The sequence below is a fragment of the Heloderma suspectum genome, chromosome 12 (assembly GCF_057233095.1).
Source record: "Heloderma suspectum isolate Gila_16-S chromosome 12, 16-S_ref, whole genome shotgun sequence".
NCBI lineage: Eukaryota > Metazoa > Chordata > Lepidosauria > Squamata > Helodermatidae > Heloderma > Heloderma suspectum.
The window spans coordinates 36517675-36589090 of NC_139469.1; the positions used below are offsets into that span (position 1 = coordinate 36517675).

The 71416-nt window shown below is 50.0% G+C and overlaps 1 protein-coding gene across 1 annotated transcript; it reads right to left on the reverse strand.

Moving 5' to 3' along the window:
* Positions 1–1211: 1211 nt before the first annotated feature.
* On the reverse strand, positions 1212–50352 carry HS3ST2 (heparan sulfate-glucosamine 3-sulfotransferase 2). Its single transcript, XM_084819226.1, has 2 exons — positions 49901–50352; positions 1212–2634 (listed from the first exon to the last, which is right to left on the reverse strand). The coding sequence occupies exons 1-2, from the start codon at positions 50350–50352 to the stop codon at positions 2016–2018; spliced, it is 1071 nt and encodes a 356-aa protein (XP_084675352.1). The 3' UTR covers positions 1212–2015.
* Between the last annotated feature and the right edge of the window lie 21064 nt (positions 50353–71416).

Sequence of the window (71416 nt, forward strand, 5' to 3'; positions counted from 1 at the left end):
TTTGTTGCAGTGGGGAAGCAGCGAGGGGCGCTTCCCAGAGACAAGGAGCGCTGCTGCCACCTTCAGGGGGTCTTTTGGTACCCCCAGAATTTGTTGCCCCAGGTGGCGGCCTAGTTCACCCCCATCCCCTTGAGATGGCCATGCAAGACGCACCACCGCTGAAGTTAAAAGGGCCCTGAATGGATGTGCATCTTGGGAACGTCTGCAAGTTTGCCCATGTGTCTGGAAGAGCACCTTCAGTAATGCCTGTCTCCAGTTTGCTGCTTCTAGCTGTAGCTTTGCTCTTTCTTGCATCAGGATCATCGGTGGGTGAAAGAGGCGCCTCGGTACTCGCCACCAAGAGCTCCAGTGCTGCTGCCAACAAGTGAAGGGACAGAGTTTTGATAAGCAGGCACGACCAGCCAACGCTCCAATTCAGGCATTAGAAGCAGTTGTCAGTAGTGCCCCAGACTCACATCTGTGCTTCAGTAGAGGCTGAACTTTAGCACATGCACCCTCCCCCCACCACACCCCTCAGTGGGGAGGATAAAGCAGGCCCATCCTTGGCTTAGGTGATGTAGAGCTGGAAAAAGTGCAGGGGAGGGCAACTGAAATGATCAAGAGGCTGGAGCATCTCTCCTATGAGGGAGGGTTACAACAGCTGGGATGGCTTAGCTTGGAGGAGAGTAAGGGGAGACATGACAGAGCTGTACAAACTTACGCATGGTGTGGAGAGGGAGACATTTTTCTCCTTCTCTCATGATGCTAGAATCCAAAGGGTTCTATGAATCCCATGAAGCCGATTGGTGGGAGATTCAGGACAGACAAAAGGAAGCCCTTCTTCACACAGCACAGAGTTAAACTACGGAATTCACTACCACAGGATGCAGTGATGGCCACCAATTTGGATGGCTTAAAAGGGGGTTGGACAAATTCCTGGAGGAGAAGGCTACTAGTCTTGATGGCTATGTGCTACCTCCAGTAAGCCTATGTGCACCAGCTGCTGGGGAACATGGGTGGGAGGGCGCTGTTGCGCTTGTGTCCTGCTTGTGGTTTCCTGGTCGACAGCTGGCTGGCCACTGTGTGAACAGAATGCTGGACTAGAGGGACCCTGGGTCTGACCCAGCCTCAGGGCTCTCCTGATGTTCTTAATGCAGAGGAGAATCCACCTGGCTGCCCAGTTTTGCACCCACAATATCCCTGAGAAAAATGTCACCATTAAAAATGAATTGGATTTGTTTTTATTTCACATGGGGGAGGGAAATACAAGGAGGATGGGTGGATTCACAGTCCTGAACAAGAAAAGGGGTGAGTGCCTGAAGTACCCGTAACAGCAGAAATCTGTGCTTTATTCACAGGACAGGAATATCTAACTGGACAGTGTGTTTCTGGAGACCTCCTTAGAAGAAGACAGACCAGCATCTCCATGGTCACCAGGCTCCCACATAAGAACGGAGAGGCCTAGCTAACCCTCTGGCACAAAACCTGCACCTCTGAGCAGGAGCGAGCCCCCTTCCCCTTCCAAATGGCAGCATATGAGGGATGGTGTGAGGCAGACCCATAGCAAACCCAGACTCTGCAGTCCAGGTGGGTTTGCCAAGGGCTGCTCTGAAGGGCATCCAGCTGGAAACCCGGGACGGACCAGGTGCCAAGTAGTGTCTAGGCAGTGATATTTATATACTATATTTATATAGAATATATAATAATTATTAAAAATAAAATCCATCCTTGGGCATCACATACCCTGATTGCACCAATGAAAAGAGAGCCAAGGGACCTGCCTACCCCCTTCCAGCTGCCCCCTCAGCCAACCAAGGGAGGAGATTGGCAGTGTGTGGCAACAAACCAACGGGTTTTGGGTGCTGCTACCCTGTGGCACTTCAGGACATTAATTCGTGCCAGCACTCACAGTGGGCCCAAACAAAGGCCAAGGCAGCCCAGCGGCGGCGGGGCGGGGAGGATGATCCCCGGCAATTGCTGCCTCTCGGAAGACTGAGGCATGCTGTGCTCTGCACCAGCACGCCCTGCTGAAGTGCTCATTCCCACCTGAAGTCCTGCCCAACAGTTTCATAGAATCTGATGTTATAGGGATGATAGAAGTCCTGCAGCTGCTCTATCACTTCTGGGTCAATCTGAACATGAGTCCTCCCCTTTGATTTCCCCAAACAGCGAGGCAACCTGCTCCCCTCTGTCTTCTTCAGGCAAGGGAAACCCTTTGTCTTGTTGAAGTAGAAGTGCTTGTCTGTGATCACCCGCTTGATGCCCAAGAAGTCCTGGATCTTGCCCATTTCCCCTGCCGGGTCTGTGATGAGCCGCTCCCCGCTGACGAAGTGGATCTGGGAAAGCGGGAAGTACTGGAGCCAGCTCTCCAGGTGCACCACGTACATGCCAATGCGGATGGCGTTCCAAGAGGTGTCCACCAAACCCAGGCTGCGGTTGCGGAAGGACAGGCCCTCGAAGGTGGGGATGTCGGGCCTCTTGGAGAGTGTCTGCGTGTAGTCCGAGATGGCTCTGGTTACGGGGTTTCTCACCACCACAATCAGCTTGGTGTCCCGTGACATATTGAAGATCCGCTGGGGGGCTTCCCTGGTGACAAAGTAGCTGGGGGTTTTCTCCATGGTGATCTGACTCTCCAAGGTCCGGGGCATCAGATGTCTGCAAGCAAAGAAATGTGGGGAGATGAGCAGCAAAGCAATGAAAAGGCAGAGCAGTAACCCCTGCCCTTGAAACCAGCAAATAGCTCCTTCCCAGGACCCCTCCCATATTTTGCTCCAAGGCACCTTAAGGTCTTCATTGGCGGGCCAGAAGGAAGTCAACCCAGAGGGAGTAGTCACCCATCTCCAGTGCCCACCTTGGTATCTTATTCACTGCTTGCTGTTACACTGCTATTTATCACAAGTTTGTTTGTTTATTTACATTTTTATACCACCCCAAAGCAGAAGTTCAAGAGACACTATGGGCTTCTGTTCTGGACAAAGTATGGACAATTAATGAAAATGATAAGTGAATTCTGAATACTTCTGAGGTAGTTATTTATAAAGAAATGGTTTTAAATGCTTTTGGATAAGGCTGATACTTTGTTATGGGTGTATGTTTTAGTAAGTGAGAATTGGTTTTTCTTCCTTCTCTCATAATTCTACCCAAATAACTGTTGGCTACCCAACAACGCTGAGTGGCAGCACATACAGGGCGGCTGCCATCAGTCTTCCTCTCACTAGGCAGGGCTTGGAAAGAAGTGAATGGGACATCAGCGAATTAATCAGTAATGAAACGCACTCAACTGGAATAGCCATAGCTAGTTGCTAAACAGATTTTCAAGTTGCAGTGAGGACTACTGGGACAAGGGAATAAAGAAACCACTAGGTAATACTACTCAATTTGACTTCTATTGACTTTTTACCTAGTGAGCACTGGCAATTAAACTCAGGCTTTGCTAAGATAGCACCTACTGCATTTCTCTTTGCTCCTTTTCTCTGCCTCTCAAGGGACCCATGCACATTCCAACTAGGGCTGCAGACAGATCTGCCAGATGGTGGCCCTGTTCACACATAATGGTTAGGGAATTTGCGCAAAACCCCACTAACCATGGTTCCAAAACCATCCCGGCTAACCACCCACCCCCCTGCAGCAGGGCTGAGGGGCCTGGGGTGCTTCCTGCCACGTGCATCGTGCTCCCGGTGCTCAAACGGGCGCTGTGTGGTTTACAGGCCATAACCACAGAGATGGCTGCCTAGAGCATCCGCTACTTCTGGCGATGCTCTAGCTGGCGTGGACTTTCTCTATGGTCGCTGGCACATCTCAACGGATGGAGCGGATGGCGCAGGCGTTTTTGTGGTGTGAGGGCCACTGGGATCCCTGACAGCAAAGGATGGTTATGGTAACTACAGAGGGGGGTTGTTACAGGAACCGCAGAGCCGCGTTGCTCCCAGTCATGTGATGGGCGTGCATGTTGTGGTTTCACTATCCCCCCCCCCCGTAGTTACCATAAGCACCCTCCCGCTGTGCGCGTCTGAACAGGGTTGTTCTGTTTTTAAATAATGGAGGTTATCCATTCTTATTTTTTGTGGAAGTGGAACTTGGTAGAAGTTGAACATCTGTTTAGCACCTAGCACAGACTAGTCTAATTAAGCCTGCACAACAACCCCTGGAATCGATCTGCAGATGTTGAGAGTCTAACATCATGCCAGCCCCACCCCCATCCCCAATTTGCTTAATATCTAACCTAATGAAGAGTTCTAAAGCTTGCTCAATATTTTGGTTAGTCCTAATAACCTTACTGTGGACTCTCCTTTTTTTTCTATAACCAACATGGTTATCTATTCTTTTAAAGCATTTCTGTTGTAAACATTCTTTTACATACTTATAATGAACACTTGTCTTAAACAAACACGGTATGTATAAGAGGTATGTGTAATTTATTTATACTATAAATAGGCTGTTGCAGGATATGTAAAAGTTGAGCTTAACAGGACATTCCCTATGAACACTTGGAATAAACGACTGGTTTGTTTGTTTCATAAGAAATAAGGACATGATGAAACAGAAAGACAGAGCACCGGATCCACATTAGTCAGAGTAGGCCACTTGACATCAATGAGATTTAAGTTAGTGAGTCTTACTTTTCTATTGACTTCAATGGGTCTATTTTAAGAGTGATTCAATCTGGATCCAACCCAGACAAAATCACTTACAATGCAATCCTATCCATGTCTACTCTCTGAGTTGCTCTGAGTTCAATGGGGCTGTCAGGGTTCCACCACTGGAACTCCCAGGTAAGTGAGTATAGGATTGCAGCCTTATACTGTAGCTAGAAAGTAAAAAACAACAACAACAGATGCAGTAGCTTGTTTTCTAAAAAATTCTGTTTCAACATGTCACACAATATACAAAACAGGTCAAGAAACAAGAGTTAAGACAACAGTGCTACCAGGGCAAAGCATTCCAGGGAGAGTAGTGCTGAAAACAAGTGTAATTCTCTTGTGGAAGTTGATAAGTCAATTCACATGTAAGGAGAAGCCACTGTGGGTGAATTTCCCTGTAGGGTTTGTTGTCATGGTGGTGGCCATTTTGAATATCTGGGGCACAGTGAGAGCACGCCATAGCTTCTTGTTACATGCGAACCCAGCCAGGGTAGGTTGTTGTAAGACACCATCGTAAGACAGCCCATGGGTTCTGGGTGGCTTGTCAACCACCCCAACAATCCACCCTTGCCGAGTTCACACATAACGACTTGGTTCACACAACATAGTAACCCACACTCAAGGGTTGAGTGTGAGTTGTCATTGATCCATGGGTTGTTGTTGAAATCCACAGTTCACAACCTAACAACAAACCATGGGTTCTCTTCATGGGTTGTTCGTGGTTAACAAACCATGATTTGTTGGTGCGGCTGGATTCAGACAACACAATAACCAATGTTTCAACAACCTACAGTTCAACAACAACCCACACTCAACTCTTTCCTGGAGGGTGAGTTATTGTGTTGTCTGAACCCAATGAGAAGCTGTGGCAGCAGGTTGGATTGGAAACCTGACGCCCATGGGCGCTGCAACCCACCATGGTTAATAAGCCACAGTGGGCTGCGACAATCGTGCGAACCAGGTCGATTAGATTTAACTGTCCCTCCACTTTGCGAGATATTTACTACCTAACCCAGCTAAACGCTTTCTTTCTCAAACTTGAGAAAAAAGCTTCAGGGAAGTCCAGCAGGTTCACAATGCACATTTTCAGGGGGAGAAATTGCATAGTGCTTGACAATCATACTTTAGAATATCTGTAGCCTCCAATTTCCCCTTCATGGATCACTGCCTTGTTGTGGTGAAGGGGCTTGCATAACTCAGTGAAGCCATAAGCTATGCCGTACAGGGCCACCCAAGATGGACAGGTCATGGCGGAGAGTTCTGACAAAATGTGGTCCACTGGAGAAGGAAATGGCAACCCACTCCAGTACTCCTGCCAAGAAAACCCCATGGAATGTATCACAAGGCTAAAAGATATGACGCCAGAAGATGAGCCCCTCAGGTCGGAAGATGTCCAATATACTACTGGGGAAGAGCAGAGGGAATCTCCAAGTAGCGCCAGAAAGAGTGAAGCGGCTGGGCCAAAGCCGAAAGGACACTCAGCTGTGGATGTGTCTGGTGGTGAAAAGAAAATCCAATGCTGTAAAGAACAATATTGTTTAGGAACCTGGAATGTCAGATCAATGAATCAAGGTAAGCTGGAGGTGGTCAAACATGAGATGGCAAGGTTGAACATCGACATCTTGGGAATCAGTGAACTAAAATGGACAAGCATGGGCAAATTTAATTCAGGTGACCATTATATCTACTACTGTGGGCAAGAATCCCTTAGAAGAAATGGAGTAGCACTCATAGTCAATAAAAGGATGGGAAAAGCAGTACTGGGGTACAATCTCAAAAACGATAGAATGATCTCAGTACGAATCCAAGGCAAACCATTCAACATCACAGTAATTCAAGTCTATGCCCCAACCACTGAGGCCAAAGAAGCTGAGGTTGATCGGTTCTATGAAGACCTACACCTTCTAGAACTAACACCAAAAAAAGATGTCCTCTTCATCATAGGGGATTGGAATGCTAAAGTAGGAAGTCAAGAAATCACCAGGATAACAGGCAGGCATGGCCTGGGTGTACAAAATGAAGCAGGACAAAGGCTAATAGAGTTTTGCCAAGAAAACACGCTGATCACAGCAAACACTCTTTTCCAACAGCACAAGAGGCGACTGTACACATGGCCATCACCAGATGGCCAATATTGAAATCAGATTGATTATGTCCTTTGCAGCCAAAGATGGAGAAGCTCTATACAGTCAGTAAAAACAAGACCTGGAGCTGACTGTCGCTCAGATCATGAGCTTCTTATTGCAAAATTTCAGCTTAAATTGAAGAACGTAGGGAAAACCACTAAACCATTCAGGTATGACCTCAATCATATCCGTTTTGAATATACAGTGGAGGTGAGGAATAGATTTAAGGGATTAGACCTGATAGACAGAGTGCCTGAAGAACTATGGACGGAGGTTCATAACATTGTTCAGGAGGCAGCAACGAAATCCATCCCAAAGAAAAAGAAATGCAAGAAAGCCAAGTGGCTGTCTGATGGGGCTTTACAAGTAGCTGAAGAAAGAAGGGAAGCGAAAAGCAAGGGAGAAAGGGGAAGATATAGCCAACTGAATGCAGATTTCCAGAGAATAGCAAGGAGAGACAAGAAGGCCTTCTTAAATGAACAATGCAAAGAAATCAAGGAAAACAATAGACTGGGAAAGACTAGAGATCTTTTCAAGAAAATTGGAGATATCAAGGGAACGTTTTGTGCAAAGATGGGCATGATAAAGGACAAAGAAGGCAGGGACCTAACAGAAGCAGATGAGATTAAGAAGAGGTGGAAAGAATACACAGAAGAACTATACAGGAAAGATCTGAATGTCCCTGATAGCCATGATAGTGCGGTCACTGAACTTGAGCTGGACATCCTCGAGAGTGAAGTCAAGTGGGCCTTAGGAAGCATTACTAACAACAAAGCTAGTGGAGATGACAGTCTTCCAGCTGAGCTATTTAAGATTCTAAAAGATGATGCTGTTAAAGTGCTGCACTCAATATGCCAACAAATTTCGAACACTCAACACTGGCCACAAGACTGGAAAAGGTCAGTTTACATTCCAATTCCAAAGAAGAGCAATGCCGAAGAGTGTTCAAATTGCGCTCATTTCACATGCCAGCAAGGTGATGCTCAAAATCCTACAAGCTAGGCTTCAGCAGTATGTTCTCAGTAACCGAGAACTACCGGAAGTACAAACTGGGTTCCAAAGAGGCAGAGGAACTAGAGATCCAATCGCCAACATTCGCTGGATCATGGAGAAAGCAAGAGAATTCCAGAAAAACGTCTATTTCTGCTTCATTGACTATACTAAAGCCATTGATTGATAAGAACCAGACATGGAACAACCGAATGGTTCAAAATTGGGAAAGGAGTACGAAAAGGCTGCATATTGTTGCCCTGCTTATTTAACTTATATGCAGAGTACATCATGAGAAACGGCGGGTTGGATGAATCACAGGTCAGAATTAAGATTGCCGGGAGAATTATCAACAACCTCCGATATGCAGACGATACCACCCTAATGGCAGAAAGCAAAGAGGATCTAAAGAGCCTCTTGAGGGTGAAAGTGGAGAGTGCAAAAGCTGGTTTGAAATTCAATATTAAAAAAACTAAGATCATGGCATCTGGCCCCATCACTTCCTGGCATATAGAAGGGGAAGAAATGGAAGCAGTGACAGATTTTACTTTCTTGGGCTCCAAGATCACTGCAGACGGTGACTGTAGCCATGAAATTAAAAGACGCTTGCTCCTTGGGAGGAAAGCTATGGCAAACCTAGACAGCATAGTGAGAAGCAGAGACATCACCTTGCCGACAAAGGTCCGTCTAATCAAAGCTATGGTTTTCCCAGTAGTAATGTATGGCTGTGAGAGCTGGACTATAAGGAAGGCTGAGCGCCGAAGAATCGATGCCTTTGAACTGTGGTGCTGGAGAAGACTCTTACGAGTCCCCTGGACTGCAAGGAGGTCAAATCAGTCCATCCTAAAGGAAATCAACCCTGAGTGCTCATTGGAAGGACAGATACTGAAACTGAAGCTCAAATATTTTGGCCACCTAATGCGAAGAGAAAACTCCCTGGAAAAGACCCTGATGCTGAGAAAGATTGAAGGCAAAAGGAGAAGGGGACGGCAGAGGATGAGATGGCTAGATAGCATCACCGATGCAATGAATATGAACTTGAGCACACTCCGGGAGAGAGCGCAGGACAGGAAGGCCTGGTGTGCTATGGTCCATGGGGTCACGAAGAGTCGGACACGACTGAACGACTGAACAACAACAAGCCTCCAATTTGTCCAAGAATTAAACTAATGCAAAAGTTGATCAAAATAAAGGTCCCATGGCCACATTTCTAAGGAGAGTCCCAAAAAACAGACATTCAGCTGTGTTGATCCATCTCTCTCTCTCTCTCTTTCTCTCTCTCTCGGTACATGAACCCCATTCCAAAAAGAACCATGGTACATAGAATAATAACCAATTTATTAGGATGAGCTGACCATCATAGAAGAGTGAGCTGGCAAAGGGCAGTGTAGTGATTAGTGTTTTGGATCTTGTCTGGAGAGAACAGCAAAATGAAGAGCACAACATGTCCCTAAATAGTGTAAGACCACCAGTACAAGATTTTCCAGAAATTTCTTTTTCCAGCAACAAACCAGTTCTAGATGTTTATCTCCATCAAGAGCAGACCTTTTGTAAAGCTAATAGTCTAACAGTGCAATCCTACACATGTCTACTCAGAATTCAGCCCCATTTACTTAAGTCAGACTTACTCCCAGGTAAGTGAGTAGAGGTTTCAAGACTTAATTGCCCATTCAAGGCACCCCAAATACCCAGTATTACAACATGGATAGCTTACAATATAATCTCAGAGAGAACAGGCATGTCTTGTGTGTGGGGGTGCTGGCAGAAGACGTCATCGTTTTGACCCTGCGAGCCCTAGCACCACCACAACATTGGTTAAAGGAGTACAAATGTTCCAGCTCTAAGAAGAAAGGGAAGTGGATAGTCATAGAATCATAGAATAGTAGGGTTGGAAGGGGCCTACAAGGCCATTGAGTCCAACCCCCTGCTCAATGCAGGAATACAAGTCAGAGCATCCCTGACAGGGGGCTGTCCAGCCTCATCTCGAATGCATCCAGTGTGGAAGAGCCCATCACCTCCCTAGGGAATGGGTTCCATTGTCGTATTGCTCTAACAGTCAGGACGTTTTTCCTGATGCTCAGCCGGAATCTGGTTTCCTGTCACTTGAGCCCATGATTCCGTGTCCTGCACTCTGGGATGATCAAGAAGAGATCCTGGCTTTCCTCTCTGTGACAACCTTTCAAGGAGTTGAAGAGTGCTATCATATCTCCCCTCAGTCTTCTCTTCTCAAGGCTAAACATGCCCAGCTCTTTCAGTCTCTCTTCATAGGGCTTTGTTTCCAGTCCCCTGATCATCTTTGTTGCCCTCCTTTGAACCCTCTCCAGTTTGTCTGCATCCTTCTTAAAGTGTGGTGCCCAGAACTGGACACAGTACTCCAGATGAGGCCTAACCAGTGCTGAGTAGAGGGGAACTAGTACTTCCCGGGATTTGGAAGCTATGCTTCTATGAATGCAGCCCAAAAGAGCATGTGCCTTTTTTGCAGCCACATCCCATTGTTGGCTCATATTCAGCTAGTGATCGCAACAATTCCAAGATCTTTCTCACTTGTAGTGTATCCCCCATCTTGTAACTGTGCATTTGGTTTCTTTTTCCTAGGTGCAGAACTTGGCATTGATCCCAATTAAATGTCATTCTGTTGTTTTCTGCCCAGCGCTCCAGTTTATCCAGATCACTTTGAATTTTGTTTCTGTCCTCCAAAGTATTAGCTATCCCACCCCATTTTGTGTCATCTGCAAATTTGATCAGCATTCCCTGCACCTCCTCCTCCAAGTAGGGATGTTGGAGAATTTCTCCACGAATCTCCAGGAGGCCGAATGCCAACGCATTCGGCCCCCCAAAATTGGTGTGGAAATTCTCCAACACCCCCCCACCCCCCCCGGGATGGGACTTACCTCTGTCGAATGTCCCTCTTGGCAGCGGGTCCCGGCGGTGTTTCGGCAGCGGCGGCGGCTGGTCTTCTGACTGGCTGCCGCTGCCGCCATTTCACAGTAAAGTAAAAAACAACAACAAAAAAACGTGATAAGCTACGTAACAATTTACGTAGCCTATCACGGCTAGATTTTCAAAGTCAGCCGTGATAGATTTACGTAGCCTATCACAGCTGACTTTGAAAATCTAGCCGTGATAGGCTACGTAAATCGTTACGTAGCCTATCACGTGTTTTTTTTTTTTTTTACAATTTACTTTTCTATTTCGCGGCCGGGGAGACGGGGCGTTCCCCCCTGGCCAGAATTTCGGCGGGGAGGGATGGGGCGCTTCCCCCCAGGCCTGAATTTTGGCTGGGAGGGGTGGGGCGCCTCCCCCCCGCCAAGAATTTCGGGGGGAGAAACGGAGCACCTCCCCCCCACACCGAAAACAGCTGCGGGACCAGGTAAGGGACTTTCGTCCATCCTTACCTCCAAGTCATTAATAAAAAGGTTGAAGAGCACTGGGCCCAGGACTGAGCCCTGCGGTACCCCACTCGTTACCTCTCCCCAGTTTGAGGAAATCCCATTGAGAAGCACTCTTTGAGTCCGATTCTGCAGCCAACTGGGGATCCACCAGATCGTTGTTTCATCTAGCCCACTTTGAGCTAGTTTGCTCATCAGGAGATCATGGGGCACTTTGTTGAAAGTTTTGCTGAAGTCGAGGTATATGATGTCTACAGCATTCCCACGGTCTACAAGGGAGGTTACTTGATCAAAACATGAGATCAGGTTCATCTGGCAGGATTTGTTCTTGACAAATCCATGTTGGCTTGGAGTAATCACTGCATTGTTTTCAAGGTGCTTACAAATGGATTGCTTTATCATCTGCTGCAGAATTTTCCCAGGGATTGATGTCAGACTGACTGGTCTGTAGTTCCCAGGTTCCTCCTTTTTACCCTTTTTGAAGATAGGGACAACATTAGCCCTCCTCCAGTCATCTGGCACTTCTCCCGTCCTCCATGATTTCTCAAAGAGAATAGACAGCGGTTCTGAGAGTTCTTCTGCCAGTTCCTTTATGACTCTAGGATGCAGTTCATCTGGCCCTGGAGATTTGAACTCATTCAAAGTAATGAGGTGTTCCTTGACCATATGCCTATCGATCTCAAGCTGCAATCCTGCCCCTTCAGCCTGTACTTCGCCTTTGCCAGGGGGGTCATAGACCCTCTTTTGGGTGAAGACTGAGCCAAAGTAGGAATTGAGCACCTCTGCCTTTTCTCTGTCATCTGTTATCGTTTTGCCATCCTTATTTAATAGCTGAACCACCATTTCTTTCCTCTGCCTTTTACTATGCACGTAGCTGAAGAAAGCCTTTTTATTGTTTTTAGCATCCCTCGCTAACCTCAGCTCATTCTCAGCTTTAGCCTTCCTGACGCCATCCCTGCAATTCTGTGCTACCTGACTGTACTCTTCCTTTGTTGCTTGGCCTTCTTTCCACTTCCTATATGTGTCCTTTTTTGTTTTCAGGTCATCCCTAAGCTTTTTGTGAAGCCACATTGGCTTCTTCTGTTGTCTTCCACCTTTTCTTCTTGTTGGAATTCTTTGTAATTGTGCCATGAGAATTTCCTTTTTTAAAAGCTCCCACCCATCTTGGACTCCTTTTCCTGTTAGCGTCACTTGCCATGGGACCTTACTGATCATTGTTCTGAGTTTATTAAAATCAGCTTTCCTAAAATCCAGGGTACACCAATATCTATTTGATTCTGTCAGTTATTAAAAATGCACAAATCCGTAAATCTAACAGAAAACTAGACGTTAAAAATATATTTTAAAATAATAAATAAAAACCTAACCACATTTCAACAACTTAGTTTTATCTTCAAACTGAACCTGGCAGCTGCGTCCTTTCACTCCGGGAACTCTTGTCAGACAGTCATATGTCAATAGTACTAAAATGAGTATTCCTCTTATTCTCTGCACAACTGCGGCTCTGTGTGTCGGTAACCGCTTGCTACTCCAAACTCTCATCCAATTCTGCTCTTCTCCCAGGATAACAATGCCTCTTCGACGGCTTCTCGCCCATGGCTGAGAGCCTCAGGCTGAAAGCCCTTTTGCTCTTGCCCTCTGGCTTGCGCTGGAGGCTGGAGGCTTAAGTTCAAATCCACAGGGCCAGATGAACTGCATCCTTGAGTAATAAAGGAACTGGCAGAAGAACTCTTGGAACCATCGTCTATTATCTTTGGGAAATCATGGAGGACGGGTGAAGTTCCAGATGATTGGAGGAAGGCTAACATTGTCCCTATCTTCAAAAAGGGCAAAAAGAAGGAACCTGGGAACTACAGACCAGTCAGTCTGACATCAATCCCTGGGAAAATTCTGCAGCAGATGATAAAGCAATCCATCTGGAAGCACCTTGAAAACAATGCAGTGATTACTCCAAGCCGTCATGGATTTGTCAAGAACAAGGCCTGCCAGACGAATCTGATCTCATTTTTCGATCAGGTCACCTCCCTTGTGGACTGTGGGAATGCTGAGGACATCATATACCTCGACTTCAGCAAAGCTTTCGAGCAAACTAGCTCAAAGTGGGCTATATGAAACAACGATCTGGTGGATCCACAGTTGGCTACAGAATCGGACTCAAAGAGTGCTTATCAATGGGACCTTCTCAAACTGGGGAGAGGTAACAAGTGGGGTACCGCAAGGCTCAGTCCTGGGCCCAGTGCTCTTCAAGCTTTTTATTAATGACTTGGAGGAGGAGGTGTAGGGAATGCTGATCAAATGTGCAGATGAGACAAAATTGGGTGGGATAGCTAATACTTTGGGAGACAGAAACAGAATTCAAAGTGATCTTGATAGGCTGGAGCGCTGGGCTGAAAACAACAGAATGACATTTAATAGGGATAAATGCCAAGTTCTGCACTTAGGAAAAAGAAACCAAAGGCACAGTTACAAGATGGGGGATACGTGGCTCAACAACACTACAAGTGAGAAGGATCTTGGAATTGTTGTAGACCACAAGCTGAATATGAGCCAACAATGGGATGTGGCTGCAAAAAAGGCACATGCTCTTTTGGGCTGCATTAATAAAAGCATAGCTTCCAAATCACGTGAAGTATTAGTTCCCCTCTACAACTAGTATGATTAAAAAGAGAAGGTTTAAGAGTCGGATGTGGTTTGCTGAGGACTGTTGGAAGAGCACGAAAAGACTAGTCCAGGAACTCAGGAAATTGAAGTTAAGGAGAGGTGAGAAAAGCCTTGCCCTTCAAATACATATAGCTAAACTATGGTATGATTATAAAACTGTCCTTAAAGAAAAGAAACAACAATATTATGAGTCACAGTGGAAAGAATGCAGCAATTCAAAAGGATCCTCAGAAATTTTGGCATTTTGTTGCTCAAAGTACAAGTAAGATAAATTACTCTCTAGAAGCATCAGTGCAAGGAAAGGACCAGGAGAAATATTTCACTGGCCAGATTTCACTTTCGATCAGATCAAGGGGATTATTGCAAGACAATCAGTTAATATGGCACCAGGGGAAGACATGATCCCCACAGAACTTTATACGGTGAGACCAGAGTACTGATCCCTATTTTTGCAAAACTGTTTTCTTACAAAAACCGCACTGGCTGTGCAGCAGAGGGGTGGAAGCTGAGCATCACTGCTCCCATACATAAAATGGAGATAGGAGAGATCCAGCTAATTATAGGCCTAGATGTTGCTTCCAAATTGTATGCCAGGTTCCTCCTTGAAAAGTTAGAAGAATGGTCAGACACGCAAAAAAAGATATCTGAGGTACAAGCTGGGTTTCAAAGAGGGAAGTCTACAGTCGATCTGTGTTTTGTGAGGAATTTTCTGTTGTGTAAATATGTTCATAACATAAAGTAAAAGCTCTATGTTGCCTTCATTGATCTGGTCAGCATTTGATACTATTTCTAGACACTTATTATGGCAGAAATTGGAAACGACAAACATAGACAATCATTTACTTTGTCTAATTAAAGCATTGTATACCGATACATTGGTACAAGTTAAAGTTGATCTGGCTGGCCATCTTACCTCTAATTTTTTTTTAAAAGCTTTTGTTGGAGATAAACAGGGATGCATTTTGGCACCTTTTCTGTTTACTTCTACATTAATGATATGGTTAAGGAACTGGATGGTTTACAATTTGCCCTTGTTACAATTCTTGATCAAAACTTTTTACTACTAATGTAAGCCGATGACCTAGTACTTGTATCTAGAACTTAGGTAGGACTAAGATGGCGTCTTGAAAAGTTTGGCTCATACTGTAAGGTAAATGCTTTGTCCATAAATTACACTAAGACACAGGTGGTTGTGTTTGGGAAGTGTTCTAAAAAGCATGTCTGGCATTTGGATGAATATATTATAAAACAAGTGAAAACATTTAAATATTTGGGAATGGTCTATTCAGAAATAGCCTCTTGTAATGAACAACTGACATTAAACAGATATTAAACAGATACAGATATTAAACTGTACGCCTTTAGATCAGCTAAAGCTATTCTGAAATTTGCTGCCTCTAAAGGAGGAAACTTGGTAAATCCTGCTCTATCTGTTTATAAAGCCAAAACAATGGTCCAAACCCTCTATGGGGCAGAGGTCTGGGATACCTCAAAGGTGTCAGGTTTAGATCCCCCTCAGAATTACTTTCTAAGAGCTCTGCTGGGCCTACCTAAAGATGTGCTATCTTCCATGGTTAGAGACATGTATGTTGGGCACCGAAAGCCAAATAGATAAAAGAATTCTGTGTTATTGGTTTAGGTGCGACATATGGATAACACTGGGCTACCCAAAAAATGTTTGATTGAACTGACTAATGGATTACCTATTAAAAATTGGATATACCACGCGGCCCAACTTATGGTTAAATATGGTCTCTCATTGACTGAACTTAAAAACTTCCCATGAGATATACAGAAAAATATTATTAAGAGAACTATAAGGAGGTTGTTACTAAAAAGGATTTAAACTCTGTTTATATATCTACACATACACCATTCTATTTTAAACTTAGAGAGGCCCGTGAACGTGTAGATTATTTTACTGAGCTGACATTTGTACAACTCTGGAAAACTTTTAGAGTTATGATTAAATATGATGGATACTGCTTTTACAGATGGGAGGCAGAGGGGGATTCCAGCAAATGAGTGTATTTGTATTGGTGGCTGTCCTGAGCCAGAGGATCTTGTCCATTATATTCTACCCTTATGCAATGACCCAAGGGAACTGTTTGTGGTACCCTTACCTGAAAAGTCCTCTTAGCAGAGTCCTTTGGATATGATTTTCTATCTCTTAGTAGATATGGATAAATACGTGACCTGGAGTGTGCCTCTCTTTGCCATTGCTGCCAAGAAGATCAGAAAGAAATACATAGCAAAGGATATAAATCAATTGCAAAGGAGATGACTATATTTGATTTACACCAACCATAACACTTATGGATCAATGGCAGATTATTTTTATATTTTGTATATTATGTGTTATATGTATTATGTGCAACCCTCACATTTTTTGCTTCTCTTGGTGTGTGTATTTATACCATATTACTTATGGACTATTTTTATATTTTTAAATCTTGTACATTATGTGTTATATATATTTTTAACCTTGGTATTTTTTGCTTTGTTCTCAGTGTATGTGTATATTTTATGCAAAGGCCATCAGCCAAAAGCAATAAAATTGGATTGGAAGAAGAAAGGGGAGCTGCCGCCGCTGCCACTGCCTGCTGTATCCGTCTACAACAAGGCAATTGCTGCTGTTTTATCTTCACATCAGAATGGAAGAGAATTGACCAGATATCTGGCTGTAACTGGAAAGGCACATTTGAATTCAAATACGCCATTAATTATTATTTTTCTCAAAAGTACATCTAAGAGAAGTATCAGTCAAGCATGATGGGGGTGTGTGGCTAATTTAACTTCTAAAAAAAGCCTTTGGATCACAGTTTCCAGTTGAAAAAATGTATTTCAGCATTAAAGAGTAACCCATATAGCCTAGATCACAATACACTGCAAATTTAGAGTTCATATATTGCAGAAACATTTTCAGGACTTTGGGTAACTTGTGCAAGCCATGGACTGTGTTGGACGCCCCCCTGCCCCCCAACACTGGCCAGTCTGACACAGGGATGGGGATCCCTTCCTGACCCTCAGACCCCGAGCTAAATGCCTCCAATGAACAATCTCCAGATAACTTTATTGGGTGTTTACTTCATCTGTTGGGTCAGCTTGCACTTAATGCCCTCTTGATAAGCCACGTTCGCTCATTTATGCTTTTGTCACTGTGGATCAGGTGAGGTTGGGGGCTATCCTCATTATTTGTTAAGTTGTTCTTTGACTTAATGTATTACAGAAAAATATCTTGTTGATTTGTTAAAAATGGAACTAACAGGTCAGTTTGCCAGAAAATAGACTTCTTGCTTTTTCACAAGGTATAAAGATTTTGAGCAGAGTTGCAGATTTTATCACATAACAGTAAAAGCCTGTGATGGAGAAGTTTGACTGTTAGTTAGTTTTTAAAAAACTGTATGTTTCATCCTTGGTTTGGTTAGCAACTACTTCGATAAAAAATTGAAAAAAATTATCATGGAATTTTAGCTTTTGGTTGAAAGTATTGATCTTGAATTTATTTTTTAAAAATCTGATTTATGTTTATTTTTTTCACCTTTACTTTTGTAATATATTGGTTATTCCTGACACAGTGGCCTCCAGTGCTTACTGACCCAGAGCTTCACTGAACTACAGGTATTTTGAACTACAACTCCCAGCATCCCTAACCATTGGCCACACTGGCTGGGGCCAATAGAAGTTGTAGCCCAACTTTTCTGGCCTCGGTAATAGACTGGATGAGAGCCCATAAACTGAGGCTCAATTCAGACAAGACTGAGGAGCTGCTCTTGGATGGTTCCTCTGTCCAGATGGGGAGTGCAACTGGCTCTGGATGGGATCGCCCCCCCCCCCGCAGCAGATGTCACCTGGATCCATCAGTGTCACTGGAGGCTCAGGTGGCCTCTGTGGCATGATGTCTGTTTCCCGCCTCCCAGCTGAGCAGAGCAGAGCAGAGCAAGCTGCTCCAGCTGGTCCAGGGACTACAGAAGCAGGCAAGCTCCCAGACAGCGAGCGACCAGAGCGAGCAGACAGGGGGAGCAAACAGGAGTTGGCCAGAGGAGTTCGGCAGGGGAGGTCCAGGGGGAGGCCCCTAACATTTTTTTAAATTATTTTTATTTTAACTAACTTTTTCCCATTTATTTGTCTTGTAACACACACTTTCACACCAGTGGGACTCTGCTTTTAACCTCTACTGAGTAGAGGTGCAGGTGCAGGCTAGTCTAGAACAATCACAATGCTAGACACAAAAAGGGAAAAGAGGCTATGGAAGGACAAGACTCTCCGGTGGTGGTGACCTGCAAGGGGTGTGCAATGTTTGTTTTCTTGCCTGAGAACAACATGGCCTACACCTGCAACAAGTGCAAGTTGATCACACTGCTGGAGGAAAAAGTAAGTGGACTGGAGCGGCAACTGTCGACCCTCCAGGGAATAAGAGAACACGACGAGTTCTTGGACAGAATGGGGGAACTACAGCAGCAAAGGGCAGACCAGAAGCTTGAAGAGCAACAGCAAGATGAGGCAGTGGGAAATGCTGAGATGAAGAAAAATGGAATAGAGGATACTCCTTGGAAAAGGGTGACAGTTAGGAGAAGAAGAACTAGACGCCACTCTGCACCAGTGGAAGCAGTGGAGCTGTGGAACCGATTCCAGGTACTTGCGGATGAGACTGGAGGACAGCCTGCAGAGGAAGAATCACAGGGGAACCTGCATGACAGTGAGCAAGAGGGTGAAGGTCAGTCAAACAGAGGCGATGAAACCCAGGCCTAGAAGAAGAAGAAGAGAAGAGTGGTAGTAGTGGGAGACTCCTTGCTGCGTGGGATCGAGACCCAAGTATGTTGCGAAGACCCGTGGACTCGCCAGGTATGTTGTCTCCCGGGAGGACAGATGAGAGACGTGAGTGAAAGGTTGCCTGCACTCATAAAGCCCACTGACAGGTATCCCTTTCTTCTCATCCATGTGGGAACAAATGATACCGCCAAGCGAAGCTACGAAGAGATCACGTCAGACTTTGAAGCTTTGGGAAGGAAACTCAAGAACTTTGGGGCCCAGATAGTTTTCTCATCCATCCTTCCAGTAGTTAGAAGAGGGATAGAAAGGGAACGAAAAATACTCCGGGTGAATGACTGGCTACGAAGGTGGTGCCGACGAGAGAGATTTGGATTCTGGGACCACGGGCTATACTTCCTGGAAGATGGGCTGTTGGCTAGGGATGGGTTGCACCTCACAAAGGATGGGAAGAATGTGTTTGGCCACAGCATGAAGAACTCCATCAGGAGGGCTTTAAACTGAATCCTACGGGGAAGGGAGATGTAATGTTGGGAGTAACAATGGACAAAGGCGCATGCACTGCAATGGAGAGAACAGCTCTGATAGCGCCCAATAATAGTCTTCAGACACATGTAGGAAGAAAGCCAGACCATGAAGCACATGGTCTTCGATGTCTATATACTAATGCCCAGAGTATGGGAAACAAACAGAACAAACTTGAACTCTTAATACAAGAGGGAAATTATGACCTGATAGGTATAACCGAGACTTGGTGGGATGACTCTCATGACTGGAATACAGCAATTGAAGGATATAACTTGTTCAAAAAGAACAAGAGGAACAGAAAGGGAGATGGGGTTGCACTATATGTGAAAAATACATATCTCTGCACAGAAATACAGGAGGAGGAGCTTGGTAGCCCCATCGAGAGCATCTGGGTTGAAATAAATGGAGCAAAGAATAAAAGGAACCTGGTGGTCGGAGTCTACTACCGGCCACCCAATCAAGGAGAAGACAAGGATGAAACTTTTGAAAAGCAAATAGCCAATGTTTTAAGGAAGCATGATGTAGTAGTAATGGGGGACTTCAATTTCCCCGATATTTGTTGGGAGACAAATTCTACAAAACATGGCCCCTCCAGGAAATTCCTGACTTGTGTGGCGGATAACTTCCTCCTACAGAAAGTAGAGGAAGGAACTAGAGGATCGGCTATCCTTGACTTGATCCTAAGCAACAGAGATGACTTAGTGGATAAAGTAGCAGTTACAGGAACTCTGGGGGAAAGCGACCATGTTGTACTTGAGTTCTTGGTTCTAAGGGAAGCAAAAGCCGAGTGTAGTCAAATGCGTACCCTGGATTTTAGGAAAGCTGATTTTCATAAACTCAGAACAATGATCAGTAAGGTCCCATGGCCTGCGATGCTAGCGAGAAAAGGAGTCCAAGATGGGTGGGAGCTTTTAAAAAAGGAAATTCTCAAGGCACAATCACAAGCAATTCCAACAAGAAGAAAAGGTGGAAGACAACAGAAGAAGCCAATGTGGCTTCACAAAAAGCTTAGGGATGACCTGAAAACAAAAAAGGACACATATAGGAAGTGGAAAGAAGGCCAAGTAACAAAGGAAGAGTACAGGCAGATAGCACAGAATTGCAGGGATGGCGTCAGGAAGGCTAAAGCTGAGAATGAGCTGAGGTTAGCAAGGGATGTTAAAAACAACAAAAAGGCTTTCTTCAGCTACGTGCATAGTAAAAGGCAGAGGAAAGAAATGGTGGTTCAGCTATTAAATAAGGATGGCAAAACGATAACAGATGACAGAGAAAAGGCAGAGGTGCTCAATTCCTACTTTGGCACAGTCTTCTCCAAAAAGAGGGTCTATGACCCCCCTGGCAAAGGCAAAGTGCAGGCTGAAGGGGCAGGATTGCAGCTCGAGATCAGTAGGCATATGGTCAAGGAACACCTCATTACTTTGAATGAGTTCAAATCTCCAGGGCCAGATGAACTGCATCCTAGAGTCATAAAGGAACTGGCAGAAGAACTCTCAGAACCGCTGTCTATTCTCTTTGAGAAATCATGGAGGATGGGGGAAGTGCCAGATGACTGGAGGAGGGCTAACGTTGTCCCTATCTTCAAAAAGGGTAAAAAGGAGGAACCTGGGAACTACAGACCAGTCAGTCTGACATCAATCCCTGGGAAAATTCTGGAGCAGATCATAAAGCAATCCATCTGGAAGCACCTTGAAAACAATGCAGTGATGACTTGAAGCCAACATGGATTTGTCAAGAACAAGTCCTGCCAGACAAATCTGATCTCATTTTTTGATCAAGTAACCTCCCTTGTAGACCGTGGGAATGCTGTAGACAGCATATACCTCGACTTCAGCAAAGCTTTCGACAAAGTGCCCCATGATATCCTGATGAGCAAACTAGCTCAAAGTGGGCTAGATGAAACAACGATCCGGTGGATCCACAGTTGGCTACAGAATCGGACTCAAAGAGTGCTTATCAATGGGACCTTCTCAAACTGGGGAGAGGTAACGAGTGGGGTACTGCAGGGCTCAGTCCTGGGCCCAGTGCTCTTCAACATTTTTATTAATGACTTGGAGGAGGAGGTGCACGGAATGCTGATCAAATTTGCAGATGAGACAAAATTGGGCGGGGTAGCTAATACTTTGGAAGACAGAAACAAAATTCAAAGTGATCTGGATAGACTGGAGTGCTGGGCAGAAAACAACAGAATGACATTTAATAGGGACATATGCCAAGTTCTGCACCTAGGAAAAAGAAACCAAATGCACAGTTACAAGATGGGGAATATGTGGCTCAACCACACTACAAGCGAGAAGGAGCTTGGAATTGTTGTCGATCACAAGCTGAATATGAGCCAACAATGGGATGTGGCTGCAAAAAAGGCCAATGCTATTTTGGGCTGCATTCATAGAAGCATGGCTTCCAAATCCCGGGAAGTACTAGTTCCCCTCTACTCAGCACTGGTTAGGCCTCATCTGGAGTACTGTGTCCAGTTCTGGGCACCACACTTTAAGAAGGATGCAGTCAAACTGGAGAGGGTTCAGAGGAGGGCAACAAAGATGATCAGGGGACTGGAAACAAAGCCCTGTGAAGAGAGACTGAAAGAACTGGGCATGTATAGGCTTGAGAAGAGAAGACTGAGGGGAGATAGGATAGCACTCTTCAAGTACTTGAAAGGCTGTCACAGAGAAGAAGGCCAGGATCTCTTCTTGATCATCATCCCAGAGTGCAGGACACGGAATCATGGGCTCAAGTGACAGGAAGCCAGATTCCGGCTGAACATCAGGAAAAATGTCCTGACTGTAAGAGCAATACGACAATGGAACCAATTACCTGGGGAGGTGGTGGGCTCTCCCACACTGGAGGCCTTCAAGACAAGGCTGGACAGCCATTTGTCAGGGATGCTCTGACTTGGATTCCTGCATTGAGCAGGGGGTTGGACTCGATGGCCTTGTAGGCCCCTTACAACCCTACTATTCTATGATTCTATGTGCCTTTTACCAGCTTTGGCTGGTAGCCCAGCTGCGAGCCTATCTGGATGGGGTTAGGCTGGCACCAGTGGTCTATGCTATTGTAATCTCCAGGTTAGATGACTGCAATGCATTGTACATTGGGCTGCCTTTGAAGATGGTTTAGAGAATTCAGCAGCTGGGTTGAGGCCATGTGCACATATAAGCCCAGTCCTGGCTCGCCGACACTGGTTGCCAATTTGTTTCCAGGCCAAATTCAAAGTGCTGGTTTTGGCCTATAAAGCTCCACATGGCTCAGGATCCAAACACCTCCCGGACTGCCTCTGCCCACCTGGTCCCTGAGGCTGGCTTCAAAGGCCCTTCTGTGCGTGTCCCCTCCGAGAAGCTCAGGGGGATGACGGTTGGGAGTGGTCCTTTTCTGCGATAGCCCTGGTACTGGTGTGGTGGTGAGAGTGTTGGACTGGGTCTGGGGAGATCCAGGTTCTACTCCCCACTCAACCATGAAGCTCGCTGGGTGACTCTGGGCCAGTCACTAACTCAACCTAGCCTACCTTACAGGGTTCTTGTGATGAGAGGAGGAGAACCATTTAAGCTGCCTTGGCTTCCTTGGAGGAAAAAAAGGCAGGATATAAATGCAATAAGAGATAAAAAAAAAATAAAAGTAGCCCTGTGTTTATGGAACACTATCCCCAAGGAAGCTTGTCTGGCATTGACAGTCACATAATTTCAGTGCCCAGGTAAAGACATACTTAAGGCACAGTCCTATTGATCATGCAATCCTCAGTGACTGGAAGCCCTGAACCCGGACGCGCCCATTGTCCAGTGTAGGATGTGAGGGGTGGCAGCAGAGGTCTTCGCCGCCCCATCCTCCGGCACTGCAGATTTTGCCAGATGGGCTTTTTAGCCTATCTAGCTCGGGTGCTTCGGCGGGGGAGAGAAAGAGGCTGGAGAACTTGTACCAGAGAACTTGTACCGGAAGGATTTTCCGAGCAATCCTGCAGTCCCTGGGAAGCTCGCCCAGAAGCCATAGGACTGCTCTCTCCCTCCCTTCCTTTTCCAGGCAGAGTGAGAGAGTGAAGGCTTGAGGACGGCAATGTTTGCCACACGGGTCCTGCCTGTTTAATTGTTGGTTACTTGTGTGTCCCTGAGCTCTCAGTATTTGCCACCAGCTGTCCTCCCTCAAATAGGGAGAGAAGCCAAAGAACAGTGGGGATCTATGAGGAATTTGTTTCAGTTTGGTTTTGATTAGGATTTACCCAGTTTGCACCTTCCAGAGCAAACACGGACTTGGACACAGTCTGTGCTCAAAATCTGTGCACTTCTGAACTTGCAGTGTGATTTGGGACACCCAGACATGCGTTTGACAGCACGCATCCGTTTGAAAAATGCGCATGAAAAAATGTGAACTTCTAAAAAATGCACACCAATATGCCTTCGTCAATGGGAGAAGAGTGCGTACATTTCAAAGATCAACTCAACCGATGCGTACGTTTGGAAGAATATGCGAGAAAAGATGTACAGATTTTCGTGCGAAGTGAGGAGAATGAAGCCCACAACCTGATACGGGCTTGAGCTGGAGCAAACTTTGAGATGGGATTCAGAGAACTTGGGCGAGCTCGAGTTTTGCTGATTCGCACATCCCTCAAGGACCCCAGCCTAATTTTTGCCCAGTCCTGAGCAAACCCTCCGTCTCCTCAGGCAGACGGCAGCAGCACAAAACATTGGCCAGGCAGAACGACTGCTTTCCTTGGGCTGCGAAGCGCCTGGAAGGGATGGTGCAGCCCCTGGGTTCCCTGCAGCGCATGCAGTGCTCCCCCATGAGAGAAACACAGGCGGCAGCAGCTGCCTTGCCTTGCTGTGAGACAGACGCACCCTCCCCAGGAGAGGCTGGCCTCAAAAGCACCTCGCAGGGGGCTCTCCCCAGCCCAACGGCACTCCCACGACACGGCAGAGCAAGTATTTGTTTGCACCATCTCTGCTGTGTGCAGAAGACTGAGCAAGCAGGGACCCAACTCTCCTCACAGCGTGCCAGCCGCTTCCAGATAATCCTGGGCTTTAGGCACTTGTCAGCAGGAAAATGAAGTGTTTAGCTTGGCACAATTCCCACACGGCAAACAGCAGGAACGCCACTTTTGCATGCTTCAGTGCCAGAGTTGCTGTAAGCCAGGCTTGAAAAGGGAGATTTAGCTCCACAGAAATTACCAGATGCCTTGACAACAGCAACAGGGCAGTCCAACCCCCCCTCCACAATGCTCAACTGGCTCAGCTGGCAGGAAAGGTGGCAGGCTAGTTACAGCCTTCGGGCTATTTATTTATTTATTAGATTTATTAATCGCCCATCTGGCTGGTCACCCAGCCACTCTGGGCAATGTACAAGTATGTAATAAAACAGTTTAAAACAATAAAATTGTACAATAAAAACATGGTTTTCTAAAAATACCCTAACCCACACCAAATGCCTGCCTGAACAACCACGTTTTTAATGCACGGCGGAAGCTCATTAAAGAGACGGCATGGCAGAGTTTCCTAGGGAGGAAGTTCCACAGAGTGGGGGCCACCACAGAGAAGGCCCTCTCCCTCATCCTCACCAGTCTAGATGTCCTGGCTGATGGGACAGAGAGAAGGCCATCTTGTTAAGCAGCCTGTCTGGTGTTGCTGGAGGCGCTCCTTAAGATAGACTGGGCCGGAACCATATAGGGTTTTAAAGGTCAAAACCAACACCTTGAAATTGGCCTGGAAAACAACTGGTAACCAGTGCAACTCCTTCAGCACTGGAGTGATGTGATCTCGCCGGCGGCTGCCTTTAACCAGGCAAGCTGCCGCGTTCTGCCCCAGCTGCAGCTTCTGACCCATCTTCAAGGGTAACCCTGGAGAGCCAGGGCCTGCAGGAGAAGCCACCACCACCACCACCACCGGGGAAGAGGCGTGCTTGCCGCCGCTGGGCCTGCTGCTGCCGCCGCCGCTGGGCCTGCTGCCGCCGCCGCTGCCACCACCACCAGGCCTTCCTTGTGGACTTCTGCCTGGCAGACCGCCAGTCCCTGCAGGACCAGGCCCCCAGGTACCGAGCCAGCTGTGCTGCTCCACCTGCCCCTCCCTGGAGGGGCTACATAAGCTGGCTGGCTGAGGTGGCCTGGGAGAGCCAGGGCCTGCAGGAGAAGCCACCACCACCACCACCGGGGAAGAGGCGTGCTTGCAGCCGCTGGGCCTGCTGCCGCCGTCGCCGCTACCACCGCCACCAGGCCTTCCCTGTGGACTCCTGCCTGGCATTTTTAAGGGGATTTTAATTGTTTTGTTTGTTTGTTTTATTTTGTTGGGGGGGATTTTGTTGTGTTTTTAGGGGTGGGTAGCCTGCCTGATAGGCGGGAGCGAGGGGGCATGTGTCCACCTGATGGAGGCAGTGGGGGGAGTGTTGGGGGCCAGAACATACCGAGGCTGGGCGGCAGGCGCTGGCGGAGCACTAGGGGCAGGCCATGCCAGCTAAGGGGAACAAGGGAGAGATGTGTAGTATCTGTCCCCTGCTCCGGGCCTGTCCAGAGCCAAAGGATGGCTGGGGGAGGCGTGACCCCATCTTCTGGCCTTCGTTTGCTGCTCTGCAATGCCAGGTCTGTTACCCAGAAAACCTCCCTCATCCATGACATGATCCTGGATGAGGGTGCAGACCTGGCATGTATTACGGAGACCTGGCTGGCCGAGGCTGCTGCTCCAACCCTTGCAGCCATGTGTCCAGCTGGATTTTCGTATGCACAGCAGCCGAGGGCTGGGGATCGGGGAGGGGGAGTGGCTGTTATCTACCGAGAGTCCTTGGTCTTCACCAGACCCCCTCTCCGGGAGACCAAGGTTGTTGAGTGCATGTACTGGAGGTTGGGCCCGAAGGGCAGTCTGGGGATTCTGCTCGTGTACCGTCCACCCCGCTGCACGACTGACTCCCTGGCCGAGGTGCTTGAGGTGGTCTCTGATGTGCGTGTACAGTCCCCTAACTTACTGGTGTTGGGGGACTTCAACGTACATTCGGAGGCCATCCTCACAGGAGCACCTCGGGACTTCATGGAGACCATGGCCTCCTGGGAGCTGCACCATATTCTAACTGGGCCCACCCATGTAGCCGGTCATGCACTAGACCTTGTGTTTGTTTCTGGAGAAGCGGGGAGTGATCTGGAAGTCGGGGGTATATCCACCACCCCCTTGTCATGGTCAGATCACTATCTGGTGATGTTGGACTTCTTGGTTCCACAACCCCTCCGCAGGGGTGGAGGACCCATTAAAATGGTCCGCCCCAGGCGTCTTATGGATCCAAATGGATTCCTGAACGCGCTTGGGGATTCTCTGGGGCATGCCAACGGCCACTCGGTCGAGACCCTGGTGGGTGGCTGGAATGCCGCAATCACTGGGGCATTAGATCGGGTGGCTCCGAAACGCCCTCTCCCCCTGAACAGGGCTCGGACTGCACCATGGTTCAATCCGCGGTTACGAGCTCTGAAACAGGAGGTGAGACGGCTAGAGCGCCGGTGGCGGAAGTCTCGCTCCAAAGACGATCAGACACGGGCTAGAGCTGTATCTTCAGCCTATCACGTGGCGGTGAAGGCAGCAAAAAAGGAATATTATGCTGCCTCCATCGCGTCTGCAGAGTGCTGCCCCAGGAGGCTGTTCCAAGTGGTCCGGAGCCTGGTCGATCCTGTGGCTCCGGAACCACTGGAGCATTCTAAGGCCTCCTGTGAGGCTTTGGCAAGGCACTTTGCAGATAAAATTGATCAGATTAGGTGTGTTACTCTGCACACTGTGGATACAGTTAGTGAGCAAGAGGCGGCCTGTGGCAAACCGGTTTTGTGGGATCGGTTCCAGCTTCTTCCTCCTGATGAAGTGGACAAGGTGCTTTCATCTGTAAGGCCGACCACCTGCTTACTTGATCCTTGCCCATTTTGGCTCATTATGGGCTGCAGAGAGAGACTGGGTGAGGGGATCAGGGCGGTGGTGAACGCCTCCCTTGAGGAGGGAGTGATGCCATCAGCCCTCAAGGAGGCAGTGATAAGACTGCTCTTAAAGAAGCCCTCCTTGGATCCTCAAGTTCTGAACAACTTTCGCCCAGTCTCAAATCTGCCATTTTTGGGCAAGGTGATTGAGCGGGTGGTGGCGGTGCAGTTGAAGGCACACTTGGAAGAAACTGATTATCTAGACCCATTTCAGTCGGGCTTCAGGCCTGGGCATGGGACAGAAACGGCCTTGGTCGCCTTGGTGGATGATATGAGGAGGGCTCTGGATAGGGGTGAATGCTCCTTCCTTGTTCTCCTCGACCTCTCAGCGGCTTTTGATACCGTTGACCACGGTATCCTCCTGGACCGCCTGGAGGGGTTGGGCATTGGAAACACTGTATTGCGGTAGTTCCAGTCCTTCCTCTCTGGCAGGTACCAGAGGGTAGCACTGGGAGAGGAGGTTTCGGACCCGTGGCCACTTACTTGTGGGGTGCCACAGGGTTCCATCCTCTCCCCGATGCTATTTAACATCTATGTGAAGCCACTGGGGGCTATCATCAGGAGGTTTGGGGTGCAGTGTCATCAATATGCGGATGACACTCAGCTCTACCTCTCATTCAAATCTTCACCAAGGTTGGCCGTAGAATCCCTGTCCAAATGTCTGGAGACGGTGAGTGGCTGGATGGGGAGGAATAAGCTGAAGCTCAACCCTGACAAGACCGAGGTACTTTTGGTGGGAGACAAGAGGAGGCTGGGGGATGTTGACCTGGTGTTGAATGGGGTACAGCTACCCTTGAAAGACCAGGTCCGCAGCCTGGGGGTCATTTTGGACTCCCAGCTGTCCATGGAGGCTCAGGTGTCAGCTGTGAGCCGGACAGCGCTGTATCAACTCCATCTGATACAGCGGCTGCGCCCCTACCTTCCCGACCATCTGCTCCCATCGGTAGTACATGCCCTGGTCTCCTCTCGTTTAGACTACTGTAATGCGCTCTACGTGGGGTTCCCCTTGAAGACGGTTCGGAAACTGCAGCTGGTACAGAACGCGGCGGCTCGCCTGATTAAAGGCAGCCGCCGGCGAGATCACATCACTCCAGTGCTGAAGGAGTTGCACTGGTTACCAGTTGTTTTCCGGGCCAAATTCAAGGTGTTGGTTTTGACCTTTAAAACCCTATATGGTTCCGGCCCAGCCTATCTTAAGGAGCGCCTCCAGCAACACCAGACAGGCCGCTTAACAAGATCAGCCTCGGATGGCCTTCTCTCTGTCCCATCAGCCAGGACAGCTAAACTGGTGGGGACGAGGGAGAGGGCCTTCTCTGTGGTGGCCCCCACTCTGTGGAACTCCCTCCCTAGGGAACTCCGTCATGCCCCCTCTTTAATGAGCTTCCGTCGTGCATTAAAAACGTGGTTGTTCAGGCAGGCATTTGGGGTGGGTTAGGGTATTTTTTTTAAAAAAAATTTATGGTAAAATTTTATTGTTTTAAATTGTTTATGGTGGGTTGTACATCGCCCAGAGTGGCTGGGTGACCAGTCAGATGGGCGATTAATAAATTTAATAAATAAATAAATAAATAAACCCCATGTAGAGCGCATTACAGTAGTCTAAACAAGAGGAGACCAGGGCATGTACTACCGATGGGATCAGATGGTCGGGAAGGAAGGGGCACAGCCGCCGTATCAGATGGAGTTGGTACAGCGCTGTCCGGCTCACAGCTGACACCTGAGCCTCCATGGACAGCTGGGAGTCTAAAGTGACCCCCAGGCTGCGGACCTGGTCTTTCAAGGGTAGCCTTATCCCATTCAACACTAGGTCAACATCCCCCAACCTCCTCTTGTCTCCCACCAAAAGTACCTCGGTCTTGTCAGGGTTCAGTTTCAGCTTATTCCTCCCCATCCAGCCACTCACTGTCTCCAGACATTTGGACAGGGATTCTATGGCCAACCTTGGTGAAGATTTAAATGAGAGGTAGAGCTGCGTCTCATCGGCGTATTGATGACACCGCACCCCAAACCTCCTGATGATAGCCCCCAGCGGCTTCACATGGATGTTAAATAGCATCGGGAAGAGGATGGAACCCTGTTGGCACCCCACAAGTGAGTGGCCACGGGTCTAAAACCTCCTCTCCCAGTGCTACTCTCTGGTACCTGCCGGAGAGGAAGGACCAGAACCACCGCAATACGGTGTCTCCAATGCCCAACCCCTCCAGGCGGTCCAAGAGGATACCATGGTCAACGGTATCAAAAGCTGCTGAGAGGTCGAGGAGAACAAGGAAGGAGCATTCGCCCCTATCCACAGCCCTCCTCATATCATCCACCAAGGCCGTTTCTGTCCCATGCCCAGGCCTGAAGCCTGGCTGAAATGGGTCTAGATAATTGGCTTCTTCCAAGTGTGCCTTCAACTGCATCGCCACCACCCGCTCAACCACCTTGCCCCCAAATGGAAGATTCGAGACTGGGCGAAAGTTGTTCAGAACTTGGGAATCCAAGGAGGGCTTCTTTAAGAGCGGTCTTATCACTGCCTCCTTGAGGGCTGATGGCATCACTCCCTCCTCAAGGGAGGCGTTCACCACCGCCCTGATCCCCTCACCCAGTCTCTCTCTGCAGCCCATAATGAGCCAAAATGGGCAAGGATCAAGTAAGCAGGTGGTCGGCCTTACAGATGAAAGCACCTTGTCCACTTCATCAGAAGGAAGAAGCTGGAACCGATCCCACAAAACTGGTTTGCCAAAGGCCGCCTCCTGCTCACTAACTGTATCCACAGTGCACAGAATAACACTCCTAATCCAATCAATTTTATCTGCAAAGTGCCTTGCCAAGGCCTCATAGGAGGCCTTAGAATGCTCCAGTGGTTCCGGAGCCACTGGACCGACCAGGCTCCAGACCACTTGGAACAGCCTCCTGGGGCAGCACTCTGCAGACGCGATGGAGGCAGCATAATATTCCCTTTTTGCTGCCTTCACCACCACGTGATAGGCTGAAGATACAGCTCTAGCCTGTGTCTGATTGTCTTTGGAGCGAGACTTCCACCACCGGCGCTCTAGCCGTCTCGCCTCCTGTTTCAGAGCTCGTAACCGCGGATTGAACCATGGTGCAGTCCGAGCCCTGTTCAGGGGGAGAGGGCGTTTCGGAGCCACCTGATCTAATCATAGAATAGTAGGGTTGGAAGGGGCCTACAAGGCCATCAAGTCCAACCCCCTGCTCAATGCAGGAATCCAAGTCAGAGCATCCCTGATAGGGATGGACGAAAGTCCCTTACCTGGTCCCACAGCTTTTGGGGGTGGGGGAGGCGCTCCGGTTCTCCTCCCGAAATTCTTGGCGGGTGGGGAGGCGCCCCTCCCCTCCCAGCCGAAATTCTGGCCGGGGGGGAGGCACCCCATCCCTCCCCGCCGAAATTCTGGCTGGGGAGGAGCGCCCCATCTCCCCGGCCATGAAAGAAAAAAGTAAAGTGTAAAAAAAAAATAAAAATGTGATAGGCTATGTAAATCTTTACGTAGCCTATCACAGCTGACTGAAAAAAAAAAAAAAGCGCATACGCAAATGGCGGCGCCCGTGGGCGCCGCCATTTGCATTCCTTATTTGGGCACGGGTAGTCTACGTAAAAATTTACATAGACTACAGCGAAAATAAGGGCGCCGCTATTTGCGTACACGCTTTTTTTCTTTTTTTTCAGTCAGCCGTGATAGGCCACGTAAATCTTTACGTAGCCTATCATGTTTTTTTTTTTTACTTTACTTGGAAATGGTGGCGGCGGCAGCCGGTTGGAAGACTGGCTGCCGCCGGGACCCGCTGCCGCGAGGGACATTCGCATGAGGTAAGTCCCACCCGGGGGGGCGGGGGGTGTCAGAGAATTTCCCCACCAATTTCCGGGGGGCCGAATGCGTTGGCATTCGGCCTCCCAGAGATTCGTGGAGAAATTCTCCGACATCCCTAACTGACAGATGGCTGTCCAGCCTCGTCTCAAATGCGTCCAGTGTGGGAGAGCCCACCGCCTCCCCAGGTAATTGGTTCCATTGTCGTATTGCTCTAACAGTCAGGACGTTTTTCCTGATGTTCAGCCGGAATCTGGCTTCCTGTCACTTCAGCCCATTATTCCATGTCCTGCACTCTGGGATGATCGAGAAGAGATCCTGGCCTTCTTCTCTGGGACAACCTTTCAAGTACTTGAAGAGCACTATCCTATCTCCCCTCAGTCCTCCCTTCTCAAGGCTAAACAGGCCCAGTTCTTTCAGTCTCTCTTCATAGGGCTTTGTTTCCAGTCCCCTGATCATCTTTGTTGCCCTCCTCTGAACCCTCTCCAGTTTGTCTGCATCCTTCTTAAAGTGTGGTGCCCAGAACTGGACACAGTACTCCAGATGAGGCCTAACCAGTGCTGAGTAGAGGGGAACTAGTACTTCCCGGGATTTGGAAGCCATGCTTCTATGAATGCAGCCCAAAATAGCATTGGCCTTTTTTGCAGCCACATCACATTGTTGGCTCATATTCAGCTTGTGATCGACAACAATTCCAAGATCTTTCTCGCTTGTAGTGTTGTTGAGCCACGTATCCCCCATCTTGTAACTGTGCATTTGGTTTCTTTTTCCTAGGTGCAGAACTTGGCATTGATCCCAATTAAATGTCATTCTGTTGTTTTCTGCCCAGAGCTCCAGTCTATCCAGATCACTTTGAATTTTGTTTCTGTCCTCCAAAGTATTAGCTATCCCACCCCATTTTGTCTCATCTGCACATTTGATCAGCATTCCCTGCACCTCCTCCTCCAAATCATTAATAAAAATGTTGAAGAGCACTGGGCCCAGGACTAAGCCCTGCGGTAATGCCCCAGTGATTGCAGCATTCCAGCCACCCACCAGGGTCTCAACCGAGTGGCCGTTGGCGTGCTCCAGAGAATCCCCAAGCGTGTTCAGGAATCCATTCGGATCTATAAGATGCCTGGGGCAGACCATTCTAATGGGTCCTCCACCCCTGCGGAGGGGCTGTGGAACCGAGAAGTCTAATGTCACCAGATAGTGATCTCACCATGACAAGGGGGTGGTGGATATACCCCCGACTTCCAGATCACTCCCCACTTCTTCAGAAACAAACACAAGGTCTAGCGCATGACCAGCTACATGGATGCGCCCAGTTGGAATATGGTGCAGCTCCTAGGAAGCTGTGGTCTCCATGAAGTCCTGAGGTGCTCCTGTGAGGACAGCCTCTGAATGTACGTTGAAGTCCCCCAACACCAATAGGTTAGGGGACTGCACACGCACATCAGAGACCACCTCAAGCACCTCAGCCAGGGAGTCAGTCATGCAGCGGGGTGGCTACAGATAGCAAGCAGGGCCAGCCAAGCCAAGCTCCTGAGAAGAGTGAAAAACCAACACGGACTGGGAACTTACCCCATCAACAAGCCAGAGGGGAGTACCTTGACCATGACCTGCTGGTAGCTACCTGTCAGGTGTGCCCTAGTGGCCTTTTCCAGTAGACTCCAGTAGCCAACTCAAGACACAGACGAAAGGATTCTTGTCAAGGCTTTAATCGTGTTACAACTTAATGACTCTTTCAGATGCTAATCACCAGTGACTAAGCAAGGAACAGCAGAGTGGCCTATGCGCTGAGTAGGCAGTTGATCCTCGTTTGAAGGAGAGTCATTTGAAGACCATGAACTTATGGGCTAGGGAGAGATCCTCCCTCTTTCCCTTGGGTCCACGGGAGGTGGCCATTGCTTTCACGCCAAACGGGTGCCATGCCTCCTTTCCGCGCCCTCCATCACTCGTCGCTCTCTGCGTCGAGCGTCCAGCAAGCCCCCCTCCAGCACTCTCTCGCTGCCAGGGTCACTATCTATCCCAGGAATGCTGGCAGGAGGAATCTCTGCCAGCTGCTGTGCCTGTGCGGGATGAGCTGGCTCCTCTCCCACGGATTGCTGATCCTCCTCAGAATCAGAACTGCTCTGGGGTTCTATCGGCTCAGTTTCCACCCTGACACTACCTCCCTTTGCGTTCAGCTTGGCCTCCCTTGTTCTGTAACAGTCCTGTGAGCTCAGAAACATTCCCTTCCCTGCACACAACCGTTGATACTCCTGGAAGCAAAGATGAGTTTGCGTTGTTGTTGTTTGCCAGAGGTGGGGGAAGCATTATAGCACTCTGCAAGTAGAGATAGAAGAATTCCAGAAAGTTTGAATTAATTTGGGGGGGGGGAATCTGTATTCCTTTAGGCTGACTGAGATATGTCCACTATTTTCTTATCAAGCCTAAATCTTTCTGTGTCAACAACATAAATGCATAATTTCAATACCAAGTTATAAATTATACTATTTGGCATATTTACAGCATTTACAGAGGAGCCCTAGGCATGCTTACTATGGGTGTGCTTCTGATTCAGCCAAATCTCAAACTAAATCAGGCTGATTAGGACAAATCTGGGCGATGCCCAAGTTGAAGCAGGACTTCTCAGAAGCAGACTGAATCTGAACACTCCTGAAGATTCAGGATTCAGAGTAGCACAGAGACACAAGGGTTCATCCCACAGAGCTTTTATCCTGCTGTTGAGATGGCTCTCCCTCGGAAGTTTGCGGGCTCTCCAGATGATGCCATTACCCTCCAGGGCATCTCCCGCCATTTTCCCCAGCCTATCCCGTGTTTTCCCCAAACGCAAAACATGTGGTATCTTTTCCAGCCCACGGAACAGGAGCGCCATGACCTCCCCATCAAATTCTCCAATAGTGGGAGAAACTGCTCTGTCTGCCTGCTGTGGGCATTTGTTTTCAGTTGCTGGGGGCGTGCGTGGTCAGGATGACGAAGGCATTGAGGATAGGAGCGGGGCACGCAGGAGCAAATTTAACCAGTGCGAGGGCAAGAATCCCCTGCCAATTGCAACTCCTGCCTCCGCTCAAGTCTTGCTGAGGAAGGACTTTCCTCGATTCCCAGGTGTCTGCCATGTAAATGCTTGAGCACATTTCTCAGTTGGAGGGAGAAGAGGGTAAAATGCCTCCCTGAAATGAAGGGAGACACATCTGATCCCCCACCCCACCAAGCTCAGAAGCAACGTCCTCTGTTGATTTGGAGCACCTCATTAAGTTCAATGGGGCTTACTCCCAAGTAAGTGTGCTGAGGGTTGCAGACTTACAGGGCAATCTTATGTCTGCTCAGGAGTAAGTCCTATTGAGTTCCATGGGGTTTACTCCCATGTAAGTGTGCCTAGAGTTGCAGACTTATGGCACAATCTTACATTTTATGTCTACTCAGAAGTAAATCAGAGGTTTCCTGGGGGCTGCGAGAAAAGAGTACAGCAGAAGTTAAGCTATGAAAACAAGACCCCCCCCTCCTTTGCACACATGACAGGAAGGGAGGGAGGCACTCCCTCAGTTCAAACCACGTGTCTGCTGTGTAAAGGAGCTGTTCTTAATCCCGCAAAGAAACCGAAAGCAGGACGCTTCAGAAAGTATGTGGGGTTTCGCTAGGGGTGGCGGAGAATTTCTCCCCGAATCTTCGGGGGCCGAGCACCAACGCATTCGGCCCCCCGAAATCGGCGGTGAAATTCTCCACCCCCCCCAGGATTGGACTTACCTTTGGCGAATGTCCCTCCCGGCGGCGGGTCCCGGCGGCGGTTCGTCGGCCTTTCGTCGGGGGCGGCAGCCGGTCTTCTGACCGGCCGCTGCCGCCGCCATTACAAAGTGTAAAAAAAAACCAAAACACCCCATGATGGGCTACGTAACGATTAACGTAGCCTATCACGGCTAGATTTCCAAAGTCAGCCGTGATAGGCTATGTTAATCGTTACGTAGCCTATCACAGGTGACTTTGAAGAAAAAAAAAAGCGTACGCAAATGGCGCCGCCCTATGGGCGCCGCCATTTGCGTTCCTTATTTGGTCCCGGTAGTCTATGTAAAGATTTACGTAGACTACGCCGTAATCTTTAAATCTTTACGTAGACTACCGGGACCAAATAAGGAATGCAAATGGCGGTGCCCATAGGGCGCCGCCATTTGCGTATGAGCTTTTTCCCCCCCCCAAAGTCACCCGTGATAGGCTACGTAACGATTTACGTAGCCTATCACAGCTGACTTTGGAAATCTAGCCGTGATAGGCTACGTTTATCGTTACGTAGCCTATCACGGTTTTTTTTTTTTTTTACACTTTGTTTTGCGGCTGGGGAGACGGGGCGCTTCTCCCCGGCCTGAATTTCGGCCGGGCGAGGCGAGACGCCTCCCCCCCCTTGCCTGAACTTCGGGGGGAGAAGCGAAGCGCCTCCCCCCCACCGCGAAGCCAAGCTGCGAAAAGGTAAGTGACTTTAGTACATCCCTAGGTTTCCCGGGTTTTTTGCTTAATGTAGAAACACCCACAGAGGCTCATCTCCAAAAGTTTCTCACAACTTCTCCATATAAGGGAAACACCAGGGTGGGGGAGGAAGGAGCGAGAGGAGGGGGGGTCTTTTTGTAAATGACAGTTCTAGCTGAATGACTTGGGCTTTCCAATCCAGGTGCTTTGGGGGAGGGATACTGAAGTAACATATCACAGGACTGATCCAACATTCTAGCGCTTTGCTAGCTTCCTCTCCCATGAGAAGGAAAATTAAAAGTGGTCTGGTGGAATCTGTGGGGCCTGGGAAGGTACAGCACTGGGTGCTTGCTAGGAACATGCTGGATGCTGAAGGCCTCCTGCTGCTGCCCCTGATGCTCCGCTTCCATTGCCCACCCTGCCCACTTGCCCTTTCAGTGACTTTGGTGCCAACTGAGCAGAAAACAAACAAGTCTTAAACTGTTTTTCATTCATCACTGGGAATTAGGAGTGAGCAGTGAACTGGCCAAGTTTGCTGATGACACCAAATTATTTAAGGTGGTCAAAACAAAAAGGGATTATGGGAAGCTCCCAAAGGATCTCTCCAAAGTGGGAGAATGGGGATCAAAATAGCGAATGTGGTTCAATCCCAACTTCATATATAAGCTGATGAGATCTGAGCTAGCAGTGACTGACCAACAAAGAGACCTTGAGGTTCTGGTGGACAGCTTAATGAGAATGTCGAACCAGCGTACAGCTGCTGTGAAAAAGGCAAATTCCATATTGGGCATAATTAGGAAAGCTATTTCAAAAGAAATTGCCAAGATCATACTCCCTTTATACAAAACTATGGTGCGACCATAGCTAGGATACTGTATAGAGTTCTGGTCACCACACCTAAAAACGGATATTGTAGAGCTGGAAAAAGTGCAGAAAAGGGAAACTAAAATGATCAAGGGGCTGGAGCATCTCCCCTACGAGAGAAGGTTACAACAGCTCGGATTTTTTAGCTTTGAAAAAAGGAGGGTAAGGGGAGACACGATATAGGTGTACAAAGTTATGCATGGTGTGGAGAAAGTGGAGAGGGGGACAGTTTTCTCCCTCTCTCATATATCTAGAACCCAATGGGGTCATCCCATGAAGCTGATTGGTGGGAGATTCAGGACAGATAAAAGTCACTTCACACAGCGCATGGTTAAACTATGGAATTCACTACCACAAGATGTAATGATGGCCACCAAATTGGATGGCTTTATGCTACCTCCAGTATCAATGGCAGTGTGCCTATGTATACCAGTTGCTGGGGAACATGGGAGGGAGGGTGCTTTTGCCCTGCTTCTGGGTTTCCTGTGGGCAGCTGGTTGGCCAGTGTGTGAACAGAATGCTGAACTAGATGGACCCTTGGTCTGATCCAGCATGGCTCTTCTTGTGTTCTTTTCATCCTTAATGGACTTTTCCTGGTAAGAAAAAAGACGGAAGCTGCAGCTGGAAAACACGGCAGGGATACAAATGGAAGACAACAATGTCTTAAACCCCAACCCTGTAAAATGCTATGTTTGACGCAAGATGAAAGCCTTGGCTGGAAGGACCAGAGAACTGAAGGGCCGGAAAAAAACAAAAAAAAAATAGAAGAAAAAAAAATTCATTTTTTCCCAACCATTTTTGTTTCCCCGCCCCCCAAAATGGAAAAATTGAATTGCTTTGGATCGTGAAATGCTTTCCTTTAGAATTTAAGACACAGTGTTTATATATTGTTACCAAGCCTTTACTTCCCACAAAATGATTTCTAAAAACTATGTCACAAGAGGACTTTTATAGACAGACTAGAGATATAAAATGTCTCAGAATTATGAAGCCATGGGGGAAAATGTTTTTTAATCTTCACTGTAAGATTCTTACAGTGTAATAGTTATTTCTTCCATTTCTTATTAATATTATTGATCCAATGTATCTTTACTGATATACATTTTGGGATGCTCCAAGTCATACTCAGTAACATATGTGAATAGAGCCACATGGAAGAAAACATAACATGGAAGAAAATGTACATTCTTGACACTTTGGGTTTTGTTTTACTGAGTCCTGTGTTTCCTCTGCCTCCAGTTCTTCCTACTTCTTCTGGCTTCTAGAATGATTCAGATATTTCAGGGACTACTTGCTGAAGTTCCCCCTGGTCACACATAAACTAGGAACCCAAAATATGTTAGGTATAACTTGGTTTGCTCATAAAATTATCATGTCTGGTATATTAAATTTTAAAAGTATAGTTTATCCAGACAATAATCACAAATTTACCAACAAAGTTATTTTTTTAAAGTTTTCAAATATGGTAATTTTCTGAGCAAACAAAGTTATTTATGTTCCTAAAACAGCCTTTCTCAACCTCTGGATATTTTGGACTACAATGGCCATCCTGCCTGAGGCTGATGGGAGCTGAAGTCCAAAATATCTGGAGGCCACCAGGTTGGGGAAGGCTGTCTTAAAGCAACAAAGTGACTTTAGATCTGTAAAGAGCATTAAAAAAATAAGTACTGCTCACTTTTCAATTTTCCCCAAATTTTCTGTTTTTGTTTTGTAAAAAACGGGAAAAAAACATTTTTTTCCTATGGTGTCAAAATTTCTGGAATTTTACATCTCTAGGAAGCACCTTCACCAGCAGGCTCACAAGAAAACAAAGGCGCCGTTGGCTCTTGTCATGACGGTGGCAGCACCCTCTAGGTCAAGGGTGGGGGACATGCAGCCTACAACCCCCATCTGCCCTGGCTAGCATAGCCAATGGTGAGGCATCATGGGAGTTGTAGGCCCCCCCCCAAACCCCAAAGGGCCACAAGTTGCTTACTCCTGCTGTAGATAGAGAAATGCATATTGAATTTCAGTGCTGAGTATGTCTACAGCAGGGGTGAGCAACACACAGCTCACAGGCTGCACGCACCCCCTGTGGCTCCCCCCCATTTTTACAAAAAAAAACCCTTTTTAAAAAAGAAAAAAGGCATCCTAGTGGCTACAGAGCACCAAACAGCCACATTTATGTTGTTTGCAAGCTAAATTTGGCCCTTTGGGCGCTTTGTAGCTGTTATGGAGCGCCAAAGGGGTTACATGTATCTTGCGTGCAAGCTGCATTCAACCACTGTAGTGCTCTATAGCACTATGGAGTGGGTTGCTGCCGAATTCAGCACTTTTTAGTTCTTTTAGGGGGTGCCCCATGGCCTGTGGTGGGGGTTGAAAATGGCCCCCAGAAGTTGCCCACCCTGCTCTACAGCATGCACAGGAATTACCATCCTCTAATGCTGTAGATTGTCTTACGTAGAAATCTTTACAGAGTACATCTTGAGTGAGTAAAACTTTGTCTCAAAAAGCTTTTCACTCATTCCAAAAGAGTTTTCAGTATTCGCCAAAATTTCCAACTTTCCAGATTCGGGTGAGACCCACCCAAAGGAGTATAAAAGCACTGATTTATTTATTCATTTCATTTCTATACCGCCCAATAGCCGAAGCTCTCTGGGCGGTTCACAAAAATTAAAACCAAACAACACATATTAAAACAATTTGAAATATATAGAACATTAAAACCACTGTAGTTTTCTGTAGATTACTGTAGGGATCACTGAGATTATGTGAACTGTTTGGAACACCCTAAACCACTAATTAAATGCTTTGCATCATCATAATCTGAAATTCCTGTTAAAATAGCGACTTCTTGGATAGTCATGTCACTGTCTCTCAGCTTCCGTTCCCCATCTGTAATACGGAAATGACAGCATTTGTCAGAGGGCTGTTAAGGGGACAAAGAAGAGTAGCAGCTTCGAGCCTAGGCAAATCTACCTAGGTAGAAGAAAGCCCCACTGAGTTCAGTGGGCCTTACTCTAAAGAAAAAGTGCACAGGATTGTAGCCAGGCCTGTAAGATGCTTTATTAATTAAATCCTTACATTTTCCAGAGTCTGGATATTATTATTTCCTATAGAGAAGACCTGAAGTTCTTGCAGCGTGTCCAGATTCTCAATCTTGGAAATCCTGTTGTTGTACAAACTAAGATCCTGCAATTTAACTAGAGCGTCTAAGCCTTCAATGACTTCAATGTTGTTGAAAGACAAATCTAGCCAGAGCAGATGAATCAGACAATCCACCGACTCTATCTTCTCAATTATGTTGTTGTCAAGCTGCAATTCTGTCAGGTTCATGAACTGCCAAAGATTGTCGATCTTCAGGATATTTCTAAAATCAAGTTGCAGCTCTTTGACATCTTTGAAATTAATCCCTTCCTTTTTGGCCAACAGGCCAGCTTCTTCCCGAGGTCCTTGCTCCTCAACTGCTTTCTGCAGCATCTCTTCATCGATTACGTTGGGCTCTATGCTATCATACAGCCGACTCATCATTAGCAGGAAAAGTGCCCCCAAGATTAGAAATCAAATGGATTCCCTTGGCCCGTTGCGTGCTCTGAGGGCTTCGTCAGCCAGCCAAACAAGGAGACCAGGGCCAGCGCGCCACCTTCCCCCGCTCGGCCCTTTGCCCGCCGCTACCCCGGAGAGCGAGAGGCCCGGGAAGGCCCCGTTGCTGAGAAAGCCGAGGCCGTTGCTAAGGAGGGTCACTGATGAGTACAGGGAGGTGGGTCAGGCCCTTCCCCAGAGTTCAAGAGTAAAGGGAGAGAATAATAAATCAGCTCCCACTTCTTGAAAGGCTGCTTCACTCTTCCAGCATACAGACATCTGTCCAACATGGAGAAAAGGGAGGTACTATCCTCACCCCTTAAAGGCTGAAAGGCCCTGGCAAGAATTGAGAAAGATGAAACAGCGCCTCCCGCCCACCCTGCCATATAAATGTTCAGAATTTAAGACAATTAATTACGGTATGAATTCACAGAAGTCAACGCTTCAGAATGCCTCTCCACAAATTCACCTGGTTCTAGTGAACATTAGGTATGTTTGAAGAGAGCATCATAATACAGAAAATATATTTTCTTGTGTGTTCTAAAAAGCAGAGAAGTTGGGAGTTCTTGACTACTAGTATGGGCAGAAAATCCCACGTAGCTGTTAAAAACATAACTACCACCCCCACACTCCCTCAAAGCACTGACAAAGTCAATTTCAGCACATATAGCAAGAGTTAGCATCTGGTGATAGACAAAGTATGCAATGTCTGCAAAGTGCATGGCAGAGAATTCCCCCCCCCCCGCCCCAATCAGAAGGAACTAATTTCCCTGGAGAAAACTTTGCACTTAGCAATGGGGCAAAATATTTCCCCCATGTAAAAAGTGGGGCCTGCAGGTGTAATTACGGAAAAGTTAAAAAACAACAACCCCGAACTCCACAGGAAACTCTTTATTCATGGGCATAACTGGAGATGCACACTCTGTCCTGTAGATGAACTCAAATTCTCCGGTAATTATTCTTTAATTAAAAACTCATTTAGGAGAAATCTTATATGCTAAGCTGCACCACATTTACATAGAACTGGCCAACATTATCACACAGAAATAATGAGGTGATGAATGAGATTGCAGTTCTACAGGTGTTCGAACCCCAGTTTTTATGATTACTCTGATGCTATTCTTTAAGCCAGGGGAGGGCATCTTTGGGGGGGGGTGTATGTCAGGGGGCCATTTTCACCCCCGCCAATCACTTTCTGGAGGGCCCTCCCCAATTTCTGGCCTGTCAACTGATATGGAAGCCTAAAGTGGCCAAATCTCACTTGAAAACAAGCAAGATTTGGCATTTTTAGGCTTCCTTAGTTATAGTCAATTCATTTACATACTACATTTTCCATAATACATTGTGCTCAAAGCAGTTCACAAAACAAATACCATCACCAAAATTGTAATACAACATTAACTTAATTACAGCTCATTTAAAACATTTAATTAAGCACAAGTCATACCAGTAGGTCAGTTAACGATGTCTAGTACTAATAACATATAATCATATTAAACAATTCAGGAAATAGTTCGTGTTAATAGACCTAACAATATGAGGCTTCGCTTCAGTGGTTTGCTGCCGAAAATCAGCAGCAATGTGGCCATGTTTCTGGCACCACTATGACTTTCGGCAGCTCAGCTGTGGTACCATGGGCCGCACGTTCCCACCCCTGCTTTAAGCACTATGGTAACCCCACTATGACCATGGGTACAAACTCTGATATATCCAACTGAATGCAGAGTTCCAGAGAATAGCAAGGAGAGACAAGAAGGCCTTCTTAAATGAACAATGCAAGGAAATAGAGGAAAACAACAGAATGGGAAAGACTAGAGATCTCTTCAAGAAAATCGGAGATCTCAAGGGAACGTTTTGTGCAAAGATGGGCATGATAAAGGACCAAGAAGGCAGGGGCCTAACAGAAGCAGATGAGATTAAGAAGAGGTGGCAAGAATACACAGAAGAACTATACAGGAAAGATCTGAATGTCCCTGATAGCCATGACAGTGCGGTCACTGAACTTGAGCCGGACATCCTCGAGAGTGAAGTCAAGTGGGCCTTAGGAAGCATTATTAACAACAAAGCTAGCGGAGATGACAGTATTCCAGCTGAGCTATTTAAGATCCTAAGAGATGATGCTGTTAAAGTGCTGCACTCAATATGCCAACAAATTTGGAACAATCAACAGTGGCCACAGGACTGGAAAAGGTCAGTTTACATTCCAATCCCAAAGAAGGGCAATGTCAAACTACTGTACAATTGCGCTCATTTCACATGCCAGCAAGGTGATGCTCAAAATCCTACAAGCTAGGCTTCAGCAGTATGCGAACCGAGAACTACCGGAAGTACAAGCTGGGTTTCGAAGAGGCAGAGGAACTAGAGATCAAATCGCCAAGGTTCGCTGGATCATGGAGAAAGCAAGAGAATTCCAGAAAAACGTCTATTTCTGCTTCATTGACTACGCTAAAGCCTTTGATTGTGTGGATCACAACAAACTGTGGCAAATTCTTAAAGTGATGGGAGTTCCAGACCACCTTACCTGTCTCCTAATAAACCTGTACAAGGGTCAAGAAGCAACAGTAAGAACCGGACATGGAACAACCGAGTGGTTCAAAATTGGGAAAGGAGTACGAAAAGGCTGCATATCGTCACCCTGCTTATTTAACTTATATGCAGAGTACATCATGAGAAACGCCAACTTGGATGAATCAGAGGTCGGAAATAAGATTGCTGGGAGAATTATCAACAACCTCCGATATGCATGCGATACCACCCTAATGGCAGAAAGTGAAGAGGGTCTAAAGAGCCTCTTGTTGAGGGTGAAAGAGGAGAGTGCAAAAGCTGGTTTGAAACTCAACATTAAAAAAACGAAGATCATGGCATCTGGCCCCATCACTTCCTGGCATATAGAAGGGGAAGAAATGGAAGCAGTGACGGATTTTACTTTCTTGGGCTCCAAGATCACCACAGACGGTGACTGTAGCCATGAAATGAAAAGACGCTTGCTCCTTGGGAGGAAAGCTATGGCAAACCTAGACAGCATAGTAAGAAGCAGAGACATCACCTTGCCGACAAAGGTCCATCTAATCAAAGCTATGGTTTTCCCAGTAGTAACGTACGGCTGTGAGAGCTGGACTATAAGGAAGGCTGAGCGCCGAAGAATTGATGCTTTCGAACTGTGGTGCTGGAGAAAACTCTTACGAGTCCCCTGGACTGCAAGGAGGTCCAATCAGTCCATCCTAAAGGAAATCAACCCTGAGTGCTCATTGGAAGGACAGATACTGAAGCTGAAGCTCCAATATTTTGGCCACCTAATGCGAAGAGAAAACTCTCTGGAAAAGACCCTGATGCTGGGAAAGACTGAAGGCAAAAGGAGAAGGGGACGGCAGAGGATGAGATGGCTAGATAGCATCACCGATGCAATGAATATGAACTTGAACACACTCTGGGAGAGAGCGCAGGACAGGAAGGCCTGGCGTGCTATGGTCCATGGGGTCACGAAGAGTCGGACATGACTGAACGACTGAACAACAACAACAAACTCTGAGTTGTTTCTCCTTCAACAACCCAGGGTTCCAGGTCTGGATGTCACAGAAAGTGTCCCTGGGTTTAGCACACCGGAAGCAGGTGAGTGGCTGGGAGCCTGCATACTCGCTCACTGCCATGCGCTCCCAAAGAACCCAGGTTAACAAACTGTGGATTGTTTCACTGTGCGAACTGGGTCTTTCCCTGGGAACAGGTCCCAGAAGAAAGCAGACAAAGTGAAAGAGCCATCATGGTCACCAGGGGCTGGCATGGATCAGGGAAGCGCCCACAGCCCAGTGCTTGAACACACACTTGGCCTGTTGAAGCCCCAGGCGCAAGTCTGCAGCATCAACCCCAGGCATTTATTTATTTATTTATTTATTTATTTCTATACTGCCCAATAGCCAAAGCTATCTGGGCCAGTCACAAAAATTAAAACCAAATGGCACACAATAAAACAATATAAAATATATAGAACATTAAAACCACAATATAGCAATACAAACACAATAAAACCTAGCAGCAGTGCAGGAATTTAAAATACAGATTTACAACAGCAAAGCTAAAAGTCTAGAAAGCTAAAATGCTAAAATGTCTGGGAAAACAAAAAGGTCTTCACCTGGTGCCGACAGGAATACAATGTAGGTGCCAGGCGAACCTCACTAGGGAGCTCATTCCAGAGCCGGGGTGCCACAGCAGCGAAAGCCCTCCTCCTAGTAGCCACCCGCCTCACTTCCTTTGGCAGGGGCTCATGGAGAAAGGCCGCTGAGGATGATCTTAAGGTCCGGGCAGGCACATATGGGAGGAGGCGATCCTTCAGATAACCAGGTCGCAAGCCGTTAAGGGCTATGAATGTTAATACCAGCACTTTGAATCGGGCCCGGAAATGGACTGGCAGCCAGTGCAGCTGAAAAAGTACTGGTGTAGTATGAGCTCACTGGCCAGTCCCTGTTAACAATCTTGTTGCCCTATTTTGGACCAGCTGAAGTTTCCGGACCGTTTTCAAAGGTAGCCCCACGTATAACACATTGCAGTAATCCAGACGAGAAGTGATCAGAGCATGGAGAACTGTCGCTAGGCTCTCTCTGTCCAGATAAGGGCGTAGTTGGTATACCAGCTTAAGCTGATAAAAAGTGCTCCATGCCACTGAGTTCACCTGTGCCTCAAGTGACAGTTCTGGATCCAAGAGCACCCCCAAACTATGAACCTGATCCTTTAGGGGGAGGGCAACCCCCTCCAGAACAGGTTGAATATCACCCACTAACAGTACCTCCGTCTTGTCTGGATTGAGTTTCAGTTTATTGGCCCTCATCCAGTCCCTTACCATGCCCAGGCACTGCTTCAGAACAGCCACTGCCCCACCTGGCTTTGATGAGAGAGGTAGAGCTGGGTGTCATCCGCATATTGATGGCACCTCATCCCACACCTCCGGATAACCTCCCAGAACGGTTTCATGTAGACATTAAACAGCATGGGGGATAAAACAGAGCCCTGTGGAACCCCATGGCATAATTGCCATGGCACAGAGCAATAATTCCCCAGCACCACCTTCTGGAGTCGGCCATCCAAGTAGGAGCAGAACCACTGCAGTGCAGTGCCTCCAACTCCCAACCCAGACAGCCTATCCAGAAGGATACCGTGGCCAATGGTATCGAAAGCCGCTGAGAGGTCCAGGAGAATCAACAGGGTCGCACTCCCTCTGTCCCTCTCCTGACAGAGGTCATCCCACAGGGCGACCAAGGAAGTTTCCGTTCCAAAACCAGGCCTGAAGCCCGACTGAAATGGATCTAGATAATCCGTTTCATTCAAGAGTGCCTGGAGCTGTCCTACAACCACCCGCTCAAGCACCTTGCCCAGGAAGGGGATGTTGGCCACTGGCCTATAATTGTTAACATCCTCTAGGTCCAGGTTAGGCTTTTTCAGGAGTGGTCTGATTACCGCCTCTTTTAAAGCGGCAGGCACCACTCCCTCTCTCAAGGAGGAATTTACAACCTCCAGGACCCAAACAGACCTCCCCCCTTGTTTGATTTAATAAGCCATGAAGGGCAAGGGTCAAGCACACAAGTGGTCGCTTGGACTTGGCCAAGCACCTTGTCCGCATCCTCAGGCCTCAGTAACTGAAACTCATCCAATAGAACTGGACCAGATGGTGCTCTGAATGCCTCTACCAATGGAACTGCATTAATCGTGGTGTCCAATTCATGATGAATTTGAGCAACTTTCTCTTCAAAGTGCCTTGCAAATTCATCACAGCGTGCCACCGAGGGTTCCACCGTCTCTCTCCCTGGCCCAGAATGTAACAGGCTGCAAATCATTCGGAAAATCTCTGCTGGACGACACTGAGAAGATGCAGTGCTGGTGGAAAAGAACTGTCTCTTTGCCACCCTCACCGCCACATAGGCTCGATAGTGGGCTCTTACCTGTGTTCGCTCAGACTCAGCACGAGTTTTCCTCCACCTGCGTTCTAGCCGTCTCTCTTCTTGCTTCACTGCCCTCAGCTCAGGTGTATACCAAGGAGCTGGCCGGGCTCTGCTCAGAGGGAGAGGGCGCTTGGGCGCAATCATGTCAACCGCCCGAGTCATCTCTGCATTCCACAGAGCGACCTGGGCTTCGAAAGAGCGCCAGCCATACCAGCAGGAAAATCCCCCAGAGCCTCTGGAATCCATTAGCCTCCGGGGGCAGACCATTTTAATAGGTCCCCCACCCTTGCAGAGGGGGAAGGCCGCCAGGAGTCCAAACCTCAGCAGGAAGTGATCTGACCACGACAAAGGGACAGATGTTAATTCCTCCACTTTCAGATCACCATCCTCCTGCCCAGTCGAGAAAACCAGATCAAGCGTGTGTCCTTTTGTATGCGTTGGGCCGATGACATGTTGGGACAGCCCCATGGCTGTCATGGCGGCCATGAAGTCCTGAGCCGCCCCGGATACAGTGGCCTCGGCATGGAAGTTGAGATCCCCCAGGACCATCATCCTAGGGGTCCTCAACACCAAGTCCGAGACCACCTCTGTCAGCTCAGGCAGGGAGTCTGATGGGCAGCGGGGTGGGCGGTACACCAACAGAATCCCCAATCTGTCCCGGGTACCCAACACAAGGTACAAGCACTCAAGATCTGCACTCGAATGAGCAGGAAGCCTGGAGAGGGAGATTGGATTCCTACAGACCACGGCAACCCCCCCTCCCCGACCCTCAAGTCGGTGTTGGTGCTGCACCGAGTACCCAGGAGGGCACAGCTGGGAGAGAGTGACCCCTCCCAGTTCCCCCACCCAGGTCTCAGTAATACATACCAGGTTAGCCCCCTCATCCACAATCAAATCATGGATGAGGGAGATTTTATTTTGGGCTGACCTGGCATTCAGCAGCAGCACCACCAGGCCCAAGGGCAGACTGGTGAGGCTGCCAGGAACCATCAGGTTGGGGGAAGAACCGGAAGAGCGGACAGCTGTAAGGTGTCTAGCCCCCTTCTCCTCAGCTGGCCTGTTAATCCCCCAACGCCATACCCCCCCTGCCTGTGACCACACCTCCCCGACCCCCTGAGTTGCTCAATGGTCCTCCCAGGCACATATTAAAATGTTAGGATATAAAATATACAATATAAAAGCAGATAAAAGATAAAAGAGATAAAAGAGAGCAGCAGCTAAGAAGGATCAAATAAAATCTCTGTTTGCCCCGTTCTCCCTGGTCTTTACAGCTGCTGCCCTCTGCTGCTGCTATTTGCTGCTGGCATCTGTGGCTGCTGGTGTCTCTGGAGAGGCGGTGGGTGGGTCTTCCTGTGCTCCTCCATGCATTTTCAAGTGCGACGATAAGTGTGCACTTAGTGTCACACTTGGCGCAATGCCAAGGCGCAGCCTCTGGCAGCCCCATCTTAAGTACCTGTTTGGCAGGGGCAGAAAAGCTCTCAGGCTTCAGGGCTGGGAAAGCTGCTGCTCTGGAGAGTTGCTACAAGTCGGAGGAGACCATAGGGGGAGAGGTGGGATGGACCAACAGCCTGGCTCAGTAGATGACAATTTCAGAAATTCATCCATGAAGACCAGGAAACCTACAGAACGGACTTGCCAGGAAGGCAGGCCACCGAGGGGTGGACGACAGATGGCCTCCTCCGCAGAGGGGCCTGTGTGTCTGCGCTCAATATCCCTGGACACCCCTCCAGTGTTCCCTCGGGAAAAGGGCACACACACAAGGCTGCATCTGGCAGCCTCTCACACCGGAGCCAGAGCCCCTCCTGTGCACAGGACATGATCTGGCATGCCCAGCACATCCAGTTAATTGCTCCATTTTGCAGGAGTAAAATCAATCCAGCATTTTCTGCTTTGCACTTTGGTTCTGGCACATGTAGGAGATTAAAGGAATCTCATAAAACTTGATAAGCGTCACTTAATTGTTTTATCTGTGCACCTTTTGACGTTTTGCTGGCTGGGAGAGATCGCAACATTGATTGCGGAGCACAATGAACAGCAGGAGGCAGGGCAAAGCAGTGGTGTCTATAGCACATTGTTTGCCTTGTTTCTTTGCAGACCACATACGCAGGTCAGGGCCTTTGTTTTTTGGCCAAGTCTTTGGTGCAGATTTAGGCATGGCTTTATGTGCTGATTCTCAAGAGATCAACCAACCCACACCATGCTTCTCCTGCGAAAAGGTGTATCTGTTTGGTGCACAGGAAAGCACAAGTGGCAATTGTTCCATATCCTGGAACACTTTGTGGTGAATGCTGAGCAGGAGGCTCTCTGTGTGGCTGCAACCTCGCCCAGGGCCTTTCCATACTAACTCAGTCTGGCTGAGCACTGAGCTGACACAGGAGATGGCACATCATCTGTCAGGACAGGGAGACAGCCGCTGCAGGCCCAGGGATGCGTCATGGTCTCCAAGGCACACTAGGCCAAATCTGCGGCAGGGCACCAGTCCTGGGGGCAGCACAAAAGGCAGGGCAGAACTTGGTGTGGAGGTGGCGGTGAGCAGGGCAGGAGACGAAAACGTGGAGACGAGAACGTGGGCAGGACCTTGGCTGTGCAACAGTGCCCTGAAGAAGCTAGTAGGGTCACCCCATAATGGACGCATAGGTTTGGGAGGCATCTCAAACCTCTGCGAGAGAGCTCAAGCCCTACGGCAATTTAACCCCACGGCAAGGGGTTAAATTGCTCAGAGATATTAACTACTTAGGGATATTTTTAAATATGGTAAGCAGTATATAAATCTATGCAATCATCACCACCACTTCCTCCTCCTCCTCCTGTATGGCCGGATTCCTCCATGCCCCCAGTACACATCCAGGAAAATATCAGAAGGAGGGAGACAACCCCCAACCCCAAAACAGGCCGCTTCCTCTGCTGTCATCTCCCTAAAGATCTCCTCGTTCCGCAAGTGCTTCAAACCCAGCAGGTGCTAGAAACAGCTCGGAGGCTCCAACAGCTCTTGGCTAAAGCTCTCAAGTTTAAATGAGCCACATTATGCAAATATTTTTACAAGATTTCAAAACCTTATTTGGATCGCAAGTATTGCAATATCCATTTTCCACATGAAGGAATTTAGGTTTCCTAGGCAACTCTGAAATTGGAGGTGGGTATGGAATAGTGTGCGGTTTTGGGGGGTGGAATGCAGGATGCTAGGACGTTGTCCAGATCCTCCGGATTTAATGCTCGGTACCAGATGCCCCGTGATTCTTAGTTCCAGGGGGTGGGATCAGGATTCAAAGGGGGAAAAACAAAAACACATTTCGGGAGGATTTAAATCTTATTCTGACCAGCGACACTGAAGCTCTGGGGAAAACGACGAACGGAGCCAGCCGCCGCGCAGAGCGTCAAGAGGCACAGCACGGCGAGCGCTGCGGTCGAGTCCAGGCGGCCCGGAGCCAAACACCCGACCGGCCACGAAGCTCGCTCAGGCCCGCGTAACGGGCACAACCCAACCCGCCCGGCGGGGTTGCGGCGAGGGCTTTTCTTCGGGCCAACAAGAGGATCTCCAAGCACCCCGGGCACGGGCAGGGAAGGGAGCGCCAGTGGGAGCAGCGCCCCTCCGCTGGCGGCCCGTGCGCCCCAGCTGCGCCCCGTTCCGGGGGTCTCCGAGGGCGCCAGCTGACCTCCCCGGCCTCCACCGGCGCGTTCTGCCGTTGCCAGCCGCCTCGGGCAGCTAGCGCGGAAAGGCGGCAGGGGCCTTCCGAGGAAAGGAGCGGGCACCGCCGCCCCGACTCCAGGCGCCCGGGACTAGGCGCGCCACGCCGCGGCCCGCTCCCAGGCGGCTTGCCACGGGGCAGGCGGCGGGGGGCGCCGGGCGCTCGCGCCGCGTCCCTTCACGCGGCCTGCGCCGCCGCTCAAGCGACACCCTGCAGCGGGGGGGGGGGGCGTGCGGCTGTCGCGGAAAAGAGGAGCCCGATTTCCCCCCCCCCCCCATTTCAGCGGGTCGAGCGACGTCCGGGTCCCGAGGAGATGCGCACTCAGAGCCGGGGATCGGCAGCTCTCCCCCGCCCATCCATCAGGCCGGGCACCCGCCGCAGGCGGAGGAGCGCGAGAGCCACCCGACGTGAGCCCAGCGCAGGCGGGAGGGCCGCGCGGGAGGGCTCGGAGGCGGCGGGGAGGGGGCGACCCAGAGGGGCCGCGTGCCCCGCGCCGGACGGGAACTGCAGGGGTCGGCCAGAGCCGCCACCGCGAACACGCAGGCAAGCGGCGGGCCTCGGGAAGGCACTCTGCGCGCGCCCCCAAAGCCCGACGGCGCGCGCGCGCGCCCTCACCTGTACCACTCGAGGCCCCGCTCGTAGTGCCGGTCGAAGAAGTGGGGCTCAGTGCCGAGGGCGCGCACGGCCGGGTGGCCGCGGATGAACTCCAGCACGGCGCGGGTGCCGCCCTTCTTCACGCCCACGATGAGCGCGTGCGGGAGCCGCTTGGATGCGGCGCTGGCGCCGCCACCGCCGTGGCGGGGGCCCCCGGCGGCCGAGGAGGAGCCGGGCCGGGGGGCCGGGGCGGGGGCCGGCGGGGGGCCGGCGGCGCAGGCGCGCCACTTCTGCAGAAGTTTCTTGCGGGAGGCGGCGGCGGCGGGCAGGCAGCGGGCCGCCGCCGCCGGCTCGGGATCGGGCGCGCAGCAGAAGAGCAGCAGGCTGTAGCAGAGGTAGGTGCCCGAGAGCGAGAGCAGCGAGCCCAGCAGCAGCGCCCGGCAGCGCCGCCGCCGCCGCCGGCTAAGCGCCATGGCTCCATCGCCAGGGGCGCGCGCGCGCGGCGGGCCACGGCTGCCCTGGCCAGCGCCGCCGCCGCCGCCGCCGCCGCCCGACGCGCATCGGGGCGGGCGCCGGGCCGGCAGGCAGGCGAGCTGGGCGGCCCGCCACTGCCGGCCCGCTCCCGCGGCGCCTCCTCTTTAAGGGGCAGCCTGACGTCAGCCGAGTCGGGGCCGCCCCCGGCCGCCGCTGCGCACGGCTGCGCCCCCGCCCCGCGCGGCCACGCCGGGGCGCCGTGGCGAGAAGGGCGGCGGGCCGCGGAGCAGGCGCAGGCTGCCCGGCCGCCCTCCCCGCGGGGCTCCCGGGAGGCGCCCGCCTTCCCAGCCGCCTGCGCCCCGGAGCCTTTCCAGAGCGGCGCCGCAACTGCCTTGGGACCTGAAGCCGCCCGGCGCGCCGCTTGCAGGGCGAGCCGAAGACGCAAGGCCGCTGTCGTCGCCCGCCGCCCCTCCCGCGGGGCCAAGGCCGAAGGGCGGCAGACGCGCCCGGCGATGGGAGGAGAGCCGCCTCGCCTCGGTGCCTCGCGGCGGTCGCAGGCCAGGCCGAGCCCCGCCGGCCAGCAGCAAGGGAGCCTGGCGCGGCGCGGCCGAGGCTGGCTTCGCCCTGGCCGGCGGCGGGCGCGGCTGCCGGCGGGGTCTTGGCCAAAGGCGGCGGCGGGCGCGGCGTGCCTGGCTCCTGGCTGTGGCTCCCGCGGGCCAGGCGCTCTGCGCGGCGCGGCCGCACGCCCGCCGCCTTGCTGGCGAGCGAGCGGCAAAGGCGAAGGACGCGTCCGGCGCCCCCCGCTGGGCGCCCAACTCGGAGCGCGCCCCAAGCTGCCTGGCGCCCACCCGAGCGCCCGGCCCGCCGCCTCTGGCGCGGGGCTCCCCGGGGTGCCCGGCGGAGAGACGGGGCGCGGGGCTGCCTTTCCCGGCTCTGGCCCTGCGGCCCGCCTGAGCGGGGTGGCGCCCGGCCTGAGCCGGCGTCTGAGGCTCCTCCGCTGCAGAGGGCGCCGGGGAGGGAGGAGGACCCGCCCCTCCGCGCGGCGGCTCTCTAGCCTGGCCCGGTTGGCGGCTCCCTCCCGGGCGCCTGCCGCCGGCCTGGCCAGCCGATCGCTGGGCTTTGGAAATGGTTCTTGGGGTCGCGGCGCGCCACTCCGAGGGCAGCTCGGGGGCGGGGAAGCGGGCTGGAAATGCTAGCAGGGAGGGCCCGGGCCCGGGGCGGAGAGGCCGGCGGGAAGCGAGGGCGTGGGGAGCGGAGACGGCGCCACCGTCGAGGGCAGCGAGCAAAGGGGATTCAGGGCGACTGCAGGAGCCTGGGTGGCTTCTTCGGGTTGTGGTGAGAGAAGGGTCCATTCCACAGCAGGGAAAGAGCCTCTCCAAGAAGGGTGGTGGTGGCGGGGGTGGCCCAGTGGCCCAAACCCACTTGTGGTGGTGGAGGGCGTGGGAGCGCGCCCTCCAGAACTGGTCCCTGCAGCATGCCCCTGCCGCCAAAGGCAGATGTGGGGTGAGCTCTCAAGCCTTGGAAATGTGGTTCCCGAGAATCTCTGTGGTTCCCTTTCACGAGCGTGATAATGGCGACGCCTGCATCAGCTGCTCACATGGATGGGAATGTATCAACTGCATCTCATCCGTGGCCCTTCTGTGTGCGTGCATGCATGCGCTCCAGTGGAATAGGCTGAGCTGGGAGAGTCTAAGAAGCAGGAACAAGTCTCGGTGTTAGGGGATTGCTTGATTCAAAGCATTTTAATCCTGCTTACAAGAATCACTTGCTGCCCTCAGGCTCCCAGTCTAAAAAGACACGAGGCAGAAGAAGAGGGATTGGGAAGGAGGAGGGGAAAAACCCGATGGCCGCGCTTGTTTCGGCTGCTCACATGGACGGGAAGCTGCGCTGCGTCTGGCCCTCCCGGTGCCTCTTTCCTTTCTTCTCTTTTGCAGTTTCTTTGAGTTCAAGCCTAAGCTTTCTTCTCCAGTCCTCTCAGGGATAAGATGGTTCTTCAGACGCCCTTCTGGTGGCAGCGGGGGCCCGGGGGGCTACCCTGGGAGCCAGATGGTGGCAGCTCACCAGGTTGCGTCCCCTGCCTCTTCTTTCAGCCCTTCGGGGCAGGCAGGTGGCCTTGGGGACACAGGTGGACGCAGCACTGAAGTTCGTTCCCAGTTCCCGGCTCCTTATTTACACAAAAGTTCAGAGTAGAGCTCTGTGAGTAGACTTGCTAAGGAACCGTGGTTTATTTTTCCTCACACCCCAATATAAGCGTTCAGCTGCCCCATATTCTCTGTCTTCCTGACTGGGAGAGCAGGTCCCTTCAAGAAGTACAAGAACACCTCCACTCCACACATTTGAACACATGATGATCCCAGGTGGCAGTCACATGTGTGGAACGGGTGTGCGCACCTGGCACACTGAGCTTTGGGTGGCCGCAGTTGCGCCCCATGCCACCATGAGAGGGCAGAGAAGGGTGTGTAGCTCAAGGCTTCGTTTGGCCACAGACACTGTCAAGCGGTCCACAGCCATAATAGCCCAAATAGGCACAAGTGACTAAGGAGTGGGGGGGCACCCCCAATCATACACCCCCCTTCCAAGATAGTGTCCTGTGTGAGGTGGCAGAGAATGGCGTCCTGCTAGCCAAGGCTTCATTTGGACTCAAGATGCCATCAGCTCCCCTGCAAATAATAGACAAAGCCCGTGCCGGCCCACTAAGCTTTGGCCCGGTACACGTCACCAACAGCCATGTCCTGGGCAGTGTCCTCAGTGATGTGGCAGAGAATCACCTCTTGATCAGTGCTTTGCAGCCCAAATGGGGGTGTTCAGTCAAAATCATAACCCCACATATCTGGGGTTCACATATCTGAACACCCCCACATACCAAATGGGGGTGTTCAGTCCAAATGAAGTATTTGGCTGGATGCAATCATTTGCCATCTTGTAGGGGATGTATGGCTGTGAGAGCTGGACTATAAGGAAGGCTGAGCGCCGAAGAATTGATGCTTTCGAACTGTGGTGCTGGAGAAGACTCTTACGAGTCCCCTGGACTGCAAGGAGGTCAAATCAGTCCATCCTAAAGGAAATCAACCCTGACTGCTCATTGGAAGGACAGATACTGAAGCTGAAGCTCCAATATTTTGGCCACCTAATGCGAAGAGAAAACTCTCTGGAGAAGGGGACGACAGAGGATGAGATGGCTAGATAGCATCATCGATGCAATGAATATGGACTTGAGCACGCTCTGGGAGAGAGCGCAGGACAGGAAGGCCTGGCGTGCTATGGTCCATGGGATCGCAAAGAGTCAGACACGACTGAACAACAACAACAACAAGGGGATGCTCTCCTGGACAGGTGCATGTATGACTTGGGGGTCCCAAAGCTTATCATGAGGGGTACATTACCAGTTCCTTCTTTTTTTCTGCATACCTTGGTTGTGATTGGCATGGGGGGCACACTTGACAATGTTTTGCACCCAAACAAAGCATTAAGTGAGATGTGATTCTATATTTTCACATAGAGGACATTTCCCCCAGATATGTGGGGTTATGATTTTGGGTTGAGCCAAAGCTGAATGTGGGGTGAGCACCCCAAGTCCATTATTTATACCTATTTTGGCACCTCTGTTTAACAGTGTCTCGTGCCAAAGGAAGTGTTGGGTCTGGTGCAATTCTCTGCTCTCTCATAGAGGACACTCTCCTGCAGGTGTGGATGTATGACTAGGGGTGTCCCAAAGTTTATTATGGGGTGTGCACCTTCATCTCCTTCCTTACTTCTGCATATGTTGCCTACTATTGATGTGAACAGTGGCTTGTGCCAAAACAAAGTGTTGGGCCATTCTGTGCCCTCTCCTGGAGGACGCTCTTTCACAGGTGTGGGTGTATGGTTTGGGATGGCCCAAAGAAGAGTTTGGCATGCACACCCTCCATTCCTCTTGGGTCACTGCTGTCTGCAGTCACTGTGCATGAAAGTGCATTGCACAAATACAGTGTTTTTCATTAGAGAAGGGGGCAGCCCTCTATTCACAGAAATCTGTCTGCTCCCGTTCTAGAGCAGAACCACCAACTCAGTAGCCCCCCCCCCCCCCGACCCACACAATCCTGGATGCTGTGAACCCCATGCAGGGAAGAAATCCACTTCAGAAAGCCACATCCAGGTTATGGGGAGCTCTAGTAGGTGAGCCAAGCTGGCTCACTTAGGTCCTTCTTTCTGAGGTCAGAGACAATGAAATTAATTTAGTCTGCCAAGACATACTGTTGTGGATTTAAAGCTCCATTTCTTGTCATTTCCCTGGACCTTCCCAGGGCTGCTTAGAGTTTTCAGGAGAATGGAACAGTGCTTCGAAAAGCTAAACGGTCTTTCCCCACCACAATGTAATCCCTTTGAGTAGAGCCTGAAATGAAAGGGATAAAGTTGTTTGTGGGGGGAGGAGGGAGGAAAGAGCTTTAATCTCAGTTAGTAGATTACAGAGATTACTCCTGCCTAATCGTCCCATATCTGTCACTGATGCGATAACGACTATAGCGAGACCAATGGACGCCCCTCTGTGCATTGGCTAGTCCAAGTGGCTGATGTGGCTGCAACTGGAAGGGGGCTGTTGGACCCCCTGCAGATGGCAGCATATGCTTCCAGCGGGCACAGCTGTACCATACCCTTCAGTAAATTTAGGGCAGAGCTACATAATTGCCACACCTGTGGGAGCCCCCAGTGGACAGAGGAGAGGGGTTGTCACTCACCAGCAGAACGTGGGCTCTGCATCCAGAAGGTCCCAGGCTCAGTCCCAGACAGCATCTCCAGCTAACGGGTCAGGCAGCAAAGGAGGGGAACAGCCCTTATCTGCCTGGCACCCTGGAGAGGCCCTGGCAGTCGGGGGAGGCAGCAGCAGCCTAAATGGGCAAAGACTCCTCCTTCACTGGCAGATTTTGTTGACTCCCTAACTCTGGCAAAGGAAATCTCCTGTCTGCCCCACCAGTGCCCCCCATTTCACGTGCCACAAAACACCCAAAAAAGAGGAAGCATGGGAGAAATGCCACCTCTTCCAGATTAATGGAAGGGTGGAGAATGGCAGAGGCGTGTGCCAGACAGACTTTCCCGTCAGGGCTGGTCAAAATGTGGTGGGGGAAACAGGCAAACTTTAATTGTGCATATGCCACTATTGGAAAATAGCTTGTGTTTTCAAATATGTGTGAGCAAAATTATATGTGGGTGTGAACATGAGTGAAAAGTTTGCTAATAAGCTTTGGGGCGATGGTGTGTGTTTGCTGGCTAAAGCCTTTTTTGTGAGCACACCACCTGGGGCTGTTAGTCCCAAATCTGGTGCTTTGGAACACCACATTCAGTCCATGGTGTGCTCCTTGAAAGAGAGCTGTGTGAGGATGCTGGCCTGCCCCCTCAGAGTGGTCGCACTGAAGCCCAAGCAAGGGAAATCCCTTGGACTGGAATATACTGCAGGGTGCCTCACAAGATGACTTGGCCCCGAGGAACTGGCCAGTGGCCCCTTTTCACTAGCCATGGTGAGGAAGAAGAATAAAATAAACCTTTGGAGGCATCCCTTTGTCAAACAAAGCAGAAAAGTGTTGGAAGTTTCCCTCCTGCTAACTGGAGTGCAGTGTCTAATGATCTCCTGCTTCCCAGCTGCGAGGATCCCAAAGCAGAAGGATCCACTAATTGCACCTTGATTGCTTTTATGTGGCTCATTGGGAGAGTTCTGCAGCTTGTTATGTGCTTTCAGGAGACAGGGGCGGCCAAGCAGATTTCAGCTTCTGCCAGTTTTGCATTTCATTTCCCACATACAGATAGCATGTGTCAAGCCAGCTTTGCCAAAAAGGGCCCTTCCAGCTGGGGAAGTGGAACACAGTGATGCCAGACACACCCCGCTGGGCTCCTGAGGGCCACTGTGTGGACAGGCCATCCCAGGCATTTACAGTTGGTAGGTGGCTTTGTGCTGGGCGAAGAGCCCTCTCTTTCCATAATGATTAAAGGTGGCGGGGGGTGGGTGGGGTGCCTGCTTTTTCACTTGGCTGCTCCAGGAAACCATGTTCTCTCTCAGCTGGGCTCCAATCCATCCCCAAAGGAGCAAGAAGCTGTCCTTCACATTCTTACTGCAGAAAGAGAGCTTCAGCTATGGGGTGGTATAAAAATGTAATAAATACATGAAATCGTTGGATGCTCTCCCCATACACCCTCTTCTTGCATTCCTTACAACGACCCTGTAAGGTACGTTACACCCCGCCCCGCAAAGAGCCACGCTGGTCCATGAGGAGAAAAAAAACCATAGTTGGGCAATACCTTCACTGGGACCACCCAAAAGGTGATGCAAGCCTGCAAGGTAGGTCACTAATCCCCGACGTGCAGAGAGGGGCTGAGGCTGAGAGAGGCCACCCAGTGGATTCAGAGGCGAGACTTGAACAGTGATACAGAGCGTAGCCATGGTGTGACACCAGCTTGCGATCTAAACCTTGGCCTTGGGCGCCACTTGGCTTTGGGTATGTGCACAGGATCACCCCTGGCAAAGTGTTAATGGCAGCCATGGGAAGGGGGAATCTGGATCAGGACCACATATTTTGCCTCGTGGAGCAAAGTGTGTGAGTGAGAGGGGGGCGGGGCGGGGCGGAGGCTGCTTGGCCTGATTCCCCTCCCTGGGTCTGTAGCCCTTGTGGGCAACTTCCACCCTGGCAGGACTTCTCTGGTCTCATACTTCATGTGCTGAGGTGCAGCTGCCAAAGGCAATTCTCCTTGAAAAAGCTACTTCAGATCAGCCAGAGCCTTTTGTCAAAATCCTGCCTCTCTCTTAAACAGGCTTGAAAGGAGAACAAAGCGGCTTCAGAACTTGCCAAATCAAAGCGAAGGCAAGGCGTGCGGGCCGCACTGAGCTCCTAGTTCTGCTGTGATTAATGAGGGCTCAGGGTTGGGTTGGGGTGGTGTGCAGAATGTGTGTGTGTGTGTGGGGGGCACACAATAATTGATGAAATCCTGCTTCTAGTGCACCAAGAAAAGCTGGTGTGGGCCTTTCCCCTGCCAGGACTGGCCTCTTCTGAGCATGCCCATTTCCCCACTGCCTCAGCCCCCCCCCCCCCCGGGGATGTGAGCCTGCCCGAGAGCTGCAGCCCAAGGGGCGGCGGTGGGAAGCTTTGCCTTTCAGTCCTGGAAGCGTCTGGGCTGGCTGTGGTGGCAGGAGTGCCCCCCCCCCCGCGCTGCTCTGGCCCTGGGTGCCCAGAGCTTGGACCTGGCAGTCGGCCCCGGTGAGCGCTGGTGCAAGCGGACGCTGCCAAAGGAGATGCTGCAGTATGGCCCCAGAGCAATCGACAAGCGGCCAACCCCAAGTTTGCCATCTGACTCTTCAGGGCAACAAGGAAAGGGTGAAACGAATTGGCCGAAGCCACCTGGGGGCGGGGGAGAGCGCCTGCGTGGAGAGTGGGGAGCCCGTCCCTGGCAGCGGCTCCCCTTAACAGGGTCAGGCCGAGGCGGAGATGGGAGGACTCTGCTGAGGAGTGCTTGGAGCGTGGCTGCTAGTGAAGAGCCCTGGGCTCGCAGGGCTGGCCCACAACCCTCCGCTGCCTGAGGCAGATCAGCAAATGCGGCTGCCCCCTCCCGCCCCGGTGCGCTGGCTCGCATACTGCCCAGGGCCACCTCTCTCCACAATGCCCTGCTCCGAGAAAGGGCCCCATTGCGTGATGTGGGGTCCCTCCCCTGAGCAAGGCCTTGGCGTACGAGGGGAGGCCACGCTGGAGGGCCCTGGGCCCCCTTCCTCGCAGCGGCAAAGGTACACTTCAGGTCTGATGGCTCACAGGTGAGCTGGGAGCAATGGAGTTGCTGCAGCAAAGCTTTCCAGGGCCGCCTGGACCCCTGGGCTCCCTCTGCAGAAAGGCCTGTGCTGTCTTGCAGCTAGGCGCGGGGTTGTGGGGCGCGCCAGCCTGGCGAGCCCTCCGAACACTGCGCGCGGCTTGGTGCAGTGGCAGAAATGCTGCTTGCGGCGCGGTGTGAGGGGCTGGGGCTCCTCGTGGGCAGCTGCCGCCAGCGCTCCCTGGCCCCTCCGCGCTTGGCTGGGCAGGCAGTGGTGCAGGAGCCCCGCCCGCGTGGAGGGGCCGGGAGAGGGGGTGGCCTGGCCTGGCTCGTTGGTTAGTTGAATGCTTAAGCGCCTCCTAAAATAAATTTATCTGGGTATTTTATAACAACAAGGCTGCAAATGAAATCACAGTAAAACGGATAATATAAAACTAATAAATGTGCTAAAACAACATGAAATACAATATCAGGTGTAGGAGATAATGCCATATTGCGGGGACTAGGAAAATAAAACAAGTACACTGAAATATTTCTTTAAAAGGTTTAAAAGGCCTGGGAGAACAAGAAACTCTGATCCTGGTGCTGGAAAGAGAGCACTGTGGGGGCCAGGTGAGTTTCCTCTGGGAGAGCATTCCAGAGGTGTGGGGCCATCAACAAAAAAGCCCTCTCATTGCCACCCTCTCAGACTCTGAGGGAGGGCTTCTGTAGATAACCTTGAAGTACAGGCAGGTACATATGGGAGGAGGCATTCCATCAGGTACCAAGGTTCCACACTGTGTAAGTCAAAACCAGCACTTTGAATTGGGTCTGGAAATGAATTGGGAGCCAGGTCAGGTGAGAGAGGACCATATAATATGATCATAGCGCCTGGTCCCAGTTAGAATTCTCGCAGCCTCAAAGGCAGGTGCACATACAATATGCTACAGCAATCTAAATGGGAGGTTACCAGGGTGTGCATCACGGCACCTAGGCTATCCACTTCCAGGTAGGGTCATAACTGGGATAGCAGCTGAAGCTGGCAAGGACGCTCCAAGCCACAGAGGCCACTTGAGCTTCTAATGACCGTGATGGCTTGAGGAGTGCCCAAGCGGCACACCTGATCTTGCAGGAGGAGCGCAACCCCCTCTGGATTAGGTTGAATTGCACTCATCTGGCCTGGGGAGGCACCCACTAGGCGTGCCTCTGTCTTGTCTGGTCTGAGCCTCAGTTGTTATCCCTCTTCCAAGCCAGCACAGTTCGTCTCCCCCACAGCTTCAGTTGGCTCTGAGGAAAAGGAGAAATAAAGCTGAGTGTCATCTGCATACTGATGACAATACACTCCAGAACCCTGAAAGACCCCACTCAGTGGCTAAACAGCATGGGGGATAAGATGGAACCTTGTAGGACCCTGAAGTAAAGATGCTATGGAGTTGAGCAAAAATACCCCAGCACCATCTTCTGAAAATGTCCAGACAAGTAGGGGCAGAACCACTGCAAAAGGTCCCACCCACACCTAACTCCAACAGACACTCCAGAGGGATACCACGATTGATAGCATCAAAAGCCACTGAAAGGTCAAGAAGAATCCACAGGGCTACACTCCCTCTGTCCCTCTCTTGATGGGGGTCATCCCACAGAGTGACCAAGGCTGTTTGTGTGCCGCAACCAGGCCTGAACGCTGACTGAAATACATGCAGAAAATCAGTCTCATCCAAGAGCTTCCTATGTAACCAGAGGCTGGCAGTCTTCAGCCTCTCCACTAGAGTTCTTCAGATTCTGGCTACTGAACTAGTGGGAAGAGCACAGGAGTTCTCCCCCATTGCAGAGATGGAGACAGTGAGCCTCCAAGAGCCACCTCCCTGGAAGCTACACAGCACTCCGGTGAGTTTATCTTGACTCCCATTTCCAGAATCCTTCCTTGAATGGGAGTTCTGGACCCAGCTTGCCTTTCCTTGAGACGCACAGAGCCTGCCTGGTGCCTTGGAGGTTGGCAGGTGTGAGGGTTGCTAACTCAGCACCCCAGTTCAGCCTGGGGACCCCTCTCTCTCTCTGGGGATGGGTCCTCAGAGGGAAGTGGGAGCATGGAGAAGGGGGGGTTCCAGAGGCAGTCAGTTCCAGGCTGGTCATGGACTAGCAGTTGGGGTTAATTTTGCAGAGGGGGCTGCTTGGCTCCAAGGCCTCCCGGAAGGTGCGCCTGCTGCTGCTGCTCTGCCTCTTGTTCCGAGAGGTGCCTGTGTGCTGGGAGCGGCGGCTGGCTGCAAGGCGTCCCCTTCCTGAGCCTGATGCCGCATGTTCCCGGGTGTTGGGGACAGGCTCTGGAGCTGCAGGCTGTGGCACCCTGGCTCAGGAGCCATAGTCACCAGCAGGGGGCCTGGGGAGGCCGAGAGAAGGTCTGGCAGGCGCCTTGCTCGGTGGCCAGCCAGGGCATGCCAGCGGCCCCGCCGGGTCCCAGATCCTCAGGAGGGGATGGCTGGGCAGAAGACCCTGCTCCCACTGCGCCCTGCTGGCTGAGGCTTGTCTCTCACTTCTGTGCTTGTCTCTGCCTACATTGATTTGTTCTGAATTCCTTGATTAATTACTCTCCAAGAAATTTCAGCTCTATTAATTACCTCTGTTTAATTAGGGCAAACTTTTAATTGTGTCCCTATGCTGAGCAGAGCTCAATATACTCACTAATTAGTGACCCACAGTTGGCTTGAAACCAGTTAGCCTGGTGCAACAAGTGGCCAGGCTGTCAGTGTTGCCTGGGCCTGGGGATGGGGGGCGGGTGAGGTGAGGGCTGGAGGGAAATCGGGATCCACAGGGAGGTTCATTGGATCACGATACGGCAAACTGGCAAGGGCACCATAATCCAGGCAGGTCAGTGTCTCCAGATGACACATTTGGGGCTGAAATGTTGCCAATCAGGTACATAACACCCCCCCCCCAAAAAAAAACTTCCATGTATTTGGCGGGGGTAGTGGTGGTGGTAAATGGCTTGTGCATCCAGAGGGAACATTGGGTACAGGACTAAAGTAGTCCCACTGAACATTCAGCAAACCAGCCTGAAGGCTTCGGAATTAAGGACAGCAGGACGGTGTCCGTGATGTGGCTTAGGAGCGCCAGGACTTTGTTTCCGACCAGAGCAGCCCGGAGCAGCCCAACTCCTGGCCCAGAGATGGCAGCTTCTGCTTCTTTGATGATTTCCAGACAGAAGAGGAGCCCTGCTGGGTCAGACCAAAGGCCTCTCCAGTCCAATGCTCTGTGTGCAAGCGGCCAGCCACATGCCTGTGGAAAGCCCACAAGCGGGGTGTGAGTGCAACGGCACCCTCAAGGTTTTGAGAGGGAGGCTTTCTCCAATGCTGCTGTGGCTTAAAGTCATTAGGGACACGTGACACCATGGCAACTCTACAGCAAAGCCATCGTTTCCAGCCCAAATCCCAGAATTTTTCAGAGGCATTTTGCGCCGCATTTTCCCTTTAAGCTGGCTTCCATTTGTTTCCAGTGCAGTGTGCCCCATATCCCCAAATTAAATGCGGCTTCTTAGGTTTTTTGGGGGGGCGGTGTTCTGCTGTTGCATCACTGTAGGTGGGCTGCCCCCCCTTTTTTCCTGCCACATCCCTGCTTTGTGGAATGGTGGCTGTCGGGGTTTGGGGAACTCATTGCCCTCAAGTGCACCTGAGCAAAGAGCAGAACTCCACCAAAGAGTAAACACAAGCACAGCGTCTCTGATCAGAAGTAAGGGAACAGCTGATTGCCCCAGTTTAATTTTTAATTTAATTTGCTCCACATCTATGTTTTTCAAGGGCGTCAGGTTGGGGAAGTAACTGGTTGTGTCCTTGCATATTACTGAGCATAGAAAAGGGGGCTACAGAGGGAAGCAAGCCTGTTATTCTCAATGGGCGCTGCTTCTCCACTGCTGCTGCCTTTGCTGGCACCTCCTCTCCTCCCCTCTTTAATTTTCACGGTATCTCTCTATTGATACAGCGAGATACCGGGGCTGCAGACTCCTGCTCCTGATAGCTAGTACTTGAAACAGCGTGGCTCCGATTTTCTCAATGGGGAAAGATGCTACAAATTCTCAATGGGGGGAAAGCAGGCAACAGAGGCCACAGACTGTCAATGGGTGAAGCGGCTAGATCCCTGTATTCACTCCCTGGAAAAGGAGAAAGGGGGTGGGAGCTCTAACTCCCAGACTGTTGGCTTGAATGAGGCAAAATTGTGCTGGTGGGCTGCTCTCATGGGGAGCCTTCAGATGCTGTCAGGGATCGTAACATGGTAGCCAGGGGGAGCCTGGACAGGAGTGGGAAACAAGCCTCTCTCATTGGTTGAGCAGCACCTGCTGGGTTAATGACATTCAGTTCTATTCCCCCCACCCAACCTGGAAATATGTTCCTTTCAAGTGCTGTGTGACCCATGAAAAGCAGATTTTTAAGGTATGGTACACTTGGCTTTTCTCCCTTCGTGTGTCCCTGATTAACCAAAGCCAATTCCATGAAAATCCAGATAATACCCCAACACGCTTCTCATTCCGTTGTCATGAAGAGCCCCCCCCCCCCGCTTGTGTTCCCCAGCAACTGGTGTACAGGGGCACCTTGTCTCTGATACTGTGGGAGGTAGCATAGAGCCACCATGACCAGTAGCCACTGATTGTTTTATTTAAAGTATTCCTATCCTGTTTTTTGCCCATCAAGGTCAACAACTATATCATTAAAAAATTCAAATAACCTGAAAAAGCAAACAATGAAGCAGCAGGCATCTTTATAAAACCCCAGGAGAGCCATAACAGCTGTGAGGAGCTCTGGGCCACAGTGTTGCTGTAGGGGGAAGCACAAGGCATGGGCGGCATCAGCTACTCATGAGCAGGCCAGTCTTGCTTTTGCTGGGGAATTGGACCTTCCTCTGGCAAATTCTTTCCCCTCCTGCATGACACTTTCTCTGCAGGAACTTGAAAAGCAGACTTGAGGGCTAAGGGGAAATTAGTAAGAGCTTTTGACTGAAGACTAGGCAAGCTTCCAACCCTGCCTAATCCTAAACCTTCTCCTTGTGTTAGAATCCAACAGTGTTAGATGGTTCAGGTTGGTGGGGGAGAGGGAGAGATTTTGGGAAAGAGAGGGGCTGAGGCAGTCCAGAAATAATGCGCATGCAACAAGCAGCAGTTGTCACAACAAGCGCTGCAATTATGGCGCGACAGAGCCCAGCGTCCCCAAAGTGCTGGCCAGGCCAGCAGGGTGTGCCAACGGTGTGGATCTGCTGGGATTTCTGAGCTGTTCCACTGACGGGGGCAAAGAGGGTGTGTGTGGGGGGCCCTCCCAGAACATATCCCCACCAGCTGTCCTCAGAGAGCCATGAAGACAGGAGCGCTCAGTGAAGCCGCATCGGAAGTGTGTTGGGTGGCACCCCACACAAGTCATCAGTAATTTAATTAATCCAGCTGCTCCTTGATTTCCTAAGCAAACTGGTTGCCACAGCCACAGGCTGCGTAGGGTAACGGAGCTCCTGGCTATGCAGACACAGCTAAGGATTAGAGACACTGCAAGGCTGGTGTTTGCATTGCTGCAGGCAGGGAGCACCAGCACGAGCTGCCTGCAGGCCAACAGGGCCTGGCTGTTTCCCACATTTCGCAGAATCACAGAATCAGAACAGTGGCGTTGGGAGGGGCCCACAAGGCCATCGAGTCCAACCCCCTGCTCAGTGCAGGAATCCAAGTCAGAGCATCCCTGACAGGTGGCTGTCCAGCCTCGTCTTGAACGCCTCCAGCGGGGGAGAGCCCACTGCCTCCCTAGGGAATGGGCTCCATTGTGTGGTTCCTCTAACGGTCAGGAAGTTTCTCCTGATGTTCGTCCGGAATCTGGCTTCCTGTCACTTGAGCCCATTATTCCGTGTCCTGCACTCTGGGGTGATCGAGAATTGATTTGGATGTTTTCACATTCAAAGAGAGAAAAAAAGAAGGTTCCCACTCCCATATCCACACCTTCCCACTTGGAGCTTTACAAAACAACACTCACAGAGGAAGTGACTGTGTGTGTCCCCCCCACCCCCAAAGCTGGAATCATTGCCTGGTGTTAGACATACTTCCATTATACGTATTTGTGTACTTGATAAAGGGCCTACATTTGAATAGAAATTCACCTCTTGCTTGAATTGACAGGGGGAAAAAATCAATGGTTTTGAGAATAATAATTGGGGAGGGGGAGATGTGTGCAAGGCCCCCGCCCCTCTTGCCCAGCTCCCATGATAAGCACCTCCATGATAAGTACACACTGCAGCCCACCAGGAAGACGAGGCTCTCACAGCAGCTGCTGTACTTGGGTGGAATTTCCTGTTCTTGGACAGCCTCTTTGGCATCAATGGATTGGATGCACTAAAGATCAGGCACCTAACTGGGTGACCAGCCAGATGGGCAATTAATAAATTTAATAATAAATAATAACTAAGGCTGCACCTAACCAGGGTGGGTCTAAGCACTTACACAGTAGCACTTACTTCCAAGTAAACATGTATACAGTGGTGCTGCAGATGCGCTTTTGTTTTACCTGGGCAATGCAAAAGTGTCATGTTGCAAATAAAGCTCTTCCTAAAGCAGTGTGTGTGTGTGTGTGTGTGTGTGTGTAAAAGTTGTGTGCTGTTATGTTCTGTGATTCTCCCTCTTGGAGGACAAAAGAACTCTGTTGAATAAGAAAGCCTGCCTCATCCCCAAGAAACACCAAGCAGGGAACAGCACCTCCAGCAGCCTGCGCTGTGGGGCTGCAACAGGCACAGATGCCCTGCTAAGCAGGAGCCTCCTCCTGGACTCAAATCTTAGCAACAAAATTAAGCCGTACTGCTATATTTTGACTGCAAAAGAACAGTATTAATTATAGGCGGAGAAAGACGCTTAACCTGGGATTGCAAGAGGCTGTGGCGCTGGAATCGGCAGCTGAAATTTGCTCACACAAATTGCTGTCCATGTTTTGCAAGCCATCATTAGCAGGCCAACAGAAAAGTCTATTTCCTGCCACACAGCTGAGCAGAGCAGAGGAAGCTGCTCCAGCTGCTCCAGGGACTACAGAAGCAAGTAAGCTCCCAGAGTGCAAGCGACCAGAGCGAGTGAACAAACAGGAGTAGGCCAGGGGAGTTGCAGTGGTAGAAGAGACAAAGGAGACAGAGGAAAAGAGGTAAGTGGGCTGCAGGAAGCCGAGGGGGCTGTCCTTTATCCTTCTGAGTGGCTGTGAGCTCACCAGGTGCTCCTGAGAGTTCCAGCTGAATTGGGTTTCCTGAGTACTCCCAGCAGCTGAGGGTAGGAAGCTTCAATCTGTTTCCTGCCTCCCAGCTGAGCAGAGCAGAGCAGAGGAAGCTGCTCCAGCTGGTCCAGGGACTACAGAAGCAAGCCAGCTCCCAGACAGCTAGCGACCAGGGCAAATGGGAGTTGGCCAGGGGAGTTTGGCAGGGGAGGTCAGTAACATTTAAAATTATTTTTCTTGTAACACACACTTCCACACCAGTGGGACTCTGCTTTTAATCTCTAGTGAGTAGAGGAGCAGGCACAGGCTAGTCTAGAACAATCACAAAGCTAGACACAAAAAGGGAAAGAGGCTATGGAAGGACAAGACTCTCCAGTGGTGGTGACCTGCAAGCAGTGTGCCATGCTTGTTTTCTTGCCTGAGAACAACATGGCCTACACCTGCAACAAGTGCAAGTTGATCACACTGCTGGAAGAAAAAGTAAGAGGCCTCGAGTGGCAACTGTTGACCCTCTGAGGAATAAGAGAACATGAAGAGTTCTTGGACAGAACTGGAACTACAGCAGCAAAGGGAAGACCAGAAGCTTGAAGAGCAACAGCAAGCTGAGGCAGAAGTGGGAAATGCTGAGGTGAGGAAAAATGCAGTAGAGGATACTCCTTGGAAAAGGATGACTGTTAGGAAAAGAGGAACCAGATGCCACTCTACACCAGTGGAAGCAGTGGAGCTGTGGAACCGATTCCAGGTACTTGCGGATGAGACTGGAGGACAGCCTGCAGAGGAAGAATTACAGGGGAACCTGCATGAAAGTGAGCAAGAGGCTGAAGGTGAGTCAAACCGAGGCGATGAAACCCAGGCCTACAACAAGGAGAAGAGTGATAGTAGTAGGAGACTCTTTGCTGCGTGGGATCGAGACCCAAGTATGTCGCGAAGACCCGTGGACTCGCCAGGTATGTTGTGTCCCGGGAGGATGAATTAGAGACGTGACTGAAAGGTTGCCTGCACTCATAAAGCCCACTGACAGGTATCCCTTTCTTCTCATCCATGTGGGAACAAATGATACTGCCAAGTGGAGCTACGAAGAAATCATGTCAGACTTTGAAGCTTTGGGAAGGAAACTCAAGAACTTTGGGACCCAGATAGTTTTCTCATCCATCCTTCCAACAGTTAGTAGAGGAATGGAAAGGGAACGAAAAATACTCTGGGTGAATGACTGGCTACGAAGGTGGGGCTGACGAGAGAGATTTGGATTCTGGGACCACGGGCTCTACTTCCTGGGAGATGGGCTGTTGGCAAGGGACGGGTTGCACCTCACAAAGGATGGGAAGAATGTGTTTGGCCACAGCATGAAGAACTTCATCAGGAGGGCTTTAAACTGAATCCTACGGGGAAGGGAGATGTAAAGTTGGGGGTAACAATGGATGAAGGCTCATGCACCGCAACGGAGAGAACAGCTCTAATAGCACTCAATAATAGTCTTCAGACACGTGTAGGAAGAAAGCCAGACTATAAAGCACATGGTCTTCGATGTCTATATACTAATGACCAGAGAAACAAACAGAACGAACTTGAACTCTTAATGCAGAAGGGAAATTATGACTTGATAGGTATAACTGAGACTTGGTGGGATGACTCTCATGACTGGAATACAGCAATTGAAGGATATAACTTGTTCAAAAAGAACAGGAGGAACAGAAAGGGAGGTGGGGTTGCACTATATGTGAAAAATACATATCTCTGCACAGAAATACAGGAGGATGAGCTTGGTAGTCCCATCGAGAGCATCTGGATCAAAATTAATGGAGCAAAGAATACAAGGAACCTGGTGGTCGGAGTCTACTACTGGCCACCCAATCAAGGAGAAGACAAGGATGAAACTTTTGAAAAGCAAATAGTCAAGGTTTCAAGGAAGCATGATGTAGTAGTAATAGGGGACTTTGGTGTCCCCAATATTTGTTGGGAGACAAATTCTGCAAAACATGGCCCCTCCAGGAAATTCCTGACTTGTGTGGCGGTTAACTTCCTCCTACAGAAAGTAGAGGAAGGAGCTAGAGGATCAGCTATCCTTGACTTGATCCTAACCAACAGAGATGACTTAGTGGATAAAGTACCAGTTACAGGAACTCTGGGGGAAAGCGACCATGGTATACTGGAGATCTTGTTTCTAAAGGAAGCAAAAGCCGAGTGTAGTCAAACACGTACCCTGGATTTTAGGAAAGCTGATTTTAATGAACTCAGAACAATGATCAGTAAGGTCCCATGGCAAGCGACTCTAACGAGAAAAGGAGTCCAAGATGGGTGGGAGCTTTAAAAAAAGGAGATTCTCAAGGCACAATAACAAACAATTCCAACAAGAAGAAAAGGAGGAAGACAACAGAAGAAGCCAATGTGGCTTCACAAAAAGATAAGAGATGACCTGAAAACAAGGAAGTGGAAAGAAGGCCAAGCAACAAAGGAAGAGTCCAGGCAGGTAGCACAGAATTGCAGGGATGGTGTCAGGAAGGCTAAAGCTGAGAATAAGGATGGCAAAATGATAACAGATAGCAAAAATGATAACAGATAACAAAGAAAAGGCAGAGGTGCTCAATTCCAACTTTGTCTCAGTCTTCTCCCAAAAGAGGGTGTATGACCCCCCAGGCAAAGGTGAAGTACAGGCTGAAGGGGCAGGATTGCAGCTTGAGATCAATAGGCATATGGTCAAGGAACACCTAATTGCTTTGAATGAGTTCAAATCTCCAGGGCCAGATAAACGGCTTCCCAGAGTAATACAGGAACTGGCAGAAGAACTCTCAGAACCACTGTCTATTCTCTTTGAGAAATCATGGAGGACGGGGGAAGTGCTCTGAAGAAGCACTTCGAAGTGCTTCTGTGATTCTATGATTTCCAATTCTGGAGAATCAGAATCATAGCATAGTAGGGTTGGAAGGGGCCTACAAGACCATCGAGTCCAACCCCCTGCTCAGTGCAGGAATCCAAGTCAGAGTATCCCTGACAGATGGCTGTCCAGCCTCATCTTGAATGCCTCCAGTGTGGGAGAGCCCACCACCTCCCTGGGTAATTGGTTCCATTGTCGTATGGCTCTAACAGTCTGGAAGTTTTTCCTGAAGTTCAGCTGGATTCTGGCTTCCTGTCACTTGAGCCCATTATTCCATATCCTGCACTCTGGGATGATGGAGAACAGATGCTGGCCTTCCTCTCTGTGACAACCTTTCAAGTACTTGTAGAGCGCTATCCTATCTCCCCTCAGTCTTCTCTTCTCAAGGCGAAACATGCCAGTTCTTTCCGTCTCTCCTCATAGGGCTTTGTTTCCGGTCCCCTGATCATCTTTGTTGCCCTTCTCTGAACCCTCTCCAGCTTGTATGCATCCTTCTTAAAGTGTGGTGCCCAGAACTGGACACAGTACTCCAGATGAGGCCTAACCAGTACTGAGTACAGGGGAACTAGTACTTCCTGGGATTTGGAAGCTATGCTTCTATGAATGCAGCCCAAAATAGCATTTGCCTTTTTTGCAGCCACATCACGTTGTTGGCTCATATTCAGCTTGTGATCGACAACAATTCCAAGATCTTTCTCGCTTGTAGTGTTGTTGAGCCACGTATCCCCGATCTTGTAACTGTGCATTTGGTTTCTTTTTCCTAGGTGCAGAACTTGCCATTTATCCCTATTAAATGTCATTCTGTTGTTTTCTGCCCAGCGCTCCAGTCTATCCAGATCACTTTGAATTTTGTTTCTGTCTTCCAAGGTATTAGCTATCCCACCCGATTTTGTGTCATCTGCAAATTTGATCAGCATTCCCGGCACCTCCTCCTCCAAGTCATTAATAAAAAGGTTGAAGAGCACTGGGCAAAGGACTGAGCTCTGCAGTACCCTGCTCATTCCTTCTCCCCAGATTGAGAAGGTCCCATTGATAAGCACTCTTTGAGTCCGATTCTGTAGCCAACTGTGGATCCACCGGATCGTTGTTTCATCTAGCCCACTTTGAGCTAGTTTGCTCATCAGGAGATCATGGGGCACTTCGTTGAAAGCTTTGCTGAAATCAAGGTATATGATGTCTACAGCATTCCCGCAGTCCAGAAGGGAGGTTACTTGATCAAAAAATGAGATCAGATTCGTCTGGCAGGATTACTTCTTGACAAATCCATGTTGGCTTTGAGTAATCGCTGCATTGTTGTCAAGGTGCTTCCAGATGGATTTCTTTATCATCTGCTCCAGAATTTTCCCAGGGATTTATGTCAGACTGACTGGTCTGTAGTTCCCAGGTTCCTCCTTTTTGCCCTTTTTGAAGATAGGGACCACATTAGCCCTCCTCCAGTCATCTGGCACTTCACCTGTCCTCCATGATTTCTCAAAGAGAATAGACAGTGGCTCTGAGAGTCCTTCTGCCAGTTCCTTTGTTGCTTTAGGATGCAGTTCATCGGGCCCTGGAGATTTGAACTCATTCAAAGCAATTAGGTATTCCTTGACCATATGCCTATCGATCTCAAGCTGCAATCCTGCCCCTTCAGTCTGTACTTCGCCTTTGTGATAGACCCTCTTTTGGGAGAAGACTGAGCCAAAGTAGGAATTGAGCACCTCTGCCTTTTCTTTGTCATCTGTTATCGTTGTGCCATCCTTATTTAATAGCTCAACCACCATTTCTGTCCCCTGTCTTTTACTATGCACGTAGCTGAAGAAAGCCTTTTTGTTGCTGTTAGCATCCCTTGCTAACCTCATCTCATTCTCAGCTTTAGCCTTCCTGACACCATCCCTGCAATTCTGTGCTACCTGCCTGGACTCTTCCTTTGTTGCTTGGCCTTCTTTCCACTTCCTATATGTATCCTTCTTTGTTTTCAGGTCTTTTCTAAGCTTTTTGTGAAGCCACATTGGCTTCTTCTGTTGTCTTCCTCCTTTTCTTTTTGTTGGAATTGTTTGTAATTGTGCCTTGAGAATTTCCTTTTTTTAAAGCTCCCACCCATCTTGGACTCCTTTTCTCGTTAGAGTCGCTTGCCATGGGACCTTGCTGATCATTGTTCAGAGTTCATTGAAATCAGCTTTCCTAAAATCCAGGGTACGCGTTTGACTACACTCGGCTTTTGCTACCCTTAGAACCAAGAACTCAAGTACAACATGGTTGCTTTCTCCCAGAGTTCCTGTAACTGCTACTTTATCCACGAAGTCATTTCTGTTGGTTAGGACCAAGTCAGGGATAGCCGATCCTCTAGTTCCTTCCTCTGCCTTCTGTAGGAGGAAGTTATCCACCACACAAGTCAGGAATTTCCTGGAGGGGCCATGAATGTCAGAGCTGAATATAGCTGTAAGGCAGGGACTACGTTAGGGCTCTGCATGGACCCCTGATCTGACTCGGAAGCCGCTTCAGGCTTCTGAGGCAGGCCTGATTAGGTTTGGGCTGATTTGCCCCTGCACCTCGCCTCAGCCGATGAAGCCGAAGTGGGATTTGGACTTCCAAATCCTGCTTTCCCTCCTACACACACCACCCAGCCCCCAGCTCCTTAACTGGGCCATTAGGTTTGTTCCATGTGTGTGTGGAGGTGCCGGGGGGAGCTGCTGCTGGGGGAGCCTCCAGGCTGCCACCGCCACCGCCAGCTCCTGGGCCCTCTGGATGCATGTCAGCAGCTGTCTTGTTGTTCTGGGGGATGGGGGAGCTATTTGAAAATGCCCCCCAGAATAATGAGATGGCTGCTGACGTGTCTCCAGAGCGCCCAGGTAAGGAGCTTGGGGCTGGGCGCCGGCAGTGACAGTGGCGTGGGGGCTGGGCTTCTGGATCACGCCAAAGCACTTCGGAGCGAACTGATCCGCTTCGGGCTGCTTCAGGCCCCCTCCGCCTCGCCTCGGCCAAAGTGGTGCACAGCCATTCACTCAGAGCTGACTGAAACCTAGGCGTCGCAGGTGGGCCAAGCCTGGAAGACTTTTTACTTCTAAGATGGTGTGTGCGTGTGTGTGTGTGGGGGGGAGGGGCGTTCTTTGTGGGGAGGGGGGTGCTGCTCATAAGGTGGATTTGCCTAGAGCCTGTTCCCCATGGGGCAGCTGCTGGGGTAGGAAGCTAGCCCTGGCACATGCGAGAGGCATCCCATGGATTTGGGTGGCGCAGTTTCAGGGAAGGCATGCAATGTCAGCCATGAAA

What these genes read in the sequence shown, in the direction of transcription:
- HS3ST2 (XM_084819226.1), bottom strand. Translation starts at nt 50,352, where the DNA reads ATGGCGCTTAGCCGGCGGCGGCGGCGGCGCTGCCGGGCGCTGCTGCTG. An exon ending in CGGGGCCTCGAGTGGTACAG is followed by an intron (nt 2,635 to 49,900) that starts GTGAGGGCGCGC and finishes CTTTGCTTGCAG; the next exon opens with ACATCTGATGCCCCGGACCT.